Source organism: Arachis hypogaea, chromosome 1, assembly GCF_003086295.3.
Source record: "Arachis hypogaea cultivar Tifrunner chromosome 1, arahy.Tifrunner.gnm2.J5K5, whole genome shotgun sequence".
Lineage (NCBI taxonomy): Eukaryota > Viridiplantae > Streptophyta > Magnoliopsida > Fabales > Fabaceae > Arachis > Arachis hypogaea.
This window is the reverse complement of record NC_092036.1, coordinates 105,795,559-105,866,688: the sequence shown is the minus strand read 5'-3', so window position 1 is coordinate 105,866,688 and position 71,130 is coordinate 105,795,559. Positions and strand designations below refer to the sequence as shown.

The following is a 71,130-nucleotide window of genomic DNA, read 5'->3' as shown; positions in this document are numbered from 1 at the left end:
ACAGTGGCTGACGGAAGAACAGATGATGAAGTAGCAGTTGCCGATATAGGAGCCATCGAGGTGGCCACTACAAAGGAGGTAGTAGCCATGGTTGCCGAGAAAGAAGAATCAGTAATCATAGATGGTGCAGTACTCGAATGAAGAATGGGTTGAGAAGTCGTGGGTGAATTGTCATTTGGAGAAGAAAGATAGGGTTTTGGCTTTGAAATTAGGAAAGGAAGCGTTATATATCCTCGAAAAAAGTGCGCCGTTTTAGCATGGTATAACCAAAATATCTTTTTAAAAAAGACATGTTCCAAGCATATGATCCCAAACATATAAAATTTGTATTTTTAAACAAAATAGCAAATTTTAAAGGAGCAATTTTTTTGTAGTAAAAATGAGTTCCTCAACTAGAATGAACCTCGACTGTGAACTAAGTCGATTAGGAGGAGAGTCGAAGTTAGAGATTGTGCGAAAAAAGTTGACTAACGGTTATTTTGAGTTGAGCATCAAGATTTTTTACTTGACTCTCAGGCTTAGAGTGGGGAACATGGTACAAATTTTGGGGAATAAGTTGAAGGACGAACGTAAAAAAGAAAGGGAGTAACTGCCAAGAGCTGTCTTTATAAATAAGAAGATTGAAATCAACATAGGCATGCATTGCAACCTACTCTAAGCACTAAAATTCTGCAAAATTTTCTGCCACACTGATGCACGAAAGAATAAAATGTTTGTACATGTGAGTGTTGAATGTCATCACTTAGTTTTCTTTTATTTTCTTCATTTCTTTTTCGTATCTTCTTTTTGCTTGTTCTATGATTTCTTTTATTGCAACTTATTTTATCGTTTCATTTCTTCATTATCATTACATTTTTTCATTATCGTTAATTTTATTGGTTATTTCATATTATTATAAAGTTCTTTACTTGTACTAAGTTCATCGATTGAAGCTTTACAATCTATTGATCCAATAAAGATACTGATTAAGTAAATTTCAGGGCGAGCTCACTCTTTTGAAAGAGAAATCGTATCTGTTCTCTGAATAAGATTTTGACATAAGTTCATTTTGACACTATCTGTCGGAATCAACAAAAAAAATGAGTGAAACAACATCAAATTCATTATCTATATAAAATATATATTAATGTATACATTAATATATAATAATTAATTTAATAATTATTTTTTTTATATGAATACGATCACTTTTTATATTTTATACAACTATTAAAATGAGTAAATTAAATTAAATTATAGTATACAAGTTTTTTGTCGCTTTGTATTTTTAATATGGGGTAGAAGATGGTGTTTTTAAATAAGGTGGAAACTTTGTGTGTTTTTTATTTATATGGATACCACAAATAAGAGGGTTTTAAATTTTTTTTTTTTGTTGATAACCACAAATTTGAGGGTCAGATTTATGGTTTTAAATTTTTTTTAAAAAAAATATAAATCTAATGGTCAGATTTGAGTTTTTTTATTTTAAATTTTTTCAATATACAAATCTGAGAGTCAGATTTATTTTTCTATTCCTCCAAATTTGAGGATCCGATTTATTACTCAAAATTAAAAAAAAAAATCTATATTCAAAAAAAACACACCAATAATCCATGATGAATTACACACAATTTTTTTTCATATAAAAAAAAATTAGCCGTTTTTTTACCATTAATTATCAAAATTAAACTAATGTGAAAAATAAGCATATGATTATATGAAGAACAATGAAAATATAAAGGAAAAAATCTACAAAAATAAAATGGATAAAGGGGGAATAGGTGTGTTTGATTGTGAGAGATGAACTATGCAGTAGCAGCTCTGGTTGCTCCACCATCTCCGGTTTCCATTCTTTCGGTATGATATATTCTCTCATCTCGTTCTCTATGTTTCTCTCTCTCCGTCTCTCTGTTCATAGTAAGAAATTGTTTTCTTCTCTCTTTGTTTGGATCTCAGTTGAATTCGTTTGCTCCTGTGGAGCTGGAAAATGGGGTGAAGCCCATTCAACAAGACTATAAATGGCGCCTTATTTTGGCTTACGATGGGACTCACTATGCAGGTTTGCTTCATTCTTTTTCATTTTTTAATTCGGGTATTCCATTTCATCCATAAAGCTCTCAACTTGAAAACATTTTTTACTTGGGTATCTTTTTTTTCTGTTTCTCTGTCATGTTGAACCTGGTTGTTCTTTTTTTTTTTTTACCCTTTGCTTGTGTGTGTTTGTTTTTCTCATTTTCTCTTTTTCTTCTGTGACTATGGCATTATTCATTGCCAATAAGATTGCTTTGTTTACTAGTTGTAAGATATAAGGACACTGTGTCTCAAGCATTGTGAATAATTGTTCAATTTCAGTTGATGTCAATAATTTCAAACATTATGCCCATAATAATACAAGTTGAAAGTCCCAAACTTTTTAATCAAGTTTTGATCTTTGATGTAATCATAGCAGTAATCAAATCCTCCTCATTTCCTGGGTTTTGACCTGTATAGAAAGGTGCAATTTTCGAGTACTAGTGTATAAAATATGTAATTTAAACATGAATTCTTTGTTGTCCCCAATAGAGTGATGGTTATGTTTTCAGGCTGGCAATATCAGCAATCTCCCCCAACTGTGCAATGCACTGTGGAAAAAGCTTTGATTAAAGCAACAAAGCTTGAAAGGAAGGATCTGCGGTTGGTCGGTGCAAGCAGGACCGATACAGGAGTCCACGCCTGGGGTCAGGTCTGACTTTGTTCCTTTCATGTGGTTTCTAGTTGAAACCATTGAAAATTTTATAACTTACCATGCTGCAGGTTGCGCATTTCTTTACGCCATTTAACTACAAAAACTTGGAAGAAATTCATGCGGCTTTGAATGGTCTTCTTCCTACTGATATCCGGGTTAGAGAGATCAGCCCTGCATCAGCTGAATTCCATGCTCGATTTTCTGCCAAAAGTAAGATTTACCATTACAAGATATACAATGATAGCATCATGGATCCTTTCCAGCGGCATTTTGCTTACCATAGTGTGTATAAACTCAATAGCGCTGTCATGCAAGAAGCTGCAAAATATTTTGTTGGGAAGCATGACTTCTCTGCTTTTGCCAATGCATCCCACAATGATCGGGTGCCGGATCCTGTAAAGCACATTTTCCGATTTGAGGTGAAAGAAATGGTACTCATCTTGTTCTTAATCAGTTTCCTCTGGCTTTTGATACTTTCATGTGAAGATTTTAAGGCTTATAAAGCTGATCACTTCAATATCTATTTCTAGGGAGCTCTTTTGCAGGTAGAAGTTGAAGGTTCAGGTTTCTTATATAGACAAGTTCGAAACATGGTAAACATTCTTTCTTGTGACTAATTCTTGCAACTTGGCAAGAGAGATTGTATTCAGATAAGTTTCATGACAGCAATGACTTCTCCAGGTGGCTTTGTTGCTTCAAATTGGCAAGGAAGCTATCCCTCCTGGGATTGTTCCGCATATTTTGGCAAGTAGAGATCGAAAGGAGCTTGCGAAATACTCTCTGTCAGCTCCGCCTCACGGGCTTTGTCTTGTTTCTATCAACTATGATGAAAGTCACCTGTTGCCACCACCAGACTCTCCTGCTTACAGCTATGGTAGGCATCATACCATAAGAAAATGCAAGGTTCCATTCTATTAATAATAAATACTTTGAAAGCAAAACAAACATTCTAAGTATATCATAGGCCTGATTTTGTAACATTTATTTGATATTTTTTGAGCTGGAGCCTAGATTAGAGATGTAGCTTTTAGGGTGGTAATACCATTTTTGAAGATGCAATTCTGATGAGAATTGTGGATTTGCTTTATACAAAAATGCAATGTATGGATCAGTAGCATTCTCACGTCTATTTTATTCACATTCTAGTCTTTTAAGTTGAAAATCAAGTATTGATATATATTTGCAAAGTATTTTTTAAATTTTAAATTAAAATATTTTTTATGTTCTCAAAATATATTTTTACTAAACATTACATTCATTTCAAAATAACTATCACTTTTAACAAAAAAAAACTATACTAAATTGTTCCAACTCACTCAAAGCGCAAAAAGAAAAAGAACTAGGAAAAGGAAATAGCCAAACGAACAACATAAAACAAGCAATAATTTACTTATTTATGCTCCCAAAGAGAAAAGGACAATGTCACTAACAAAGGAAATCCTCAACACCTATCATCCATCATGGTAGTAATATAATTTACTTAAAACCATAGGGAGACAAATTTGGATAACAATTCCTCACAAGTCACAAAGCTGTGGATATTACACCATATATATAGATTAAAGCCTGAATAAGAATTCAGTTGGAAGCATAAGTACATAACCCCCTAGCAAATTTATTTTACCCTTTGCATGGGGCGGCTCTCCTACAATCATAGGGGCCAACTTAAACACCACTTGGCCAAGGGAAAACTGCTGCTGAAGTCCTTCATGGGCTTGCTATCGTTATGAATAGTACACATGCTCATGATGTCAACAGCAGAAGATTCTTATTTCTCTTATTTATCCACCATTTTTACCTCCATTTCTCCCTAGGAAGAAATCTTAATATTGAGTTTGTGAACATAAGTGTGAGTATGAATCATGCGCAAGGTTCTGCAGCACAGAAACACATTTGAGTCAGCTGAAACGCAAAACAGAAACATAATGCTTTAGGGAGAAGATGATCTGGATACCTGTTCCTGGGAGCGGAAATACATGAAGGGTGTATAATATAAGAAATTAGACACCCTAGAGGTATAAATATCAGCATACCTGAAATTGAAATAAATTAATGCTCATTTTTAGGAAATCAGTATGATATAGATGAAGAGGGCATCAAGAAGAAAGTACATACTTCTCAATTTGTCTCATCAAGTGACTTTTATCCCAGAGACCAGCACGGGATATAAAACCCCACCTGTTGCAGACAAATACAATGGTGTTAATAGCATCCGCGTTGAAAGGTAGAAGAAAGACTCTCCTTTACTTGCCTTGCACAATTAGACAAGAAAATGCCCAATAAAAAAGATGCCAATTTCTTTACAGCATTTTGAAAGCATAGAGCCAGGATTCCGATAGACTAGTTTGCATACCATTTATGTTTTCCATGATAACATAACATCATGACAGAGGATCTTTGATATTTTATAGATGCAGACTATTTTAAGCTGAGGACTGTACACAGTTACCAGTCAAATTCTTTCCCATGGCAAGTCAGTTACAAAAGTAAGCAACGTTTGCATATTTAGCCATGAAACAAGCAGATACGAAGGTACAGCCAAGAGTTTCTGAATCAAATATCAATAATTTTTGCTCACCTTGAATTGAAGAGCTCTCCATCCGCCTCAAGCATTGGAGCAATTTTCTCATCTAGCCTTTGCATAACGATTAATAGCTTTTGCATGCTTTCAGTAAGGTCCTCATCATTCATATTAGTTGCTGCAAGGGTCTTCAAGTACATAGCAAAACTAACTACCATTATTAAAATAGCTAAAATGGCTCACTTTAAAAATAATATGGGATAAGGTAAAAAGCTTTGTAGACATGTAAAGGACAAAACATCCCAAAATCACATATAATTATTAATTTGGCCTTTTAATGTCACAAGTTTTTATGATATACCAGGATTAATTATAGGGATATTTTGAGGAGATTAGTCATTGTATTGGATATCATATTTAGCTTAGGAAGGTCAAGGGGATTGATTGAGGCAACAAACTAGTAGTAGGAGCAGAGGTTTGCAACATAGGTACTAGGAACAATGCCTATATAATGCAAACGAAGATTTTAAAGGCCTAGTGCTTTCATTTTTCAACAATGTCAAGAGGTACTCAGCATTAATAAAAATGAAGCTTAAATAGTTTAATTCATAATACGAGAATAGAGCCAAAACTTACTTGTGCAGGCCTGTCATGACTCCGCCTTTGTAGAGCCAGCCGAAGTTGGTTGAAGAGATCCCCTAGAACCTCCTTTTGATTTATAAGTTCCACCAATGATTCTCTATGTATCCGGCTCCCGATGAGGGCATTGTACTGCAGTTTTAACATTTGAAAACCAAATCATGACATTTCATAATAGGATCCAGTCAAGCCACACAATATGCTCATCTTATTGCTCTTTTCCATAGAGAAATAAGATCAGGAAAGCTTTCATAGTTTAACTTTCTTTGCTCAGAAAAATGATCGGAACATAAACTGATTGAGCCAACCTCGTCTTCCAGTTCTCGACAAATCAATGCTGTTCGCCATCGCAAATGGACCTTGGATTGACTGACATCAGTGTAAATATGGTCACCAACATACAATATCTCATCTCCATGAATATTGAGAGAATTTTCAACCATCTGTGCACTTCCCCCCGAGTACAAACCACCTGCAGAAGATATTAGATCATGTACAGGTAGTTAAATCATGTGGAACGTAAGTGTAGCACATCAATAATTCAACGAATGACTGTGATCTAGATAGTAAACATATCCACAATCTATGGCTAATGCTCCATGGCTATTTATTGTAACGAATAGGGAAACAACAGTTGACCGAAAGATCATCTGTGACCAATGTATACAGGTAGTGAAATTTATAATGATTTTGGCTGTTACAAGAATCAGTACAAATATATAACTAAATATATAAGACTAGGTGTCTATTTAACCCTGACTCTTTTCTTTTCTTTTTTTTTTCCTTTTCTGAAGAATGTAACAGACTTCATAAAACAATGGGAATATTCATCAGACCCCAGCCACTTCATAAAAAGAATGTAACAGTCTACCAATTATACTAATTACCTGTTTGAGCCTTGAAGCAAGGTTTCATCAGACCCTCGCCAGTCACCACTTCATACATGGGATGTGACGTTTGGAAAAACTCTGGTTTTCTTGCTGACACAATTACCTAACCATCAAAAAGGAAAACATCCATTAATGCAAAATTCATTTCATAATAAGACAAGACATGAAGAAAACAGTATTTTTCTTTCCTCCAATGTCAAGACAATAATTTCTTTTGTAAATTATTCAAGAACAAAATCCCACGATAAAAGCAATAGGAATGGTCTAGTGGTGAGGGGTATGGGGAGTAGTAGTATGAGATCCTAGGTTTAGACCTCACTGCTGCCAATGTACCAAAAAGAATTAAGGAAGAAGTAACCAACATGAACTTACAATGTCAAATAAATCTCGCCAACCCATATCATTGGGAAGAAACCTATTAAAGGAATGCCGCATCATTTTGTCCGTATAAAGATAATCTGAATTCGTAATAAGCAGAAGTTTTTTGCCAGCCTGTTTCATGACAAGAACAGACTAAGTAGTAAAAGAGCATCACGTCTATGCAAACAATAACACATTACAGGCAATACCTCCTTCTGATCCAGAAGTGCCAATGGTAACTCTGGGTCGGGCTCCACAAACTGTTCTGGCTTAGACATGATCTCACTCTGCATAAATTCCACAAGTCATTTGGAGTTAACAAAGTACACCATTAAAGCACCATACAGGGGAAAGAAAAACTGGCACGAGGTGTTCACCTTAAGGCGACCTTCAACATGCGCCCAGAAGAGAGCTTTTCCAACAGCCTGAGATTTATGCTAATTGTAAGGAATAAATATCTCTAATCAAAGATAAATAAAATTTAAAATATTTGCACCAAATTACCTTATAAAGCCCTTTATAATCAAGGGGGCAAAGATCAGCTGGTATAGTCCCCTCGTCCAATCTGTCAACCATCTGAAAGCAAATATATATCATTAATGTAGTCTCATCACAGTAAGACATAATTACATTAAATACAGGGGGAACATCCTTATATATTGTGAGGGAAACACTGATATTCATGTTTTAAGTAAGAATAAGGTTGAGTAAGGCAGTTTATCTGAGCTTCCATATGCTCAAACCTCACATCTTAACATTTCTCAACTCCCATTTGTGTTCTACTACCTACTTAAATTTTGGAATGCCTAAATGGCCCCAAGAGAATCAACAGTGGAAACTGGAACATAAACATTCACTATCCTATAACCCGGTTAAGGTTCATAACACAGTTAATAATGCTTGAACAATCAAATAAATACACCAACAGAATAGAACCCATTACCTGTTTTCAAGATAAGACAAAGCCACAAAAACTAAAATCAGAATACTAGTGAAAAATAAATATTGTGGGATGATATATCTCTTCTAATGAAACTGAAAGTTGAGTGATTTTCAACAGCGAGTGCAACATACCTGCATGTAGGCCACAGCTTCAGACACAGAGAACAGTGTGTTGAGAAATTCCCACCGACTCTCCTTTCGCAGGTCCACCAGTTCCCTCCCATACATCTCACTTCCATTGCATATAAAGTTAAGAAGCACTACAGAAACTATTACTCCAGTTTTTGATAAATGAAATCTACTGAGCTATAAATAAGTACATGTGTGTGCATGTGTGTGTGTTACATATGCAAGAGTTGCGCTGAAAGGAAATCAATCATGACATGCTACAAATCTCCAGTTATTTCAGCAGTCAGACTTTCACAATTAACAGAAAATTAATGAAATACCATTACTGTATTGTTCTGGATATTTAATAAGTTGTCAACTTGCATTGTTCATTAATAACTTATGTACATATTCACTTATCTTGAATGCAAAACTGATGTATGTTTCAATAAGTTACAGCATTGTTTGATGACAGAAGCTAACAAGCAAGCAGCTAACAAGAAAGCAAGAAGCTTCTGATTGGATTATCAGTATCATAAAACAAATTACAAGGCCTGACATTTACCTCACAGCCCGAGTAGATAACATTCTAGTGCCATGCATAGCTCTTTTTATATAACCAAATCGATCAGCTTTAACCAAATTGCCTTTCTCTTTGTCTATGACCAGACCTCTAATTACCTGAACAATTTATGGTGAAATTTAAGATCATTTTGTACAAACAAGAGAGAACATCAATTGCCAAATGCCTTCAGGATGCTGGAGATAACATCTTACCAGATCAGGATCAAATGCTAGCCCATCGACAGGGTAACCCATGTTCCTAAGGTTTTCCATACAATAGTCATAAGCCCGCCCTTCCCAAGCCTGCAACAGCACAGGTCAATATCAGTCATCAGAGAGGTCCATAAACCTTAATGCAGATAAACCTACAGTTGCACAACACACCAAATAGTACAGAACCGTTTTTCTTACTTCTATGCTTTCAACTACATTGGTAAAGCAATGGTATACAATTGATAATTGAACAAAGGAAGCAGCTAAACTTGTAAGTTCATACAGACTATATGGTACACTAATATGGAACAGATGAATACCATCACATTATAATGGACCAAGGTATAGTCCATGTCATATCCAATGGCACTAATTGACCGCAGGTTCAATGTACGGCTGCAGAATATTCCACGAGGTGAATTTCTAGCTGAAGAAGGACTCTGCACGAAGATTAAAAAAAGAGTGTTACTTACATAATGAAATCAGGATAACTCCAGTCAACATCCCATGCAAAGAGAAAAAAATATATAGAGAGAAGAAATCAGTTTGCCGATCAGAAACAATGATTACATAAGACAATATCAAGTAATAAAGAAGTTAGTTGGCCTTCGTAATAAGGTTGATACTCCCATGAGTAGGAACCATAAAAAAGTTAATCACATCGTAGGGACCCGGACTTCTTTGATATACAACTGGAGCTAATTATCAGAAAAGCATGTACACTCTAAATGTAGTCAGGTGGTTCACTTAGGTTTTGCAAACCTAGGGGCAGGGATATTGTAACTTACCTTATAACAACACCCCTTTACGCTATCCTACTTGAAAATATTAAAGGTGGATCTTCACAAAACCATACTTATGAACTTATGGTATGTGTAACCAACATTATCAATTTATTCCTGTGTTGAGATGGATTTGATAACGGGTAACGACATAGATAGACACAAAAGTCCAGATAGTAGCAGACTGCTATCATATTGATCACACGTTCATTCATCAACTAATAGAACCCATAAAGTGAAGGAGACCACAGTTTCTTTCTTGGCAAACATATCACAAACTATAAAACGCAGCAAGTAAGCAAAATCGGTAGGCTTTACATACCGGAATACCCAAGTCTTTCAACAAATCTTCTGCTTCAATAGTCTCTGCCCTAGCCACTTCCTCAATTGGACCTTCTAGTGCACCATTACCATCAATTCCTACGAGGGAGAAACCATTATCCACTTTGTTTGCAACATAAATAACACCGCAAACGTTACCAATAACTCATTACAACCAAACAAAGGAGTAAACAAGAATTGTAGTAAACTAGTAAAAACCGAGAAACACTACAACCTTTGGTGGGAATGTTCAATATATATATATATATATAATTATTACAACATATGATGAAAAGAGAATGTTGGGTCCATCATGATATAGCAGAATCTAACATATAAACTGATAAAGCTATTCACTTCAACTAACACAACAATGCACACCTTAAAAAGGACAAATAATAGAACAAAATAGGAGAAAATTTTTTATTTTTCCTTTCTTTTTACCAAAAGCTTCGAGGTGTTCCAACTTAACGTTCAAATCGCCCTTGGTGCTCTCACCAAGGTAGTCCACGTCAGACTTGCCGGACGGCGTCACCGAGAAAACTTCACCGCCGACGGCGGACTTTGAGTCAACGCTGCAGCGACAGAGAGTGGCGGAAGAAGCCTTTGGGAACCTCACAGTGTTCACCACGCTATGAGAAGAAGGCGGGGGTTTTTTGAAGCAGCTGGTGTAGTTAGTGTTCGTGGCAGTGGCGGGAGCCGGAGATACATCGGCGCCATGGACGGCGAAGACGCCGAAAACCTCCGCGGAGAACATGTAATGGGGTTTGGAGAGAGTGGGAAACGGAAATTGGAGAATCTGTGTTGCGAAAGAGTGAGCGTGACAGGCAAAAACTGTGGATAGAGATTATTGTTTGTGTATTGAGACTTGAGAGAGAGAGAGAGAGAGAGAGTGAAGAGAGAGAAAGATAGAATCTTGGTTTTGGTTTTGGATTGGGTCGTTAGTTATAATTGCACGTGTGTCTTTATGGCCCAAAATCTTGGGCTTCCCAACACTTAGGTTCCTTTTTTTTTTCATTTTTGTTGATCGCTGGATTTGGGGCTGTTTTGTGGTTTCTCTCTTTCTTTGGATTTATGTAATTTGTTATTCTTCTGGGATGTGATTGTAATATCTGGATTTTCAAGGGGGGTTGTACAAATCTTGCAGGCGTGTGAAGCAAAAGAAATAACTTTTAGGTGTTGTAAAATAAATAAATAAATAAGATATAAAATAAAAAAGTATAATTATATAATTTGGTAATAATATTTATTATAATTATTATCTCAATATAATAAAGATGATACTAAAATTATATATATTGCAACGTATACTCAGAGAGATAAAGAAAAGAGAGTGGACTTGTTTGGGTGAGCTTTTAAGAAAATGTCTTTTCTCGAGTTGTCTATTTTTAAAAGATCTTATAGAGAAGTAAAAGTAATTTTATGTTTGAATATCTCATGTAAAAAGGTCTTTTTATCTATCAATTATGTTTGGGCATAACAATATAAAAATATTTTTTGTCTATTTATTACACAAAAAACATCTTTTTTTAAGGAAAAAAGATCTTTTAAAAAAAGATGTAAATTACACATTCTCAAAAAAAAAATTTTTCGATTTTACTAGTGCTTTTATTTTTACTACTAGAAATTTGCCAAACACGTTAAAAAGTAAAAAATATATTTTTTCATTAAAAAAAATCTTTTTTAAACAAAATAATAGCACCTGAAAAAAGATCTTTTTTAAATAAAATAATGGCGCCCAAACATGTACAGTGTATATATATATATATATATATATATATATATATATATATATATATATATATATATATATATATATATGTCTGAAACTTTCTCATTATTCATAGAGGTGAAATGTTTATTTTTTTAAACTTCATTTAAGTTTAGCTTAACTTGGGAGCTTCATTTTTTCATAGAAAAAATCAGCCGTTCATATAATGAATGTGCATCCACATCATCATGTTTATCACAACACTTTTTCTTGGATGATTATTTAGGATTATGCCTCGTTAACATTTTACTAAAGAAAAACTCAATGGGAAAAAAACTTTAGTGAACGAAAAAGAGTACAATATCCTTTGTGATGAGGACTTCTTCATTAACAACGTTGTCAAAAAAACCCAATGGAAAAAAATCTGACCAAAGGAAAAAGAATACAGTCTCCTCCTGGTATCAACATTATTTAATATCTCAAAATCGACGCATCCCAATCTGATGTACTAATCTTTCAAAAGAGAATTTTGGGAGTGACATTGTAATTAAATCTGTCAGATTATCACTTGACCAGATCTGTTAGACATCAATTGTCCGTTGATTTTGAAGATCATGAGTGAAGAAGAATTTGAGTGAAATATGCTTTGTTCTATCACCTTTGATGTATCTACCCTTAAGTTGAGCAATGCATGTCGTATTATCTTCAAACAGGATAGTTGGAGCTATCTTATGGTCAATCAGTCCACATGATAATAGAATATATTGAATCAAACTCCTAAGCCAAAAACACTTGCGAATTGCTTCATGTATCATTAGTATTTCAGCATGATTAGAGGATATTGCTGCAATCATCTATTTCGTGGAGCTCCATGATATAGCTGTACCACCATATGTGAACAAGTATCATGTTTGAGATATTCCTTTGCGTGGATCAGACAAGTATCCTACATCTGCATAGCCAACTAGTTGTGACTTGAATCTATATGGATAAAACAATCCATGTCAACTGTTTCATGAAGATATCGAAATATTTGTTTGATTCCATTCCAATGTCTTCTGTTTGAAGAGGAACTATACCTTGCTAGTAAATTTACCGCAAATGATATGTCAGGTCGTGTGTTATTAGCAAGATACATTAGTGCCCCAATGTTACTAAGATATGGTACTTCAGAATTAAGGATATCTTCATTTTCTTCTTTAGGACGAAATTAATCATTTTTCACATCCAAAAATCTTACAATCATTGGGGTACTCAAGGGATGTGGCTTATCCATATAAAATTTTTTCAAAATCTTTTCTGTGTATATTGTTTGATGAATAAAGATCCCTTTTTTGTATGCTCGATCTGCAGGTCGAGACAAAATTTAGTCTTTCCAAGATCTTTCATCTCAAACTCTTCTTTTAAAGTTTTTATAATGGTTGGATCTCTTCATGAGTTCCAATGATATTTAAATCATCAACGTACACAGCAATTATAATGAATCCAGATGCATATTTCTTTATGAAAACACATGGGTAGATATCATCATTCTTGAATCCGTTTTTGGCCAGATACTCAGTAAGACGATTATACCACATTCGTCTAGATTGTTTTAGACCATATAAATATCTTTACAATTTGACTGAGTATAACCCCTGCGAATATTCATTGGATGGTTTAGATATCTTTAGTCCTTCAAGGATTTTCATATAGATATCACTATCTAATGATCCGTATAAATAGATTGTTACCACATCCATTAAATGTATATGTAGTTTATGATATGCAGATAAACTAACCAAATAACGCAATTTTACTACATCCATTACAGGGGAATATGTTTCTTTATAATCTATACCGGACCTTTGTGAAAAACTTTGTGCCACAAGTCGAGCTTTGTAGCGTACAACTTCATTGTTCTCATTTTGTTTTTTTTTTCACAAATACTCATCTGTATCCAACAGGTTTTACATCTTCTAGTGTACGGACTACAGGTCCAAAGACTTCACGTTTTGCAAATGAGTCTAACTCAGCCTTCATAGCTTCTTCCCATTTTGGCCAATCATTTCTTTGTCGACAATTTTCGACTGTTGTTGGCTCAAGATCCTTACTTTCATGCATGATATTTAATATCACATTATATGCAAATATTTCATTGATAATTGTCTTATTTTGGTCCTATTTTTATTCTGTAAAGACATAATTTATCGAGATCTCATCATTTTCAGAATTTTTAGGTACCTGAACGTCTTCTGGCGTTAAAACTATATCAGAATTTTGGACAACTACAAGTGTCTTTATTATGTCTTTTCAACGGGAATAGTATTTACCTCTTTTCTTTTTCGAGGATTTTTGTTTTTGGAACCGATATGTCTACCACGCTTCTAGCGTGAATTTATTTTTCAGTGGCCACTTATCCAACTGGGACATCTATTCGAATTGGAGCATTTTCTGCTGGTATATAGGATTTGGTTATCCTTTTTGTATCAGAAAATGCATCGAGCAATTCATTTGCTATTCTTTGGAAATGTATAATATTTTAAACTTCTAGTTCACATTACCCTGATCGAGAATCTAAATGCATCAATGATGATGCATTCTAATTAAGTTCTTTTTCAGGAAGCTTATTATCTCTTCCTAATATTAGAAATTTTGATTCATCAAAATGACAATCTACAAATCTGACTTTAAATACATCTCCAGTTTGTATCTCAATATACCTCATTATAAAGGGAGAATCACATCCAACATATATTCCCAGTTTTCTTTGGGGTCCTATTTTGGTGCGAGAAGGTGGTGCAATGGAAACATATATCACACGCTCGAATATTCTTAAATAGAAAATATTTGGCTGCTGGCCAAAAGCTAAATACATAGGAGAGAACTAATGGTAACTTGTTAGTTTCAAACAAATAAGTGCTGCGGCATGTAAAATAGCATGCCTCCAAGCCGAGGTTGGAAGATTTGTTCTCATAAGTAAAGGTCTAGCAATTAATTGGAGGCATTTAATAAGTGATTCTACTAACCCATTTTGTGTATGGACACGAGTTATTGGATGTTTAATGCTTATTGTATTAGCCATACAATAAGCATCAAAAGTTTGGGAAGTAAATTCATCAGCATTATCAAGACAAATTGCTTTAATTAAATTTTTTGAAAATTGTGCTTTTAATCGAATAATTTGAGCAAATAATCTCACAAGCGCCAGGTTGCGAGAAGACAATAAGCACACATGTGACCATCTCGAAGATGCGTCTATTAGAACCATAAAATATCTAAAAGATTCACATGGTGGATGAATAGGTCCACATATATCACCTTGAATCCTTTCTAGGAATTCAGGGGACTCAAATCCAATCTTTACTGGTCATGGCCTTAAAATTAGCTTTCCTTGAGAACATGCAGCACAACAAAATTCACTAGATTTAAGAATCTTCTAGTTCTTTAGTGAATGTCCATGGGAGTTTTCAATAATTATCTACATTATGGTTGTTCTCGGATGACCCAATTGATCATGCCAAGTTATGAATTCATCTGGGCTGGTAAACTTCGGGTTTACAATGGCATGTGATTCGATTGCACTAATTTTGGTATAATATAACCCAGATGAAAGTGAGGATAACTTTTCTAATATAACCTTTTTATTTGAATCATGAGTTGCGATACATAAGTACTCATGATTATCCTCATTCATTGTTTCAACATGATATCCATTTCGGCGAATACCTTTGAAACTCAATAAGTTCCTTAGAGACTTAGTAGACAATACTGCATTATTTATTATGAATTTTATTCCTCCAAGAAACAAAATTATAGCTCTTTCGGAGCCTTCGATCATATTGCCTGAGCCAATAATAGTATTAACATATTCTTCTTTTGGCATAAGATGAGTAAAATATATATTACTTTTGAGAATATTATGCGAACTTATCCGCAAAGCAAACATCTTCACTATATGTCATTGCCATTTTCTTTAATGACAAATAATAATAATAATAATAAAATGAGTAAAATTTTATGTGCAGTAAAATTATTTTCTTGATTGAAATTATTTTTTTAAGAAGTCCTGTACATAGTATTATATATTAAAAATTTTATTATTATTTTAGAACTTGCCACATTTAGTAATTTTGAAATTTTTAAATATTTCATTAGATATTACTTATACACATTGTACTTGAAATTCAAATGCATAGAAAATAAAACTTAACAAGAAGTTTCATACATTATTTATTTACATGAGTACTTAACAAACCAACATATTAAACTATTCCATCATTGATCAAATAGCCAATATTTCCTTCAGAATTTTCAAAGAAAGCAGATTCTTCATAATGAGTGGTGTAATTTTCAGCATCATTTGAAACAAAATTTGTTTCCTTTTCTTTATCATCTTTTTTCAAAAATGCTTGATAAAGATCAACTAGGTGCCTCGGGGTACGGCAGGTACGCGACCAATGGTCATTTTCACCACAACGAAAATATTTATCCTTTATTAATTTATTTTGCTCATTGTTTCTTTCTTTATCCAACTTCTGGTGAGATCCTTTCTTGTGGATACAATTTTTCTTTCTTCTATAATTTTTTTTGTTACTAAAACCTTGTCATTTATCTCTTATGTGGTAATGATTTGTCGCATTTGCTTTTAGGAAATGGGGCGGCGCCAGCTGGACGCGCTTCATGATTTTTTAAGAGCAACTCATTATTACATTCAACAACAAGAAGACAAGAAATTAACTCAGAATATTTTTTAAATCCTTTTTCTCGATACTACTGTTGTCAGAGCACATTCGAGACATGGAAAATCGAAAAAATTTTCTCTAATATGTTATAATCAGTTATCTTTTTCCCACATAATTTCATTCGTGAGGTGATTCGAAACATTGCTGAATTATATTCATTTATGGATTTAAAATCCTATAGACACAAGTGCGTCCATTCATATCGGGTTTGAGGAAGTATCACTTCCTTTTGATGATTATACCTTTTTTCAAGATCTTTCCACAGATCTGCAGGATCGTTTAATGTAAGATATTCATTTTTCAATCATTCGTCAAGATGACGATGAAGAAAGATCATGACTTTGACTTTATCCTTCTGAATTGCATTATTTTCAGCCTTAATGGTATCTCCAAGATTCATTGAATCAAGATAGATTTCAACATTTAGTATCCATGATAAATTGTTGTTTTCAAATATATCAAGAGTATTAAATTCAAGACGAGAGAGTTTTGACATAATGAAAATTTATTACCTGAATCTTCCTAAATTTTGATTAGAGTTTCGTGCTGATAACGTGTTGTAAAATAAATAAATAAGGAAGATATAAAATAAAGAAGTATAATTAGATAACTCTAATAGTAATATTCACCACAATTACTATCTCAATATAATAGAAATGATTAATATATTTACTAATATTATATATATTGCAACGTCGTATATTAAAAAAAAGAGAGTTTATATTTTATATATATATATGTGAAAGAGAATAGTACTTTTTGGTAGTACATCAATTGGTGAGACCTCTTCACTATTTATAGAGATAAAATGTTTACTTTTTCAAACTTCATTTAAATTCAGTTTAACTTGGGAGCTTCATTCTTTCACAGGAAAAAACAGCTACCTATATAATGAATGGGCATCCACATCATCATGTTTATTACAACATTAGAAAAATTCTCTAGTAAGGATACCAAAAATAAATATGTGATATGACATTACATATTAAGTTTGGATTGTAACACGTATAAGATGTATTGATTGTGGTGTTGATGTATAAGGCATATTTAGGCCAATTAGAGGAGCTTAGATAGTAGGCCTATCAAGTGGGCTAAAGAGTGAGGAATGATTTTTTTAAATTGTATTATTTTTTGCAAGTATATAAACTTTAATAGCCGTCTTTATTTGGAATACAAAAGAGAAAAGATAGTCAAAAAATAAAATTTATTTTGGTTGGACAATATAATTTTTTATTATACAAAATATGGTAGGAACAAATATATAGAGAGATGAACAAAAAACAAAAAAAGTGAATATCAGAATTTTAAGTTTGAAAAATAATTAAAAAGAGTAAATAGAAAAGTTTATCTTTTTCATCCTATAAAATTGATATTTGTCATTTTTCTATGTCACTAATATGTATTTATTTATTTTTATAATCAATTCTTTATTCTTATTTTACTCACATCTGATTTGATATCAGTGTTTTTTATTTGATCTTACTCTAATTTCTTGATATTTTACCTCTAATTTTATACAGTTAACTTAAATCAGATCAACAACTTAAATAATAATATTACCTTTGAAATTATTATTAATAATTCTCTTTTAATATTTTTTCTTTCTATAGCATGTATTAATTAATTTAAATTATACAACAGTAATTTTAACATAATTATAATTAGGTATAATAAATAGTAAAAATATTTTTAATTTGTGACAATTAAAACAATAAGAGTGAGTTTTTTAATAACACTATACTTATCCAGATAACATATTAGTAAGAAAAAAATAAAGACCACATATTTAACTATATCAATAATTTATAAAAAATATTAAAAAATTTAACATGTTATTTTTTACCAATATCACGGGCATATTTCGCTCGTATATTTTTTAAAGTTCTCTTACTCTTCTATTTTGGATTAAATATGGAAACTCATATTATTCCAACAAGAGAAACTAATGTATGGGCTAAGTCCTAAACTCCACCATTTTTTCTCACTTACTAGCTTACACTAGTTCGACTCTTAACAACGTGTTTAATATTAATTAATCGCGCTTCTTCCAAACAGAAATGCGAATATTAATGAAGCTCCACAGCCAACCTGAAAACAGCGTCCTGTAAGCCACTAGTCTCCGTACACACGTCACACTAACACCTAAACACGTAGCATGAACATCACATGCTTACTTTCATTATCAGCATCAAAGAATTTCCCTAACTTTTATTCATAAAAATCGCCAAAACACTTACACAAAAAGATAAAATGAGTTTTTTTTATTTCTAGATCTACACAAATAAATTATAAATTTATAACACAATGAGATACCTTTCCTTTTTTTAGAAGTAAATATGAATATCTTTTTTATTTATAAAAATTTCCCTGAATAAAAAACTTCTCTCTTAAAATCTTTTCATAATTTCGAGAACATGTATAACCAAGTTTAAAATACTTATAAAACTGAAATATTGCACTATAAAAGAGGAAAAAATTAATCATTAAAGAGTTATTGAAATCTAAATCTCTAAATAGAAACTAAACACATATATAAAAAGAGAATGGAAAGCAAAGAAAACAAAAGAAAGGATAAAGAGTAGGTGAAGAAAAGGGAATAAGAAAAGAGAAAGGAAAATGACAGATAAAGGCAGAATTATTACCATAGAGAAAAGAAAAAGAGAAAGAAAGAAGGAGAAAAGAGAAAGATGGTAAAAAAAAAATAAGCGAAAAGTGAAGAGATAAAGACAGAATTATTACCATAGAGAAAATGAAAAGAAAAAGAAAGAAGGAGAAAAGAGAAAGATGGTAAAAAAAATAAGCGAAAAGTGAAGAACTACTGCTACTAAGGCAGGTAGGGGAGGATTATGATTTTTAGAAATTAGATTATGATATTTATTTATGATTTTAAAGGAAAATTTATTTGATTATCTCTAATTTTAAAACTAGAGTATTTATTTGAAAATAATTTATAAATTGATGAATAAATAGTATTTTCTTTGAAGATAATTTTGTTGGATTAAAATTAGTTTTCAATTACTAAATTATCTCTATTTTTATTAGAAATTACCAACCTACCCTCACTCTTTTTCCACAAATCAAAACAATAACCCTATCTATACACAAACACACACTCCCTCACACACCCGCCGCCACCCCTATTTTTCACTCACCCTCACCATACACAGAAAGAAAAAAAGGAAGAGAGAAGAGGGCGAGCTCAAGGGGGAAGAAGAGAAGGAAGGAGGAGCTTGCTGTCTCGCCATCTTCACATTGCTGCCCAACCTCAGTCTAGCTCGCCGTCGCCCAACCGCAGTCTAGCTCGCCGTCACCGTCGCGCGCACGCACGCACACAGAGAGAGAGAGAGAGCTGTGGTTGCAGCAGCCACTGTTGCAAGTTGGGAGAAAACAGTTTTGACGTATTTTATGGCTTACGGGTTTCAACTATTTGAGGTATGGGTTTTTCTTAAAATTTATTTTATATTACGGAATTGTTATGAATTGATATTGATGCGAAAGTATATATTTGGTGATTATGTAAGTCTTATAGATTGACTTGTTTGTTTTTTTTTATGAATATGACTATTTACTTGATTGATTGATTGCTTGAGTTGTTGTATGGTTGTTGATGAAAATTGATTTGGAAAGCTGATTTGAATATACTGAAATGTGGTTTGGATGGAACCCTTGAAGGGTGGTAAGGTCCGGGTTTTAGGAGATGTGCTATCAAAATTTTTATAACTTTGGATTTAAGTAAATGATTGATTTAAAAATGAAAGAGGTTTAAACTTGAAATGGTTTTGAAGTTAATTCAAGGATTTTGGTTGAGTGAAAATGAGTTTTATAAAAAAAAATGGTTTCAAGTGAACTTGCTTTGGAGATTCCAAAAACTGTTATAAAAGGTGGTATTGATTTTAAAGGAAAACGATTTGAGGAAAAGTGTTAAATGGTGTGATATAAGAAAAGTGGAGTTTTGAAAAAAAAAAAGATGAATTTGGAAAGGAGTCTATTTTAAAAGTGTTAAGTTTTTGGGTAAAAAGTGATTTCTGACAAAACTTGACAGGTCGTAACCTGGCTCTCGGATTTCGAAAATTTGTCAAACTTGATTTAAATGAAAACTTGACAAGTTTATGATGTTTGAAGAACAGTTTGAAACAAAGTTATGAAGGTTTGAAAACTAAGTTTTAAAACTGAAACTCAGAAATTTTGCAGCACACATCTATTTTTTTGAAAGAACTCTGTGTTTGACTGTTTAGCCTTTCCGGTAAATTTGTGATCCCCTGTAAACCTGTATGACGTTTAAAGAACTTATTTTTAGCTTTGAAATGAGATATGAAAATTATTCTTGGCGTGATGTAATATATATTATTATTGAAAGTAAATGGGTCAAGAATGATTTTGAATCAGGATAAAGATGGGGCATAAAGACTTATGTTTTGATTATGATTATGAATTTGAGTTTGATTATGATTATTGATTATCTAACTAGGTAGATGCAAGGGTTGTGGCTTAGTCCTACTTGCTCCGGGTTGAGGTTTGAGACACCTGGGTAGACGCAAGGGTTGTGGTTCACCACACTTGTTCGAAGTTGAGATTTCAAACACCTGCCTGGGTAGATGCAAGGGTTAAGGCATTGTCCCACTTGCTCCGGGATGTGGTGAGAGGCACCTACTTAGGTAGATGCAAGGATTGAAGCGTTATCCCACTTACTCTAGGATGTGGTGAAAGGCACTTGCCTAGATAAATATAAGGATTGTGGTTCGTCCCACTTGCATTCAGGATGTGGTAAAAGGCACCTGCTTGGGTAGATGTAAGGATTGTGGTTCATCCCACTTGCATCCAGATTGTGGTGTGAAGCACTTGCATGGGTAGATGCAAGGATTGTAGTTGGTCTCACTTGCTCCGTGATGTAGTGTTCTATGTCCGGGTTAGTTATCGTATGTGTCGGGTTTGGCATTATAACTGACAAGTGAGTTCATATCCAGTAAGATATACATGCATCATATGCATCTATGTGACATTAATTGGGTGTGCATATTATGTATTTGGTTTGTCTATGTGAATATTTCTATTTAACTGCTAATTGATATACTTGTTGTAGTTGCTCTTAATTGTGTTTGAACTTTATTATTTGTGATTGTAATTGGTTGGTTTGGATTATGGTGGTTTGAGTAGTGATTTGCTTTTGTGTTGGGTTGGAGACTGTGATTTGATTTGTGATGGGTTGGAGGCTGTGATTTGGTTATGTTTGGGCCAGAGGCCATAATTGGATGAATCAGTGATAAGTTTAATTAGAATGGTTCTCTGATAAGTATTATGGAATGTTATGGTATATTACGTTTGGTTTGGAGTTTTTACAAAGAAAATTTGAATTTAAATTTTCAGATAATTAACCGTTGGTTTTCAAAAAGATGCATAAGACGAGCGATGATCACTGTGGTTGAAAACAGTTTTTTCATATATTTTCTTATGACAATTCTGAAACTCCTATGGTGAGACTGTTTCTCACCCCTACAGATTTCTCTTTTCAGGACGGATGAGAAGTTTAAAGAGTTTCTTTTATATATATATATATATATATATATATATATATATATATATGTGAAGATTATGATTGAATTTGTTTATATATGCATCTTTGTAAAAGAAAAAGAACTTTTGGTTTTTTAAAGAAAACCGTGATACAGTTTTGAGTTAAAGGCTCCTATTTTATTATTAAATATATAGAAGTCATCGTAATATCATCATTATTAGAGTGGCGCAGCCGGAAACGTGACATTCTGATAGTAAATGTGTTACAATAATCACATACATAACATAAATTAAAGTAAAAACTTAAATATAATATAACATTATTAATCATTTTACTAACTATTTCATATTATATATATATACCGGAGCGGGTAGAAACGGGTTTTACCTAAACCCAATTTCATCTCTGTCCCATCAAGCCCTACCAAAAATTCGTCCAGCATTGGAGCTGGTTATTATCCACTCTCGAACAGATAGGGACGAAGTGAATATCTACAAATTCAAATATTGTTGTCATTCCTAATTGCTGCCAAGGCTGGAAATACGAGACAGCTGCGACAACCCTTCACTACCGCTGGACTTGGTTCAACTTGCATAGAAAAGTTGTTGAGGAGAGAAAATTAAAGAAAGAGAGGTAGTGATATTAGTTGTTAATGTTAACCTTTCAACTAGAGACTTTGCTTGTATTTTCAGTTCATTCAATACCGAAGTGACAAATACACTATGTTTGGATTAAAGAAATTTAAAAGAAAAGAAAATGCAGATTTTAAAAATGAATGAAAAAATTAGTTTTTCCTTGATTTGATAAGAAGGAAAATTGGGTGGAAAGAAAAAAAATAACGAAAAAACTATGTCTAGATTCTCACCTTAAACATGCGAAGAAAACCGAGGAGAATTAGTGAATAAGGATAAAATTACATATTTATCGTTTATTTTACATAGAAAGTAAATCTCTAATGTGGTTTTCTCTGGAGCTTGAAAACACGTTTTGTCTTCACCGTAGTTTCACTTGTCGTTCTCAACAGCACTACTGCAGCCTCATTATCGTTGTCCACTACGCCAATGTAGTTTTATCATCGTCGTGACAGCTCCTTCGCATCTTCATCCTTGCATGCTCAAAGAGTCAACATAAAAGTGAACCTTTTGATTTCTGTCAATTTCGTAGTTTTTTCCAAAACGAAATAGAAAAATTATCACTGCACATAGTTTGTAAGTTTCTTTTATTTTTAGTTGACATATTGTTATGATTTTACATTCTATGAATGATTCTTATTTTGTAGTAAAAAATAATCGATTTTTTTTTAAATAGGTCCTTCTTTCTAATTAAAAAAATCCAACTATATTCGGCTTTATATTTTCCTGCACAGTTCATGATTAGTCCAAAAAGGAGGAATTTTTAACTCATTAGGCCTTTAATTTTTTTTTTGAAACAAAATAAGCTCAACACACTAATGTGGAGCAACAAAAGAAACAACAAGAATTTCATAAAAACATAAAATCCCTATAGCTTCCCGCAACGCCATCAACCACCAAAAGATACACTCCCAGTCCATTCGTTGTAGCTCTGTAATGTCTTACTTAGTACAAAGTCCTCCACTGTTTCCTGATGCTGAAAATTCCTAGCATTGCGTTCCACCCATATGTTCCAAATAACTGCAAAGAATCCCGGCAACCATTTCTTCTGCTCTTGTTTTCGCTTATGGCGACCAGTCCACCTCTCAAACATTTCCCTTACAGTTCCAGGCATAGACCAAACCTCCCCAAAACACCCTACCCACCTGCACCACACCTGCCATGTGAACTCACAGAGAAGAAACAAATGCTCCATCGACTCTATCTCCTTCTTACATAGTACACAGAGAGTATCACTGAGTCTTATAACGCCTAGTCTACTCAATCTCTCTTTAGTATTCACTCTACCAATGAGCACAAACCACCCAAACAACTCAATTCTTGGCGGTACCATCCCTCGCCAAACTGAACTTGTGAAACTGTAGCTCGTTATCTCATCTGGCAGAGTCTCCGATTGTAGGACCTGCAACACCGACTTAGTAGAGAAAACCCCTTTACTATCAAACTTCCAAACCAAAGTGTCTTCTTTACCATCTGACAGCTTCACTGGCCTTAGCCGCTCATGAAGTTGATGGATCAGTTCCAGCTCCCATTGGAACAACTCTCTCCGCCACTGGAAGTTCCAGATCCACTCAAGTCCATCCCAAAATCCACAATCCCCTAACATCGATCCTTGCTGATTCGAAACAGAGAATAATCTTGGAAAAGCCACCTTCAAGGGGCCCCCTTGCAGCCAGTTATCTTCCCAAAACAGGACATTCCTCCCGTTCCCTACCTCCATCGCCAGGCCAGTAAGCATTTTGTCTTTTATCCTCTACTCTTTTAAATTAAGATTACATATGTCTTTCCAGGGCCCTCCTTTATCTGGTAACTTCTGGCTTACTAGCATGACATCAGGCTTCAGGTTGCATTTCTTGATAAAATTCATATTGTAGCCATCACTACCTGGGGCCTTCGATGATTCACAATCCCATACTGCCTCCTTAATTTCCTCTGCAGACGGTAAAACCTCCAAGGCTTCTGACTCAACTGCATCAATTTCCGGCAACAACCCATCTCGAACACCAATCCTTGGTACATACTCCTGCCGGTACAGGTCCTTATAAAATCCCCTTATTGCATGCTTTATCCTTGCCTGATTCCTCAAAAGCCGTCCTTGGATCATCAGAGCATCAATCCTGTTATTCCGCCTTCTAGCCGATGCAATATGATGAAAGTACCGAGTATTTCTGTCCATGTCCCTTGCATGTTTTGATCTAGACATCTGCTTCCAATGGATTTCCTTCCTAATGTACCATTTTTCACAACATCTCACCAGCGCCTTCCTTCTAGCCTCCGTTGTACCATCATAGATTCCTTCACTAACCTTCTCGTCCAACTTCCTAATCTCTTCCTCAAACTGTGTTAGTCTGTTTTCCATATCACTAAAGTTAGCCTTGTGCCATTGTTTCAGCGGTAGTGTCAAAGCCCTCAGTTTTCCAAGAAACGGACCTTCGCCCAAAGTCCACCATTCATTTTTTACCATCCTCAGAAAATCTTCATGAGTAAACCAAGAATCCAGACTCCTGAATGGTTAAGTGCTTTCACCGTAGTTAAATCTACTGAATTTTAGTGATAAATCAATGCATCAATTAACATATTTTATTAAGTTACTGGAACGCTTTATATATGATGCAGGCGGGCATGATGAAGAGATTGTGGCATTGAAAATGAGTGGTAGACCATAGTGTTAGGAAAAATCATTTTACTTTATTTAAAAAACAAAAACTTAATTTCATCTTGAAATTAATTTAAGTGACAAGAGTCTATATTTTTAAAATACATGATATTGCCACTAATAAATAGTTTTTTTTTTAATGTCAAGATTGAGATATTTGAGGTTTCCATATTTACCTTATCCTTGTTGAAACATCGACAAAATCATATGGATGCATTATTTGTGAGTTTAAATTCTTCAAGATTTAAATTTGTGTTGCAAAATCCTTTAATTGTATTTGCTTGTGTGAAAGAAGGAAGTTTGAGATTAGTGTGTATATCATTTTAGATGTATAAGGTTATATTTTTTAGTTTGAATTTTTAAAGGTTAAAATTTGAATTTTAAAATCTTTTAACAGCACTAATTTATGTGAACAAAGGGAGTTTGAGACTATTTATCATATAATTTTACTTGTATAAGGTTATGTTTTTGAATTTAAATTTTTAAAAGTTTAAATTTGAGTTTGAAAATCCTTTAATTTTATTAGCTTAGTATGAAAAAAGGGAGTTTGTTGAGACTAATTTTTATATAATTTTAGTTGTATAAAGTTATGTTTTTTAATAAATTTTTTATGGTTTAAATTTGAGTTCCAAAATCCTCTAACTATACTAGCTTATGTAAAAGAAGAGAGTGTGAAAATAGTTTTCATATATATGATTAAAATCAATTTATTCATTTACAAATTCGTTATGATAGATGGATCTATTGGTAGATACATATATTTCTTTGTGGAGAACTCATCTTCTATACTAAAATATGATTTTGTTAAATTCATCATCCTTTCGCATGCATTATGCCGTTCATCAGTTGTGTGAATAACTCGAGTCCGCTTCCTTTTATCCAAGGATGGTAATATTTTTATAAACCATGGACAAGTTGTAATCTTACATTTTATAAATTTGGTTCAAATTGGTGTAAATAAAACACTTGGTTTGGTGGTGTTGTCATAATTTATCATATGATTTACAATTTATTGTTTATGACAGTAAATTTTGGACTCAAATTTAACATTTAGGACTCTTTGTGTTAATTTATATTTATTGTATATATTTGTGCAAAAATTATAATGCTTAAAAGTATTTGAGAACAACGAATATATTATTTAATACAAGCAGAAATAACTCATATATTAATATCTTTAATTAGGAAACTTTTTTTTTTTTTTGAAATAGATGTATACAGATGGTTCTAGCTATATAGAATTAATTTTTTAAAAATAGGCCACTCTAACTACGAAAAATGATCCTTTTTGAAATTGACCCAGAATGATAAAATATTACTCTCCTAAAATCTTGGTCATTATTAAGCTCTTTTGGTATGTTGTTATATTTATAAGAATTGTATTATTTGTATATGATTTTTCGTTGTATGTAGTAAAAAAAATGTTAGTCATTTTTTATGTTAATATTTTATTTTATTAAAGACGATTTAATGACACGTTTTCTTAAATATAATTAAATAATTAGTGATAAAATCTATGAGTAAGTTTTATTATTTTTTTATAAAATTATTTATTTGTATTTGTTTGAAAAACACAGTATCTTCCTTTTCATTTATAACATTTAAAAGACAATAGAAAATGATAACTTCAAAAAAATAACTTTAAATATATTAATAAATTATCATTTATATAAAATATAGATAAAGATATTAATGTAATTTTATTTTGTTATAATTTTTTTTATTCAAACAAAAAAAATTATTATTTATCTATTTTCTCTTCATCCAAACAATACAAAAAAATATTTTTTTTTTCTTATTTTCTTTTCTTTTATTTTTTTTCTTTTCATTTTTATTTTGTATCCAAACATAATGGTAAAAAAAATTGAACAAAGAACATTATGGTTCATTATGTGATAAGATAAGGTATTTTTAGAGTTTAATATTATTTTATTTTATTTTATTTTATTTTATTTTATTTAGTGTTTACATGGTTATGTGTATAAATTTTGGATCTAACTTTTTTAAAATGAGGAGATTGTAAAATAACAAAGTAAATATCTAATTATTTTTAAACTAAAAATAATAAAGACTCACATCTAATAAAAATTATAAATTCAATAATTATCATTTTTTTACCTTTTTATATTTTCTACGTAACTAAAGAAGTTTAATTTATTTCTAATTAATAATTAAATTATAATTTATTATAAATTTTTTATAATTAACATAAATTGAAAAATATAAGTTTAATTTCTATATACTATTAACATAAAACTCTGCTAGTATTTTACATTAACATTAATTAGAATATGCTAGATAGGCAAAAATAATTAACTCTGGTGATTGACATTGGTACATAGATTCTGAAAGCAAAAAGATTAAATAAAAAATTTAAAAAAATATCAAAAGGCTAAGTTAGTTACCGAAGGCCTTGTTTGGCTACTACAAATATAATCATGCTATGTGAAGTATGAACCCAAAATAAGTGTTAATCAACCTTTCGAATAGATTAAACAAGAAAGTCTTTAAGAAAATAATTAAAAAATAAAAATTGACTTGAAATATGAGACCCTCGTTTTAGATGATTTGCACTAATTTAAAATTAAAATATCTAGTTTACCAAATCAATAATTCAATAGCCTAATAGATATTAGATATGGAAAATTTATACAAAAACATTAACACTATATTTGGTTTGATAGGAAATGAGTGGAAAGAAAATAAATGGAAAGAAAATGAGTGAAAAATGATATTTTTCTTTGTTTGGTTACGAAAGAAAATAGGAAGAAAAGAAAATTTTAGTGTGGGTCCCACTAAAAAAATTTTCTTTCCATCACAAGCAAGAAAACTAGAAAAAAAGTGTTATATTTTTGTATTTCCAATACTACCCTTAGTTATATTACTATTAACAAATATTAATATAAATTTAGTTTTACTATATTATTATAATAGAAATTTATATTTAAATATTATATATATTAGATAAATAATTTAAATTAAATATATAAAATTATAATATTTTATAATATTTATAAAATATAATAAAATATAAATAAATAAAAATATTTATACTTTATTTTATAATAAGGGTATTAACGTAATTTTATACTATTATGATTTTCTTTTTTTTCACTTTTCTTTCCATCCAAACAAAAGAAAATTTTCCCTCTATTTTCTTTCCATCTATTTTCTATTCATCCAAACAACACACAAATAACTCAACTTTTCTTTCCATTTTCTTTCCTCTTATTTTTTTTCCTCTTATTTTCTTTCCTTCCATTTTCTTTCCAACATCCAAACAAACCATAAGGCTATGTTTGGTTTGAAGGAAATAAATAGAGAGGAAGGAAATAAAAAAGAAAGAAAGAGAAAGAAAGAAATTGAGTGGATTTTTATTTTCTTTAGATGTGTTTGGATGAAAAGAAAATAAGAAAAAAAATAAATATTATAAAAAGATAATTTTACTCCTATATTATAATATATATTAAAAAATGAAGGATAATATTGGAAGTAGAAAGAAAAACATTAGTTTTCTCTCCATTTTTTTTCAATGTTAGAGAAAAAAATTTGATAAATCTCACAAATTTTTTTCTATCTATTTTCTTTTCTCTCTAATTTTCTCATTCAATCGAACAATAAAAAATAATTATTTTTCTTTCTATTTTTTTTCTCTTTTTTTTCTTTTATTTTTCTCTCAAACAAACATAGTATAAGAGTTACAAAGAGTGCCCATATCATGGAGCAACATGTAACTTAAATGTTAAATAAATTTCAGGATGAATAATAATTATCAACCTTTCTAATTTCTATGGTCAGCTAATATTATCACCCATTTACTTTTGTAAAAAAAAAATTAATTGGTTTTAAAATTCAAATTATATAACATGTGCTTATGATTAGCAAACTTTTTGACATTTAACATTTTGTATAAACAAAATACTGCCTTTGAATCTAAAATTATTATTGCAATCCGATACAAATAAAATAGTATGATAATCATAATGTGACTATGTGAGCATTGAGTGATCTCATATGGAAGATAAGATTCAAAAACATATGCTTCTTAGTTGTTATCTTAAAGTTCCAATTGTGATGTCTGTGGAAGAAAATTCATGAGAGAATTATAAATGTTGCACGTGATGTGCACATGTGGTTCTGTATGGGCAATTGCTAGGAAAATAACTGTGTGGTCAATGTTGGAGGCCACAATCTTATCTATGTTTGATGTTTCTATCAACATATGTAACCAAAATAACAGGAAAAGTCAAAAGCATAATATATTATATGGTCTTGGAGAAGAAGCAAAGTGTTTTATTTGGGCATCACGAAATGAATCTGGAATGAATCTGATTTGACAGATTTTTGTCCCACTTCTTATCAGATATTAACTTTTGCCACTTTATACTGTATAGCATAGACTATGCGACTATAGAAAACATTTATTTTTTCATTTTTCCATTCTTTATTATTTTCTCTAAAGTACGACTTGACTGTCACAGTGACATGTTATGTAGAACTTGTTTTTGTATCAATTAAATAGTCACACATGAAGCTAAGTACGAACCTGTTTAGATTGATTTTTTCCTTTTAAATTAGTTGGGTACTTGGGTTGATTTAATTCATATTCGGAATTAAAAAGTTATTGAAAATGAAAATTTTCATTTTCTAAATTTGATTTAATCTAAAATAACCGAATCCAGAGCACAAAAGCTACTCAATATAACCTCATAATTATCAGAAAAAAAGAAACTTACCAAAAATTAAATCAGTTATTATTATTATTATTATTATTATTATTGTTGTTGTTGTTGTTGTTGTTGTTGTTGTTGTTGTTGTTGTTGTTGTTGTTGTTGTTGCCACTTTTTAAAAAGAACATTAGAGGACCAGTAAAAAAATTCTGTTAGGTAAATAGATCATGAGAACGTGAACAACGTGAATAATAGATTACTAAAACAAAAAATATTTTATTTTATTTTTCTACTACAGCCTTAGCCTCTCACCTTCAACCTTTTTCTTTGTTCACCGTATCCACTTTACTCTCTCTTTTTTGTCGCACCGTCACCAACTTCGCCGTCACGGCCGTCTAAAAAAGCGAAGCGCTGCATTGTCGCTGCTTTTCCTACAAGCAACGTTGCCGTGGCGCGCCTTCTTCTCCCCTCCGTAACGTCACACTGTTGTCGAGCTAGAGGCTTTGTTTTGTCGCTGTCCAACGGTGCACCTCTACCGTTGCTTCTACGTCGCTGTGTCATGTCTTCGTCAATTCAATCGCGTGTCGCTTTATTTCGTTCACCCAAATAGTATGACCCAAATAAACATTTACATCTTATTGAAAAGAATTATTCGCATACATAGTAAAATTAACATCCTGCGAAATATATACATACAGAATCAAGTAAATCAAGTAAAATAAATACCAATGATATATCTAAATAAACATTCACTTTAAAATAAAAAGAACTATCTACATACATAATAACTTATTATTGGCATTATTCAAAAAAACTTTTTTTAATATCTTTTTTCAATAAAAATTATTTTTTTGACCAATTATTAACTAACAATATTTAAAAGTATGAATTAAACATATATTATTAAATTATTAGACTAAAAAAATTAAATTAATCATAAAAAATACTAATAAAAGATAATAAATTTTACTAGCCAAGAACTTTTTTCAATAAATAATATTCAAGTTATAATGATTTGGTAGGGTTTCAGTTTCCATCATTTTCTACATATAATTAGAAACATAATGAGATTAACATTTTCACTATTTTTTACACATAATTAAATTCCTGGGCACAAATTCTAAAATATCAGTTTTATAATATGAAATTGTTTTCCTTTTCTTCATAATAAAAAACTTGCGGCAACTCCCATATTTTATTTGAATTCTAAAAGATATAATTTAAATCCTAAAAAATACAAAAATGTATGTTAATCGTCAAGCAGGGCAATTAATTAACATCTTATTGTTCACCTAAAAAAACATAAAAAATTAACATCTTATTAGCTTATAAACACCGAATGTGACAATAATAGGAAGTGTAAAGCTTTCTATACTAAAAAAATTATTGAAACAAGAATGTATTTTCTTTTTCTTTTATTGTAGGTTTAATTATTCCGCTGGCCTTATAAATTTATCAAATTTTTATTAGGTTTATATATATATATATATATATATATATATTTTAATTAACTTATTATATTACTTTTAATTAGGTATTTTTTATGTTAAAAACGTTAAAATTAATAAAATATTTTTTAAAAAATATATACGATCAAAGATTTAGTTAAATTTTTAATTATAAATATCTTTAATTTATGAAAAAATATTCAATTAATTTTTATATTTTTATACTAAAAATGACTTAATTATAAAATTAAAATTATGTAAGAATCTAATTTAAAAAAAATATAAATATCTAATTAAAAATTTGATAAAAATATAAAAAACAACAAAATTATTAAGCCTTTATTATATAAGAAATATTCGGGTTAATGTTCAAATTCGTCCCTGAAAGATTACGCGATCTTCATTTTCGTCTTCGAATGATTTTTTTAATCAAATTAGTCCCTGAAAAATAAACTGTTAGTCAAATTAGTCCTTTCGTCAATTGGATGATGACGTGTCACGTTAAGTGCCACGTGACAGGTCAGTAACACGTGGCACGTCACGTGACAAGTCAGTGACACGTGGCATGCCACGTGTCACTTGACATATAAAAAAGTTTTCTATTAGTCAAAATAGCCTTTAAAAATCCAGACGTAAGTCATTTTCATCCCTCAAATTTTAAAAATTAGTCCAACTAGTCTTTATATAATTTTTTATAATATTAAATTTATAATATTTTTTTATATTACTAATTTTAATATTATTTTTTAAACCTTAATAAACAAAATTCTCTTTACATAAAATAATAAAAATAATTAAATTTTTATAAAGTTATTTTGTCATTTGTATTTTAAAATTTTACATTTTCAAATTGTAATTTTTTATGTGAAATTTTTTTTATTTAAATGAGTTTATCAAATTATTGTTAATTATATATTTAAAATTTAATATTTTAAATTTTACTAAATAATATAGTAATTATTTTAAATTTTAAATCTTTTAAATTTTTTAAAATTATAATTTTTATTATTATTTAATTTATATAGTAAAACTCAATAATTGAAAAACTGGTTTATGGAATCACTTTTTGAATCTTAATATTCTAATATGATTTTTTGAATATTTCATTTAAAACAAAAAGAATTTTATTTTAATACGGAGTATATCTATTTATATAATGTACTAGTGCGGAGTAGTCTGTCTTATGCATAGGTATAATATTTTCTATTTCATTTTATCTCGTTGATTTATGAAATTAAAAGAAAAATTATATAATCTATCTCAAACATATGAAACACACAAAAATTTATTATGATGTTTGCACGTATTACGCTTAAGAAGCAATTCATTTATAATAATAATAATTAACCAACAAATTTTTAATATTCTGTAAAGTTTGGAATTGAAGCAAAATTTGTAGATCTTCTTGAATTTTGACTCTAAATATCACTACCATTACCTCCTATATATAAGTAATACCGTAATGGAAAAAAAATTTAGTAGAAAAAAAATAGTGGTATCAACTTTGTTTAGGTTAACATACATAATTTTTGATTTTGAGCATATAACTTTGTTTAGGTTAATAAATACATACATTTCAATTTTGAGTGTATATATATATATATATATATATATTCCAGCAAAATATAGTAATATAACAAAAAATGTTTTAGAATAGAAAAGAATAAGAGAGATTTTGAGAAGAATTAAAAGAGAGAGATAATTTTATGAAGAAAAAATAAAAAAAATTATATAAGGACTAGTTTGACTAATTTTTAAAATTTGAGGGATGAAAATGACTTACGTCTAAACTTTCAAGAACTATTTTGACTAATAAAAAAATTTTATATGTCAAGTGACACGTGGCACTGACCTGTCACGTGACGTGCCACGTGTCACTGACCTGCCATGTGGCGTGTCACGTCATCATGTCACGTGGCACTTAACATGAAGATTACGTGATCTTTCGTGAATGAATTTGAACATTAACCCAAGGAATACTCACATGATGACATCTTTATGTGAAAATGACATTATAAATTTTTAGATGGTTAATTAAACATATTTAATCAAATATATTAATTTATTTAATAGTCTGTAACAATATCTTTATGTGAAGATGTCTTCCTAGGAGTATCAACTTATTATATTTAGTAGTGAGGTAAAGCGATAATATATTTTATTATTTTAAAAACAAATAAAACAGCCTTGCAGCTATGGGACTGAATGCGACAAGGGAAGAGACTATGCAGCTTCGCACCAAATATCTGATCTTTCCTGAGACCCAAACAAGAACAACTAACAAAAAGTTTAAGAAACGTGCGGATTACGAAATATGCGACTTTTAGATTCTTTTCCCATTTAAAATAATTTGACCAAATCTTTCATCTATATATATAGACAGTTGCCAATATAACGAACTATCACTCTTCTGTTGCTTGCTACGGCTACTTTTTCATCTTCATTGAAGCCAGAAAAAAAAAGGTTCATTTCTTTCTTTTTTTTTTCCTTTTTCTCTGTTTTCTCAGAGCATTTATTTTCCATATAGGACTAATTGTTTTGTTAGAACCCAACATTTTCTTCACCAACCACAATAATCACGTAGTTAACTAGGAAAAAGTAAGAACATGGAAATTTCATGCATGGCAAAAGACTTTTTTTTTGTGTGTGTAAGACTACTAATCAACTTGAACCCGTGATGCTTTTTTCCAGAACCTGTTACCCATTTAAACATCATTGGTAGAGAGGCTTGTGAGCAAAAGGAGCCTTCTTCTTCCTCCATGAAAATGGAAGGTAATGATACTGCGAGTTCTTCGAAAGTAGCAGGCCCTGAGATGAATCAAGATCCAAAGAAGGGAAAGGAGAAAGATGAAGGAAAAGACACAGTGCCATTGTACAAGCTTTTCTCATTTGCTGATCGGTTAGATCGTTTGTTGATGCTTGTTGGAACAGTTGGTGCTATTGGTAATGGAATCTCCATGCCATTAATGACTCTAATATTTGGGAATATGATCAATGCATTTGGAGGAAACTCAAACACCAAAGAAGTTGTTGATGAAGTTTCCAAGGTAACTAACTATTCTAATTCTTCTCCTCTGTATGAAGTTCACTTTTTGGAACTGAAAATTCTTCAGTTTGTTCACATCACAATTAATCATTTTTTTTTCAGGTGTCACTGAAATTTGTGTACTTGGCTGTGGGAACCTTTTTCGCATCACTCATGCGTGAGTAGACATAATAAACTTCTCTGTATTTTTTTTTTTGTTCAATTAAAAAAATTAATGTACCTCGACATGAAAATTGTTTTTTGTGTAACAGAGGTGGCTTGTTGGATGGTTACTGGGGAGAGACAGGCAGCACGAATCAGAGGCTTATACCTTCAAACAATCTTGAGGCAGGATGTTAGCTTCTTCGACAAGGAAACGAATACCGGCGAGGTTGTTGGAAGGATGTCCGGCGATACTGTTCTTATTCAAGACGCCATGGGAGAGAAGGTATCTATAAACCACCATACAAAAATATGGAAACACTGAAAGGAAAAAAGTATGAGTTTACTGCAAACTGCAAATTACTAAATTTAGTTTACTTATTGCTTTTGTTATCTGATTCATTCAGGTAGGGCAGTTTATACAGTTGATGGCAACATTCGTTGGAGGTTTTATCATAGCATTTGTCAGAGGATGGCTTCTATCAGTTGTCATGCTCTCTTCTATTCCACTTCTTGTGATGTCTGGTGCTGTAATGACCCTGGTTATTCAAAAAACATCTTCTCGCGGACAAACAGCTTATTCTGCTGCAGCAAGCGTAGTAGAGCAGACTATAGGCTCCATTCGAACGGTATCAACACTCGTTGCAAAGTTTCCACTTTTATGATTGTATAAAACATGTGAAATGAATGACATCCATTTCTCCAATCATGAATTGCAGGTTGCATCATTCACTGGGGAGAAACAAGCTGTAATTAAGTATAATCAGTCACTAATCAAAGCTTACAAGACCGGTTTGCAAGAGGCCCTGGCTTCTGGTTTCGGTTTTGGCGTACTGTATTTTGTTATAATTTCTACTTATGGTTTGGCTATATGGTATGGCGCCAAAATGGTAATCGAGAAAGGATATAATGGAGGCGAGGTTATCACTGTAATCTTTGCTCTATTGACCGGATCCATGTAAGTTGTTAGTTGCAAGCATCTTTTTCTTTCTTAAAGTGAAAGATATTATTAAAAAGCATAATTTAGGATCCTAATAAATTAGAATACACGAGAGTACAGCAGGTTGAAACAACTTATTTTCTACTTCAGGTCTCTTGGTCAGGCATCGCCGAGCCTAAGCGCGTTTGCTGCAGGGCAAGCGGCGGCGTTTAAGATGTTTGAAACAATTAAAAGGAAGCCGGAAATCGATGCTTCTGATCCCAACGGTCTAAAGCTCGACGACATTCGTGGAGACATAGAGCTTAGGGAGGTCTGCTTTAGTTATCCTACAAGGCCGGATGAACTGATATTCAATGGATTTTCGCTTTCGATACCGAGTGGAACTACTGCAGCTCTGGTGGGACAAAGTGGGAGTGGGAAATCAACAGTTGTTAGTTTGATTGAGAGATTCTACGATCCACAGGCTGGTGAAGTTCTCATTGATGGTATCAACCTCAAAGAATTTCAGCTTAAGTGGATCAGGCAGAAAATTGGCCTAGTTAGCCAGGAACCAGTTCTCTTTGCTAGTAGCATTAAAGAGAACATTGCTTATGGAAAAGACGGTGCAACCGATGAAGAAATCCGAGCCGCAGCAGAACTCGCCAATGCTGCAAAATTCATAGATAAGCTTCCTCAGGTAAACACCGAAACAGCGAAATCTTATAGTGTTCTTGTTATGAATGAACGGTGCTTTAGCTCAATGGTTTTTTAAATTATGAAATTAGGGATTGGATACAATGGTTGGTGAGCATGGAACTCAGCTCTCAGGAGGACAAAAGCAGAGAGTTGCAATAGCAAGAGCGATTTTGAAAGATCCAAGAATCTTACTTCTTGATGAAGCTACAAGTGCGCTTGATGCCGAATCTGAGAGGATAGTACAGGAGGCATTGGACAGAATAATGGTAAACCGAACAACTGTCATTGTCGCGCATCGTCTAAGTACTATAAGAAACGCTGATGCCATTGCTGTTATTCATCAAGGAAAAATAGTAGAAAGAGGTAGAAATCTCATTATCTTGTTGAAAGAAACCTTCATAGTTAGCTTAGAAAGAATTCTGTTTTTCTTACAATTGCCTATTATTCAGGTTCGCATGCTGAGCTCACGCGTGATCCTGAGGGGGCCTATAGCCAGTTAATTAGGCTGCAAGAAGTTAAAGGCGCAAATCACAAAGACAAACCAGAAAGTATTTTGCATTCTGGAAGAATCTCGAGTCATCGATCTTCTTCTATAAGATCTCTAAGCCATCAAGAATCATTCGGAATTGGAAACAGCGGCCGCCACTCATTGACAGCACCGTTTCCGGTTCCTACAGCAGTTGGCATCACGGAATTGCCACCTGAAGCTCCTACTTCTTCAACTGTCTCACCTCCGCCACCGGAAGTTCCTCTTCTTCGCCTCGCTTCTCTAAACAAGCCTGAGATTCCAGTCTTATTCATGGGATCAGTAGCTGCAGTGATAAGTGGCTTGATATTTCCAGCTTTCGGCCTAGTGCTTTCGAAAATGATCACAATTTTCTATGAACCGGCTCATAAGCTTCGCCACGATTCTAGAATTTGGGCACTGGTGTTTGTTGGACTTGGAGCACTATCATTGTTTGTGTACCCTTCTAGATTCTACCTTTTCGCCGTCGCCGGTGGTAAGTTGATCAAGAGGATCCGGGAGATATGTTTCGAGAAAGTGGTCAATATGGAGGTGAGCTGGTTCGACGAAGCTGATCATTCAAGCGGAGCGATTGGTGCTAGGCTTGCTACTGATGCTGCTTCGATCCGAGCTATAGTCGGGGATGCACTTGGATTGATGGTTGAAAACATTGCTACAGCAGTTTCTGCCTTGGTGATTTCTTTTGATGCCTGCTGGCAACTTGCTCTTATAGTTCTCGCTTTGGCGCCTTTGTTGGGGCTAAATGGATATGTGCAGTTCAAGTTCTTGACAGGATTCAGCTCTGATGCAAAGGTTTGATCAGAATCAGATCCATTTCTTTGTGCATTTCTCACATCATGCTAAGTATAAGATACAAATTTCTTTTTTTTTTTTTCTACACAGAAATTATATGAGGAAGCAAGTCAAGTGGCAAATGATGCTGTAGGGAGTATTAGAACAGTTGCTTCCTTCTGTGCTGAAGAGAAGGTGATGGACTTATACCGCGAAAAATGCGAAGGACCGATCAAGACAGGGATAAGAAAGGGAATAATCAGTGGTATAGGTTTTGGAGTATCATTCTTCATGATGTATTGTGTTTATGCAACTAGCTTCTATGCCGGAGCTCGTCTCGTGGATGATGGAAAATCAACATTCTCAGATGTCTTCAGAGTATGTTTAAGTTTAATTTCTCTCCTAACTTGTTCACTATCATTTCTTTTAATAGTATTTGATGATCTTGTTTTCTTGGTTTGCAGGTCTTCTTTGCTCTCAGCATGGCAGCTATTGGAATCTCTCAATCCAGCTCCTTAGTCCCTGACTCAACCAAAGCGAAAAGCGCTGCAGCATCTATATTCGCCATTCTTGATCGAAAGTCGCGAATAGACCCCAGTGAGGAATCTGGATTAACACATGAAGTTAAGGGAGAAATTGAGCTTCACCATGTCAGTTTCAAGTATCCAACTAGGCCTGATGTTCAAATATTCCGCAATCTTAGCTTGACAATTCGTAGTGGCAAGGTGGTTTCTTAATTGCTTCTTAAAAGAAATATTTTTTCTTCCAAAATTGAGTATTAGAAAGTAACAAATGGATTGTTGTGTTCATAAAATTTCAGACAGTTGCACTGGTTGGAGAAAGTGGAAGTGGAAAGTCAACAGTGATAGCATTGCTACAAAGATTTTATGACCCTGATTCAGGTCACATTACACTTGATGGAAATGATATCCAAACACTTCAAGTTAAGTGGCTAAGACAACAGATGGGTTTGGTTAGCCAAGAGCCTGTTTTGTTCAACGACACGATCCGAGCCAACATCGCATATGGAAAAGGAGGAGATGCAACAGAAGCAGAAATCATAGCTGCAGCAGAACTTGCTAATGCTCACAAGTTCATTAGTAGTTTGCAGCAGGTAATTAAATTGCAAAGTTTAAGTCCTGATTGATTCTTATTTTCATTTTCAGTCTTTTCTGATTTCAGTTTCTTTCGCACAATCCTAAAACAAATGCTATGTTTACACTAAAAATGAACCATCAATTCATTATTACCTTATTCTCTCTTAGGACTAGTGCAAGTTTTCAACTTATGTTAATTGGACACTCCTAGGATTATAGTTCTGAATTCATAAGAATGTTATGTTATACATGCAGGGTTATGACACGATAGTAGGCGAGCGTGGCGTCCAATTATCCGGTGGCCAGAAGCAGCGAGTGGCGATTGCAAGAGCCATAGTTAAGAATCCCAAGATATTGCTTCTAGATGAAGCAACAAGTGCACTTGATGCTGAGTCTGAGAAAGTGGTTCAGGATGCACTTGACAGGGTTATGGTGGACAGAACCACCATTGTGGTGGCACATAGGCTATCTACAATCAAAGGTGCTGATTTGATTGCAGTAGTTAAGAATGGTGCTATTGCAGAGAAGGGTAAGCATGAAGCTTTGCTCAATAAGGGAGGTGACTATGCTTCATTGGTAGCATTGCACACAAGTGCTTCATCTTAGATTGATTTTCAGATGAATACAATTTATTCATCTTTGAGAAATTTTGTATCTACTTTATTTTATGTAGTACATTGTGTTAACAATTATATATGCATATTCATTCTGCACAATGTGCACAGGTTTAAGTCTAGTGAAAAGAAATAAGTAATAACACATCTTCTCAATTCAAGTATCAATCTTTTTTTTTTCTTTTTTTTTTTATTATTCCTATCAATTGCCAATATAAGAAAAATGATTCCTCAAGAGATGAAGACAACAATTACAATGTTTGTGGTTGGAACTTGAAAGCATGCATGTACTCATAGAGATATTAAGAACAATTAAATCTTATTGAGCTCAGAGCTTAACAGACAGCATGAAATCAAATTATGAGGAGAACAAACAAAACAAGAACAAATAATACCAGTTTGCAATAGTTTTTGGCCTAAACATTCTTGCTGGTGGTACATCAAAGAGAAACTAAAGCTGGAGAATATATTTTCATTCTGGAATCATAATTCTGAAAAAGCCAAATTGAATAACTGCAAATATACACACACATTTATATATATATAAAAAATAAATGAAAGAAAAAAAATACAAAGAGGGGTTGGCACAATTTATCAAGTCATGTTAATAATGACAAAGACAAAATAAAAATTATATAGGAGATTGATGCATTTTACTTTTTAATTGTTAAATGTCAAAAGAGTTGTACTATAGAGAACCAAATTTAAATTGATGAGTTGTTAGCTTCAGTTAGGACCACATCACCACATTCAGCTTTTGAAAACTTAATTAATTTTTTCAATCAAATCATTTAACTAATTAACAGAATCATATGCTCAAACCAATACACTAGATGCTAAAACAATTTCTACCACAACCAATCATGTATTCCATATGTACCTCATAAAACAGTTATTATATAGTAGTCACTGACCTAGTTAATGTAATGCATTTATTAGACATTACCAATCTTTGTTGTAAATCACCTTTTACTGAAACATGTCTGTACCATGTTACTGGGACAGGAGAACCTACTTGAGGAGTCTATGACTCTACATATTCCCACCCTATATTATTTTTACTATAAAATTCATAGGCTGTCATAATGTGTATATATTTTATTTTATCTTTTGGTACGTATATATATAATTTGTATATTTAATTTTCTCCCCTTTTAAGATGCTAGTAGCTATTTGCTACCTATTCTTTAAAATAACACTAGTATGATTAACTAAACAATTTATTATATCATTTTCATACCAAAGATTTGTACTGTATACAATCATATTTATAATTTTATATGCATGTATGATCAAGAAAAAATGGTCTTGAAAATGAAATTGTCATGATAATGCGATTTGAAAAAGAGGGAATTATAAAAATACTTCTATTTATTATTAAGAAACCATCATGTGGTCACCAAATATTTTGAGTTGAGTCAAAGTATTAGCATAACGATGTGTAAGCAAAGGACAAAAATGTATGAGGAGATTTGAAACTATTGATTATTAGTTTTTTTTTTTTTTTAATTTAGTTGTACTATCATATATAGTAAATTAATAATATAGGTTTAATTTCGTAGTATAAGGTTAATGTTTTAGAGAGAGAGAAAAAAAAAAATCACATGGGACTAAAAAAAGGTTTGTATAATTTCGAGTTAAAATAATTAGGGTTCAATTCAATATTTGTGCAAGCTCCTATATCTTAGAATGCAGGTCAACAAAGACTTTTGAATTTTCGCTGCAAGACTATATTTCAAGTTTTTATCATAGCCAAAAATTAACTATATTTAAAAATTGAACTATCCTATCTGTAAATAAAAAATCAGTCATTCTTATAGAATAATATTAAGTGTTTGTTGTTTGAGTGCCATTATTTTGATAAAAAAAATCTTTTTCCATTGAAAAAGATTTTTTTTAACGTATTTGACAAATTTTTTATAGTAAAAATAAAATTACTAAAAAAATAAATAAAAAATATCTTTTTTGAGAAGTTATAATTTTTATCTGTTTTTAAAAGATCTTTTTTCCTTAAAAAAAATGTTTAAAAATAAGTTAAATAATACTTTATTTATAAACGAATACATAAAGATTGATTTAGTAGTTGATTTTTTATATACCGATAGTATTTTTGTTAAAAATTAAAAGAGGGATAAAAATATGTTTCTTACATTAGTAGGTTACCATTAGCATGCATAACAAGGCAACAAAGTTCTTATATATATGATCACTGATAATCTTTGTCTAAATAATCTTATTTTTTTTCAAGATTTATGTTATAACTTATTAAGAAATTGTGCTATTGCTACACCTGATTCACTAAACCATAAAGTCAATGTAGGGCCAAATATAAGAGGAAAAATGTTAAAGATGGCTGCAGTTGAGCCGTTAGTATCAGACTAGAATTCTACAAGTATTCAAGTTTGGTTTCTATTTTTGAAGTATTTTTATATAACCATACTATGTATAAAAAAAAAAACCAGCCACATATACAGTTATATTTGTTAAAATATAAAATACATAATGAAAATAAGTTAAATAATGACTAATTTTTTGTGTGCATATAGTAGTTTTTATTTTCACAAGCATTTGAAGAAATAAAAAACATATATTGACTTTATTAAAATGATCAGGTTTGAACTTAAGTTTAATAATTAATACACAAAATATAATTATACTAGAGTAAAACTGTTTTGACAGAAAGAATAAGATTCCGGTTATATGGTACATCAGTTTTTATTACATAGTTTTCTTTGGTAGATTGAGTGTATTATTATTATGATTGTAAGTGTATTTTCTGACTTCATTAGAATCTCTCATATGTTGTTTTGCATCTAAACCATACAAATAAATTGTTATTTTGGCCAAAGGTATCTAATTCTGTTCTACTCTTTTTGCTTTATCTCATCATAATTTAAAAGATAAAACAATGTTAACTTGCATTAGTAGGCTAACGCCAACTAGGCTCAACCAGTCTTATATAGTTTTTGCTTAATTCCCTTGTTGCTTTCAAATTGCTGTTCTCTCATCATTCTTAGAAGACTTGAACTACTTCAAGTTTGTAAAGGAAAAAGGTTTGTGTGTGCCCTTGCCTTACATGTGTAGATGTAAGTAACTTGATATCCAAATTTTTAGAAATTTGATAAGCTTGATTATTATGATTATATACATGACTTGATAAAACTCATTCTATAAAAAGTTACTTGAAGGTGTAAGTATAACAATACTTAGTCTTATTACAATAGTGGATCTATTTATATTGTTCTTGAATATGTTTTGATTACTGGTTCTGGTTTTGTAAGTGCAACTTGCATTTTGGTTCTCTCTCTTGGCCTATTCTGGTTTCTTTGGTAACTCATTTTTCTTCCTCTCTTCAATCTTCGTTCTTCTCTAGTCTCTATGGTTTTGGTTAAGTCAACATGATGTCAATTTACATAGCTTTTGAAATGTTTTCTCTTTTTTTTTTTTTTTTCTTTTCCTCAACATAGCCTTTAATTGAGGAAAATGGTAGTTGAGGAAAGTATAGATGGAGATATTACTTCATGTGAGGTGACAGGATCAGTAAGTCATTCACAGATTCCGAATCACGAAAATTCGCAAGAAATTAAGGGAAGGGAGGAGGCTCCAAAGAAGAACAAGGCCAAAACTGAAAGCAATAAAACAGTACCCTTTTACAAGCTTTTCTCATTTGCAGATTCTTGGGATCATTTGCTTATGTTTGTTGGGACAATAAGTGCAGTTGGGAATGGAATATCCAACCCTTTAATGAGTGTACTAATTGGAGATACAATTGATGCTTTTGGAAGAAATGGTAGCAACAAACAAGTTGTTCATGAAGTTTCCAAGGTAAATAACTAGCACTCTTTCACTAAGAATCAGTGTTCTCAAGACATGAGAATAGGTAAATGTCTTTATGAGCATCTAAATGGTGTTAACACCTCTTTCACCCTTCTTATTCTACATTTTTATTGAACCAAACAAATGCAAAGTAATTTTTATTACACACTGAAGTGTAATCATTTAACTAGTCTCAATAATTCTACTATTATGCAATAACCTTGTGAATTAGCATTAAGGTAACAATTTGGTTCTGATTCTCCACATTTCATTGTCTTATAATCTAAAATGGTTCATTTTATTGCTTTAGGTCTCTCTGAAGTTTCTATGCTTGGGTATAGCTGCCTTGTTTGCAGCATTTTTGCGTAAGCATGCCAAATTCTATGCTAATTATGATTACCATATACTTAGGCTTAATCTAACATTCTAATTATGCTTATTATCCTTACATGAAAAATATTCTAGAGGTTTCTTGTTGGGTGATCACTGGGGAGAGACAAGCTGCAAGAATAAGAGGCTTATACCTCAAAGCAATTCTGAGACAAGATGTCGGCTTCTTCGACAAGGAAACTAACACCGGCGAGGTTACTGAAAGGATGTCAGGAGACACATTTCTTGTTCAAGAAGCCATGGGGGAAAAGGTACAAAATTGAAATGCACCACTCCCCAATGTTATAATTCTTTACCATAAGAATAACCTGTTCTCTTTCTTATAACTATATATATCAGGTAGGACAGTTCATACAATATGTGGCAAGCTTTTTAGGAGGGCTTATCATAGCATTCATCAAGGGTTGGCTTCTAACCCTTGTCCTGCTATCTTCCCTGCCTCCTCTTGTCTTAGCTGGTTCTCTAATGACTTGCGCTTTCGTGAAGATGGCATCTCGTGGACAAGCAGCATATTCTGAAGCAGCAACTATATTTGACAGGACTATTGGTTCAATTAGAACTGTATGCCAATATCCACAAAGAACTCATTCATTGCCTTTCCTTTTTTCCTTTTAGAGAGTAGCATATTAAGGATAGAGACATTCTTCCGATGCAGGTTGCATCCTTTACTGGTGAGGATCAAGCTATAGCTTTATACAATGAATCCTTAACCAAAGCATATAGGAGTGGTGTGCAAGAAGGAGTGGCTGCTGGTTTAGGCCTTGGTTTGCTTCGATTGCTCGCTTTCAGCAGTTATGCTTTGGGTGTATGGTATGGAGGGAAGATGGTTCTAGAGAAAGGATATACAGGAGGTGAAGTCATGAGTGTGTTTTTTGCAGTATTGATTGGATCATTGTAAGTTAATTTTCCCTTCATTGGTATGTACTGACATTGTAAAAATTGTCGAATTAAACACTTTTACTGATGTGACAATACATGATTAGATATCAGTATAAAACTAAACTGTTCTTACAAGTGCATTATGTTTATAGGTCTCTGGGGCATGCATCTCCAAGCTTAACTGCAATTGCTGCAGGACAAGCAGCAGCCTATAAAATGTTTGAAACAATAAAGAGACAGCCGGATATTGATTCTTATGACACGGCTGGTCGGAAGCTAGATGATATTTCCGGAGATATAGAACTTAGAGAGGTTTGCTTTAGTTATCCTACAAGACCAGATGAACTCATATTCAATGGATTTTCCATTTCAATATCAAGTGGCACTACTGCAGCTTTGGTAGGACAAAGTGGGAGTGGGAAATCAACAGTTGTTAGTTTGATAGAGAGATTTTATGATCCACAGGCTGGTGAAGTTCTCATTGATGGTATCAACCTCAGAGAATTTCAACTGAAATGGCTCAGACAGAAGATAGGCCTAGTTAGCCAGGAGCCGGTTCTGTTTTTGTGTAGCATTAAAGAGAATATTGCATATGGTAAGGATGGTGCAACAGATGAAGAAATCATAGCTGCAGCAGAACTTGCTAATGCTGCTAGATTCATAGATAAATTTCCTCATGTGAGTTTTCAGAATCTTGACTTACTTTTTCAGTGTTATTTTCTTTTTTTTCAACATCAGTTTCAAATTTTTATAAAATGGTGAAATTTAGGGACTCGACACGATGGTTGGTGAGCATGGAACTCAGCTTTCTGGGGGACAAAAGCAAAGGATTGCTATAGCAAGAGCAATTCTGAAAGATCCTAGAATCTTGTTACTTGATGAAGCTACAAGTGCCCTTGATGCTGAATCTGAGAGAGTGGTTCAAGAGACACTAGATAGAATAATGGTTAACAGAACAACTGTTATTGTAGCGCATCGCTTAATCACAATAAGAAATGCTGACACAATTGCTGTTATTCATCAAGGAAAAGTTGTAGAGAAAGGTAGAGACATACTAAACATTTCATCATTTTTTTTAATGAACATTTGCATTTGATGCATTTCTATATTTTCAAACTGATTAGGTTCACATGATGAGCTCATTAAGGATCCTAATGGAGCTTTTAGCCAGCTTATTAGACTCCAAGAAATAAAAAAGGAGACAGAACAGAATGATGAATGCTCTGCAGATTCTGGAAGGCAATCAAGCCGAGGATCATCCGAAATTGGGAACAGCAATCATCACTCATTCAGAATAACAGATGCTATGACATCAGAAGGAGGACCTCAAGCTCTTCCTTCAGCAGCATTATCACCTACACCTCCAGAAGTTCCATTTTTCAGGCTTGGTTGTCTTAACAAGCCTGAAATCCCAGTTTTACTCTTAGGGACATTGGTAGCAGTTATATGTGGGACTATTACACCTGCTCTGGGGCTTGTAGTCTCTAAAATGATAAACACTTTCTTTGAACCTGCGGATAAACTCCGCAAAGATTCAAAGCATTGGGCATTAATATTTGTTGCTTTTAGTGTGGCTGCATTCATATTTCATCCATTGAGGTCCTACTTCTTTTCTGTGGCTGGTTCTAAGTTGATAAAAAGGATTCGGCTTATGTGTTTTGATAAAATAATTCACATGGAAGTAGGATGGTTTGATAAAGCTGAGAATTCAAGTGGAGCCCTTGGAGCAAGGTTGTCAATTGATGCTGCTTCGCTTCGCGCTTTGTTTGGGGATGCACTTGGTATGTTGGTTCAAGATGCTTCCACTGCAGTTACAGCCTTGGTGATTGCGTTCGAGGCGAATTGGCAGCTAGCTCTTATTATCCTTGCTATGATGCCTCTTCTGTTGTTAAATGGACATTTACAAATCAGATCCATGAGAGGATTTAGTGCAAATGCAAAGGTTAGTGTCCCATAGATATGAAGCTATAAACTATAGTGGGAAAAAGTTACTTAAAGGAAACTTAGGATGCAAGAGAACCATCTTAATTGAAATATTATACTATGTTAAATTAGTTTGTGCTTATGAATCAACTAAGTTATCAATTTGACCAATGTTAATGTTTCTTATATTCAATAGAAACAATATGAGGAAGCAAGTCAAGTAGCAAATGATGCAGTAGGGAATATCAGAACAGTTGCTTCTTTCTGTGCAGAAGAGAAGGTAATGGAGTTATATCAGAAGAAATGTGAAGGACCAATGCAAACAGGCATAAGGCAAGGTTTAGTGAGTGGAAGTGGTTATGGCCTATCAATCTTCTTTCTGTTCTGTGTCTATGGATGCAGTTTCTACGCCGGTGCCAGGCTTGTTAAGGATGGCAAAACAACAATGTCAGAAGTTTTCCGAGTAAGCTACTGTCCAGAATTGATGGAGTAATGGTCAAGTTATCACATTATTCTAGCATTGATGATTTCTTTGATAATTTTCAGGTATTTTTTTGTCTCACAATGACTGCTATAGCATTATCTCAGTCCGGCCTACTCGCCCCGGGCGCAAGCAAAGCAAAAAATTCAGCTGCTTCTGTGTTTGCCATTCTTGATCAGAAATCAAAAGTAGACTCCAGTGATAAGTCTGAAATCACATTGCAAGATGTGAAGGGAGAGATTAAATTCAACCATGTCACTTTCAAGTATCCAACTAGGCCTAATGTTCATATATTCACAGATCTTTCCTTAACCATTCATTCAGGACAGGTATCTTAGAACCAATTGATACACTAGTTCAATGTAATTTACACTTGTTAAGAAAGAATCTAAGGATTTGATTTGATTGTGTTGATGAAAATTCAGACAGTGGCTCTAGTTGGAGAAAGTGGGAGTGGAAAGTCAACAGTAATATCATTGCTGCAAAGATTTTATGAACCAGATTCAGGTGAGATAACTCTAGATGGAACAGAAATCAAGAAGCTACAACTGAAATGGTTTAGGGAGCAAATGGGGCTAGTAAGCCAGGAGCCTGTGTTGTTCAATGACACCATTAGAGCCAACATTGCATATGGAAAGGGAGGGAATGCAACAGAAGCAGAAATTGTTGCTGCTGCACAACTTGCTAATGCTCACAAATTCATTAGCAGTTTGCACAAGGTAAAAGTGAAACATACCATACATTTTTGTAAATTTTTATTAACCATATATAAATGAATTTGTTCAATCTAATTATTGACATACAATTCTAATAATAGTAGTTATGGATACAGTAAGTGTATAATGTTTTGTGAATATATGCATGCAGGGTTATGAGACAATAGTAGGAGAGAGAGGGATTCAAGTATCAGGGGGTCAGAAGCAGAGGGTGGCAATAGCAAGAGCCATAGTGAAGAGTCCAAAGATATTGCTTCTAGATGAAGCAACAAGTGCACTAGATGCTGAGTCAGAAAAGGTGGTTCAGGATGCACTTGACAGGGTTATGGTAAACAGAACCACCATTGTGGTGGCACATAGGTTATCAACCATTAAGGGTGCACATTTAATTGCTGTGGTTAAAAATGGTGTCATTGCTGAGAAAGGCACACATGATGCTTTGCTCAAAAAGGGTGGCACCTATGCTTCCTTAGTAGCATTCTTTTCAAGTTCTAGTTCATCTTAAATTCACCAACCCACACTAAAAATTTAATTTTTTTTAAAAAAATTGTTGTTTTGTTGGAAAATTTCATCCTTTTTCATGATGATAACTCTCAATGGTCCACGTTGTAACTCATCCAACATGAATGAATTAGAATTTAATTTTTAAATAATTATTTAGTTTGTGTAATATACTAAAATAGATGACCAATGTGATATAATATGCAAAAAAGTAAAAAAAGACACACAAAAAAATGTTTTTTAGAAGAAGACAAAAAAATTGTTTTTCATAACATGTGAAAAGCTTATTCTCATATTTATGAAATTAACTTGTATAATCTATTTTGAACAAATTTAATTTTTTGGAAATCATATACAAATTTTTTGGTAAGAATAAATTGTTTTTTATGGTGTCTCTTAACTTGACGGATTAAGAATTAATTCATTACGGATCTAAGTTTTATTTAAATGTTTGTTACTAATGAGTTATATGCATAAAACAAGATCCAAACCTCCCTATGTTTGTTCAAACGTACTAATAAGCTAATTACTATACACGGTTATACCAATTTAAGTTGGTTAAAATAAATTCTATTTAAAAATAAATTATATTTTTTTCTTGGATTTGAAGAAGAAAAAAGTCTATTCTTTTTTTTTATTTGCCAAAAGTAATTCATAAAAGAAATTCAGGTAGAACGTGGGCAACTCTTAAAGCCCATTACAAATGGGCCCTTTTGGCCCATAAAGAAAGGAATGAGTAGTTGAGTACTACATAGAAGTGGCAATAGATAGGATAAGATAGGATATGGAGTCAACTCTAATTATATCTGTGGGTTGAAATTTTTATATAAACTCAACCTTATTTTATTTGTAGGTTGAGATTTTTATATAAATTCAACCTTATTTTATTTGTGGGTTGAGAATATCCCAACTCTAACCCTATCTATTGTCAACTCGCGAGTATCTAACTCTACTCGCGGGTTACAAAAAAAATGCAATATTATTATATAATTTGGTAATAATTTACAATAGAACTGACTTTTATGTAAAAAAAATATTAAATTATCAATTAATGATCTTCTTTTAATGGCTAAAGATCTTTTGTATTTAATTAGAGATTTTTGGTTCAACATCCATTTGAAACATATTTTTATATAAGTATATAACATATACATATATAGGGTGTGGGTTGGTCGGGTAGGGTTGAGACTCAACCCACACTTTACCTTACCTAGGCTGCACATGGATCACATAATATCCACATCACATCTCATATAAATAACATAGTTTAAAAAAGTAAATCCTACGTGATATAAATTTTAGTGAGTTGTTTTATGAATTTTATGATCTTGTTTTTAATTTTTTATGTTATACTTCAACTTAGAATAATTAAACTTAGATCTTGTGGTTTTTTTTGTTATTTAAGAAAACTTTTATTGATAATATTTTATGAGTAAATAAGCTTAAACATGTAAAAAAAATAAATTTTATGGATATTTTTTTGTAAAAATAGTCAAACAAGGTCTTAAAACAATTTTTTGAATGATACAGACATTTTAAATATTCGATCCGATCCGATTCGATTCACAAATATGTGGATTGGATCAGATCGGATCCAACCTAAAAAAAAATGTAAATATTATATCCGATCCAATTCGATCTGCATGCAGTCTTAGATATTAGAAGCATTTTCTTTTTTTTTTTCTCATAAAAAAAGTAGAAGTGTTTTCAAATCCATCCCTTCATCTTTCCTTTTTGCTCAACTCGAGAAGAGTTTAATACCCTGAATTGACATCATAATCAACATTAATTGAACTGTTTAATTAGTTATGGATTGCATTGCCATTGCCATCAATGTTGTTGAGATTTGAAAAGAGCCATATTTGACCAAATAATAGCACCACATTGCTAATAAACACTCGTGTGGATTCCAATTTCCAAAGCCTAGATTATGAGGTATATAAATGGACTTTGACAGAGAAAGGGGAAAAGCATATGAATTGATATAATATATATCTCCTAATATTACCCTATATGATATAATATATATCCTAACCCCACCACTCACAAAAGCTTCATCAAATCTTGACGATCACTCTTTTTGGATGTGTCAAAGGATCCCACCATATGATTTTGTTAGTTAGTTGTTGTTATTAGGATATCAATTTGTGTATTTTATTTTACTCTTTCTATATCATATGATTATTATAGTTTGTTAGTGCTATAAGCACCTTATAGTTTTGGCTTCTCTCATCATTTCACACCTCAAAACTTGCTTATCAATGTTCCTTCCTTCCTTAAAGCTGCAGACAACAATCTTTTACTTAAACTTAAATTGTGGAAATTAAATAAGCACCCATTAGTGAACCATTTTTTTTTAAAAGAATAATTCTTTTTGTTTCTATTTTTACTTTTCTTTATATATGCCTCTTCTTTTATTAGAACTGAAATTTCTTAAAATATTTACACTAAATTAATTTTTAATGTCGTTGATAGATATCAATTCGCTACACTCTTAAAAAAATGTTGGACTTAAATCAAAAGAATTATTTATATATAGGTATTGAAACCATATAAATTACTAATTTAATATACACATTCTTTAGCTTTTTAAAAAAAAAAAACTTTTTTCTTTTATAATTGATGATAAAATCATAAATATGAAAAAATACTCTATTTGGTCCTAAAGTTATATTCAAATTTTAATTTAGTTCTTAAACTTTCAATTGCTTTAATTTATTTTCTGAATTTTTTAAATTTTAATCACGTTAGTTCCTGTAGTGATTTCTTTATGTGACAGAATCAATTGAAAAGTGTAAGAACTAAATTGAAGCAATTAAAATTTTAAGAACTAAATTGAAGTTCGAGTATAATTTTTAAAACCAAATTGAGTATTATTTCCATAAATATTCAAAATGCAGAAAAATTAAATAATAGGAATTGACATGGGTCCCTAATCCCTATGGCGATGAGCACAAAATCAACCCATTAATTATCCATGGGTAAAAATGCTTGTGCTGTTGTGCACTTAGTTATTAGGTCAACTATGCTTGGCTTAAAATATACAATATATGCATGAGAAAATAATGCAGGGCCCAATAATACTATAGTGTGGTAATTTAAAGAGTAAAGTATCGTTTTTGTCCTCAATATTTGGGGTAAGTCCTGTTTATGTCCCTAACGTTTAAATTGTCCTATTTGTATTCCTAACGTTTATAAAAGTGATTCAATGTTATTCTACTATCAATTATACTAACAAATCAGATTATATTTTTTAATTATTCTCACTTGGATGTATTCATTTTCAATTAGGTCTCACTTGAATGTGTTCGATTTTAATATTATACCCACTATTTGTGTTTAGATTCAATTATGTCCCTAGAAAAGTGAATTATGTAAATATTGTAGAAATTAGTTTTAACTTTTGATGAGCTATTTTTCTGAGTGGATCATCGATTCTATCCCAGACATTTGTATTTTAACTTCAAGAAGAGATTTTTAAAACTCAAACTAAAGTGTTCATGATGTGTAATTGACGGCAGGATAACATTGAATCACTTTTACAAACGTTAGGGATACAAATAGGACGATTTAAACGTTAGGGACATAAATAGGATTTACCCCAAACGTTGATGACAAACACAATACTTTACTCTAATTTAAATTATGTCTTATATCTGTGATACTCATCTTTAATTTAATTTGATAACTTAGTGTGCAAATATTGTACAATTTCATCATCTTCAAATCAAATACCAGTTAGAATCACATAAGTTCTATTATATATGGTTATTGGTTAGTGCAAAAGTATGATACCTTCTTTTAGCTATACTCTTTGCAATAAAGCATTGTAATATAGGAGTAAAGTTTACTATTAGGCCAAAAAGTAATAAATATAATGAAGATATAATTTTCCTAACAAAATTTAATATGATATAAGAAGCTATATATATATATATATATATATATATATATATATATATATATATATATATATATATATATATATATATATTCGTTATAGAGAGGTCATGAATTAAGATGGTATTTGTTTATAAAAATAAAATACTAAAATAAGAACACAAATATATAAAATCGTATTTGATAGAGGAAATATAAATAGAGATAATGTATCTAATAATATTAAATTAGTGTATTTTATATTCATCTTAACAGGAAAGACACATATACTAATAAGAGACACAACTTATTTTTTATTTTTTTATTATTTTTATTAATTTTTTATAATTTTATTTTTTATTATTATATTTTTCATCTCAAATTTTTTAAATAAAATAAAATAAATTAAATTTTTATAATTTGTTTTAATTTATCATCAAATAGAATATAAAAACACAAAATTTTTTATCTCTATTTTTATGTTCTATTTTATATTCGTATTATATATTGTCCTATTCTTAAAAATAAATGCCGCCTAAGATATTAAGCTCAGTAAATTCTAAAAGCAGCGTTTGTGAAATGAAATCACCATAAAATCATTTAAACTATGATGAATTAAGTAGTTTTTTGTTGTCATACTTAAAATGGTCAATGAGTTAATAAAAGTGGTATTACATTCAGACAAATAGGTGTTGGTAGCATATAGAGAAAATTTGCAACAAAAGGGATATACTCTCAAGAGTTTGTTACAAAATTCAGAACTATTTTTGATAATGACATCAATTCAGGCGATGTCTCCCATCTTAAGGTACTTATAATTAGTTTGACGTACCAACCACAAAATTGAAAAACAAGGGATATATACAATGAATTGTGTTCACACTTTAATTATATTAGAATTTAATTTTTATATATTAACAATGTACAAAAATTTATTTCCGCATTTAATTATATATGGTTACATTAGTTAAAATAATCGTTTTTGACCGTCAATATATAAATAATTATTTAAAAAACAAGTATAACTAAATAACTATGTGTAAGTTTGGATTGATTTATTTGAATAAAAAAATATTTTTTATAAAAAATAAAATATTTTAATTAATTTTTAAACATATTTAGATATATTTTAAAAAAATATATTTTATTAAAAAAATAAATTATTCATTTTGTTCTAAAATTAACAATATCTTGTTTTAAAAAAACCATAAATAAAATACGTTTTTAATATTTAATTTTTTTTAAAGAATCTATATATCTAAATATGAATAAATTTTAGCGATTAAAAAATCTTTTTTAAAAAAATAAATAAATTTTTAAAAATTAATAATCCAAACTGACCCTAAATAAAATAATTTACCGCAGTTGGTCCATCAAAATTAATTATTTTTTATATTATTGTAACAAATAAAGGGATACAATATACTATTATAGTATAAGCATGGGTATTCAAGTTGCAAAGTTGAGAAGAGACAAGGGATTTCAAAGACATAAGGAATAGTGGGCATTAATTAATTGATTAATTAAAAGAAGATTAAGATTAACTAATGAGAGAATGGACATACCTTATGTGATGTGAAGTGACAACAAACAAAACAAGTGAAAGCTTAGGAACTTGTTTTCTTGCATATATTTTTAAGTGTTCCTTCAAAGGGAATCACTCTATATACTCAACACCCCACTACCACACCCTTTTCCCACATAACCATAGCTTTAATTTCTCTCCATCTTACATCTCCTTTTATTTTCTTTGTCATTACCATTATCAATTGCAAAGAAGAAATAATGTACATATATATAAGACAAGTAGCTAGATAGTACCCTCTATATAAACTCACTATTGCAATATATATTTGGTGAAAGCTTAGCTTCAAGGTGCATTTTTTCCCCCTCCAGGTTTGATCATATTCCATGGAATATTTCTAATTAATTGCTACATGCAATTGATGATGATATATTCTTTTTTTTTTTGTGTAGATGGTGATATCAAGATTTGTTCAGAGCAAGAAAAGGGTATTGCAAGTTGAATTCATTGGCTAAGGTTTAAAGAACATGCAATATTGCAGTGAAATATTCATCAGAAACTTTCTTGGCAGGTACATATATATATTTGGTTAATTAATTAGTTTTTTCACAAGAATTAATTTAATTATATATGGACTCTTAATTAATAAATATACCTCTAATCAAAGAGTGGAAGCTGTATAGTGTCATAAGTCATAACTATGAAATTGGTCAACAAATTGAAAATCACATATTAATAACCTCTGTTACAATTAAGTGACATATATAAAACATAATTTACCATATGAATGCAACGAATAATTAACACACAAAAGTAGATAAGGTTTCTGAAAATAGATAAATAGCTAGAGGGAATTGAAATAAAGTTGAAGAAAGAATTGTTGTTTTATTTGTAAGGTGGTCCTGAATGCAAGAAATTAAAGAGGAACAAACATGTGATTAAGTAAAGGTAGTGTTTATTATTTGCCATAATGTTATGAGAATACGTGGCAACAATAGTTTGCGATTATTTTTTATTTCTCTCTCACTTTCATGCAAAGCCACCACGTACCTTCACATGTATTGGATTTCACGGGTTCCCCTTTTAATTTTACATTTACATTTAGCTATGTTCAGATTCATGTTCATATTTAAACCAAACCAAATGATCTCTATCACACTGATTTCTGCTACACTCTGGTGTTCATTCATCAGATAAGCATTTAATTAACATCTATATGCACTTTTTTTTCTCGTCTATCTTTAAGCTGTTTATAAAAATATGCACCTTAATGTGCGTGTCCAAGTTCTTCTTTTTGAAGCCAACTTGTTATTCTGCTTTTATGATCAGAATTCAATTAATTTGATTCAATCTATAAAGGATTCGAAGGCTATTATTAAATATTACAGGTTAATTTATTCTATTAGTATTTATAATTTTATCAGATTTTTAATTAAATTTTTATATTTTTTAATTGAATTTTTATATATTATTTTTAATTTTATAATTAAGTTATTTATATATTAGAAACGTCAAAATTAACTGAATATTTTTTTTAAAATATATACGATCAAAGATTTAGTTAAGTTTTTAATTATGATTTGAATACTTGATTTTCAATTTGCGAAAAAATATTCAATTAACTCTAATATTTTTTATAAAAAAATATAATTATAAAATAAAAAATACTGTAAAACCTAATTAAAAGAAAAAATATAAAAATCTAATTAAAATTTGATAAAATTATAAAAATTAACAGAATAATTAAACTAATATTATATTCAACAAAAGTTTTTTTTATTATTTTAAGATACCTGAGTTCCAATTGTTCAATGAATAGTTTGAATCTTTTAAATAAGACATGTATATATAAAAATGATAAAAAAAGGAGGAGTTATTAATTCTCACTCCTAAATTGATGTAAGGCCTAGCTCTTCTCTATTTATCATTTTACCCATGCATTAATTAATTACTTTTATTTTAATTTTTAATTAACTTATAAGAGTCTTGCTAAGGATACATATTAAGAAATTGATTATAATACAATTTTTTGAAGTTTCTTTCTCAACAAATATTTATAAAAGCATTAGAAATTTAAAATTTTTAGATTTTTAATAAAAAGCATTTACACTAGCTAACTAAACTTGTAACAAGACCTCTTAACAAAACCTTTTAATCAAAATGTCAAAATACTTGGCATTTTAGGAAGAGACTACTTTCAAACCCAAAATTGCTATATATTGTCACATCTCTCTCATTTAACTTCTGTTTTCTCTTCTTAATATACTCCTTATGTAAATAAATAACTAGCCAAAATAATTATTTAACATTTTTTTTTAGTTTTTATTATAACATTCTTTTTTGTTGTGAAGTCATCAATAAATACGTTCATATTTGATCTAGCTAATTAATATAAAAAGGTTAAATTTAAAAATTTATTGTTATTTTAATTTTTAAAATAAAGATATCTAAATAATATTTTATCAGTTCTTAGCTAAAAGATAAATTATAATAAAAGGTACTTAAAATATTTTAATATCCAATACATATATGTAATATTACACCGTTTAGTGTTTATAAAATCAAAGTATATTATTATAGATATATATTTATTACTGTTTTGTGTATTTTTTACTATCTTTTAATATTTACACATTAAAGTGACACGTATATAAATTAAGGGTTAATAAAAAAATTCCAATGTAATATGTCGTCTATATAATAAATTCTTTAGTCTTTTAAATACACAATGACAAAATGTTGGATATATTTATTGAATATTATTACAACTTTTTTTAGTATTGTTATCTCTTTTCTTTAATTAAGAATTGTAATATATATATAGGATTGAATATCTTTTAGGAACTTATGATATTCATTAGGCCAATGAATTATAATTTAAAATAACATATTTTTTTATATTCACTTAAAGATTATGAGTTTGAGCCTTCCTATCTTTAGTAAAATAAAATAAAAAAAAACATAATATTCATTAGATTAAATGCAAAATATATAATTAAATAGTAATTTTTTATTTTGTTTTGTTTTTATATTTATTAGATTAAATATACTTTTTTTTGTCAAATTATGCAATTTCATTACTGAAAATTAGTTTAATTTAAACTACAAACAAAAATTATAGTAAAAAATAGAAAATTTCAACTTTAATAGAATTATTAAAACATAAAAAACAAAAAAAAAAAAAAAAAATTCAAGAATCTCATCTTTTTTCACGCATACTTATCCTTATTATCTCTACCATATTTGTTGAAGGAATAATTCTACCTTTAGATGCCTAAGCCTTTCTTACCAATCAGATTTACCATAATTGTTAAAGGTTTGCTATATTAGATTAAATATACTTTCATACATATAATATTTAATTAATATAATTTCATATAAAAATACTGACTAATAAAAGTTACAAAAGAAATAATTGAGGAAAAGAGTAGTTAATGTATTTAATTATTAAAAGCATATTTTAAAAAAAATAAAAGAATTAAATAAAAATAGGTTTTCATATTTTCATTATGTATATCAAGAACAAGTTATATAAATAAATTATTTAAAGATCAAATTATACAAATGTAACTTTTGAAAACAGATTATATAATCTATTTCAAATACTGTCAAAATCAGTTACACCGTATCGGACATTATAAATAAAAAATATAAAACATAAATTATTGCTGTATCTGTCACAAATTTATGACCAAATGATAAAATATAATCAGCTATAATAATAATAATAATAATAATAATAATAATAATAATAATAATAATATAGATGTGTAGTATGTACTAACTATTGAAATATATACATAAATCATGTTGAGTTAGCTATAAATCTTATTTAAATCACTTGATGTCAATTTATTTAAGTAAAAAATTCATACATATGTTTTTTCTATTTTAAAAAATGTTAGGACCATTCTTAAAATATAATTTTATAATTTATTTTAGATATAACTATTTAATGTGATAAAATTATTATTACATTATATCATTTTTTATTTTGTATAGTACATTAAATCTTATATTAATTAGAGTACGTTAACATATATTCTATGAGTAATTTTAAGAGATATACTCCAATTTTTCTTACTTATATTATAGTTAGAAGATGACTCTAAATATTTATAAGAATATTCATTTTACACTTAAAAATGTGATAGTTTTATAATGTATTCTAAAAAAATAAAAAATGTTATAATATAACAATATAATTTCGTAACATTAAATAATTACATCTAAAATAAGTTACAAAATTATTTTTTGAGAATTATCCTAACATTTTTTAAAAAATGGATAAGACATGTGTGTATGGATTTTTAGATTAAATAAATTTAAATCAAGCGATCTAAATAGAATTTATAGTTAATTCAACATAATATATATATATATATATATATATATATATATATATATATATATATATATATATATAGTTAGTACATATTATACACCTATCTATTATTAGATACATCAATATCACATGTTATTCTACATAAATTATGTAAAAATTATATTTTTATTTTTATATATCTTAAATTTTATTTAAATAATAAAAATTAAATTTTAAATTTTTATTATAAAAAATTTAAAATTTAATTATTCTGTCAGTTTCTATAATTTTATTGAATTTTTAATTAGGTCTTTATATTTTTTTTTATTGAATTCTTATATCGTATTAGATTTTGTAATTAAGTCATTATCATGATAAAAACGTTACCTAACACTTGATTTAATATTCTGTATAGTTAAACAAAATATTCTGTTAATTATAATCTTTTTGTCACAGTAGAGACTTAATTACAAAACTGATAATATAGGAACTCAACTAAAAAAAAATATAATAACTTAATTAAAAATTTGATAAAATTATAGAAATTAATAGAATAATTAAATCAAAATTTAATATAAGATTATGAAATTATTTAACTTAAAAAAATTATTTTATTAAAAAAATTCAATACGTGAGTAACGGTTTATAAAGATGATAATCACCGTCTCTAGTGAATTATGTTTCACCATTTGGTCCTAAATCGCAATAGACTATGATTGTGTGTGTTTTGAATATAATCCGTATAATGAATTATGTGTAGATAATAAATTAAACTATTATAAAAGGTAACAATTTACATAAAATTAATTTAAGACAAGAATATAATCTGTTTTTAAAGATTATATTTACATAAATTTAATTTTTAAATAATTTATTTACGTAACTTGTCCGTATAACAATGTATAGCAAAAATTAAAGAGAGGATAATATACAAAAAAAGACCCTACCTGGCTAGATTCTTTAACATGTGTGCACCATGCATCGGTTTAACTTTAACAAGCAAGTGGATGATGAATTTGCATTGTATATATGTCTTCTTTAGTCCCCCCAAGAGACAAACACTTGAATTCTATCTCCGACTTCTATGTTTATTAAAGTAATAAAGAAGCTGAAAACTCAGTACAGTTGACTTCATTTGAAGTTGATATCTGAAAGTCGTTAGATAAAAATTTAGTTAAATCAGTCAAATTATCTAACGATTCTCAAATGTCAACTTCACGTGAAGTCGACTTCACCTGAATTTTCACTAATAAAAAAACATCCTTACACAGTGAGATTATTTATTTTTTCTGCTTTAAGAAACGTTAAGCAAGGAATTAGTGTCTGGCTCAAGATACCCACTTCATTTTTGTGTCTTTTGATGCAAATTATAGTAATTAACATTTTATCTATCTTTTCCTTTAAACCGTAAATTAATTGAAGAGTAAAATATATGCTGCTATCAATTATTAATTAATATATTATTAGCACCATAACTATTAATTATTGTTGGAATTTGCTAACACCACTCCTAAAGTAAAGGAAAGCAAATGTATATATACCATTGGATGATATTATTGAGACTTGAGAGTTGAGACGCACATCTTTTTGTGTGTGGAAATTCTTTTTTCACAAAAGTGCTTCTTGATCCTAGGCTTACCATGATTTGCGTGACAACATATTTTTTAGTATAATTTTTCATGTATTTGTTATAAACTTATAATCTAAATTTTTCATGCATTATCTTCTATATTATTTTTAAAAAAAGTACTTTTATTTATAGAAATTAAAATTGCTATTGTTAAGATATTTAATACAATATCTTTTTAAAAATTTCAATGCTTTTAAATGTATATATATATATATATATATATATATATATAAAATTATTTTAGACAACTTTTACAAATATTCTTAAGCATGTGTTTAGAAGAAAGACTAAAATTAAGAGATAAAAATTGTAAAACAAAAAATAAAAGATAAAGATTAAATTAAATTTTTGTATTGTGTAATTGTATACTGAACTAATTCTATTTTAATATTATGTTTGATTAAAGATAAATATAAAAAATAAAATAAAAAATTATAAAAATTGTCTCTATTAATTAAAGAATATAAAAATAGAGGCATAATAAAACACTTAAAGTATTGATGAAAAAACTAAAACCATTGATAAAAAAAATTAAATTTTTGAGGTATAATAAGACACAAGCTCACAAATAACTAATTATATACAATTGTACACACAATAATTATGGTAAATTCAAATTGAGCTTGTAAAGTTAAAATTCTAAAATATTAAATATGATCACACACAAATCAAATTTGAGACAAAACTATAATTTTTTTCTTTATGACATCGAGAAAAAAAAAAAGAAAAGAGATAGAATTTATAGAGACATATGAAAAAAGAAAGAGAGTCGTGTGTGAACTGCTGACATAACCACCGAATTTGAAGGTAATTTGCAACTACGATTGCGACAGCAATAGAAGAAGAAGAAGTTGATGTTAAGAGCGAGGCAACAAGATTACAATAAAAATGTGAATACGAAAAAATATCCATTTAAAGAAAATAAAAGCAGAGAAGAGGAAGAAAAGAAGAAGGAGGAGGAGAGTGATGAAAGAGAAAAAAAGTCCTAATTTAAAAAAAGGAATATAATAAAAAATTTAAAAATTGAATGAGAAAATTTTTTAAAAAAAATATTATTAAAATTTCTATTTCTGTTTTTAAAAATATTAAAAAAACTGAAATTTTGTATCAGGAGACTGAAATTTTAATTGTAGTCTTTAGCTACTAAACACAATACTAATACTAAGTCTTAGTATTAAGTCATTGTCTCTCCATCTCAATTTTAGTTATTCAAAACAAATGTTACATAAAGTTTTAACACATGCAAATCTTATTGCATGACAATAATGTCTGATTAAATATTAACATACAATAATATTACATAATTAATAAATATTATTATTTTTTATCAATATTTAATTAACAATAATTTATACCTATATTTACAACAATTTATATACATAAACACTTAATTTACACTTATATTTATTAAAATTTATATATATATAAATTAATCTAATTTATTATATTTATTAGAATTTATACATATAAATTAATAAAATTTATTTATTAAAAATAATTTAATATTTATACCGATCATAAATGATCAAAATTACTAAAAACTATTCGTCCTAACATTTTCTGAATAATATTAGAAGCACCCCCTAGAAATTAAATGATAAGGTATTTTAATTATTTTTGGAGCCGTATAACAAAATCTTTGTTGTTTGTTGATATACATGTCCTTTCTTTGATCACAATAATGCACTGAAGGCCATGTTCATCACTCATGAGTCATCATATATATAGACTAGTCTGCCAAAAAATATGTCAAATTTCTGCTTTAACTCTTCCAACAAATCCTTGAATATCTTAGCTCATTTGCTTTCTTTGTCTTTGATTCCTTTGTATGTGTTTTGATTGAATTAGTGGTCCATGCTCCATAGAAATGGTAGTTACCCGAGTAAGATAAGGAAAAGAATAGGACACAAACCGACTCCTATAAATTTTGATTATGACATTTAAGGCTTAGGTATCCATATCCCTTATTAAAAAGATAATCATTTCTAGGCTTATAAGTCACATTCTCTTCCCTTCAGCCCTAATCAAACCATTCTCTTCCCAATACATATATGAATTTGGTTTTTGCTTTAAGTATTATTATTATTATTATTATTATTATTATTATTATTATTATTATTATTATTATTATTATCTAAAATTAAGAATAAGACTCAAATTCATAACTTCTACATGAGTATAAAAAAACTATACCATTGAGTTATAGTTCATTAACAAGTAATATTATTATTAAATTATTTAAAAAATACGAAATTGCATTGCTCATACATGACCCACACTTTTAGATTATTATTATAAATACATAATTTAAGATAAAATACTCTTTTATTCTTTAGCATTTAAATTAGATCATAATTTCATTCTTAACATTTAAAATACTCTATTCTTATCAAATGTCTTATATATTTTATTTTATTTTAGTTATCTAGTTTAAATTAAATTTTTATTTTAAATATATTTTTTCTATTATAATTTTCTTTTATATGACAACAAAAAGCATAATTATAGTTATTATAGTGATAGTTGTAGTAATTTAAAAGAAAAAATAGTAAAAAAAAAAAGAGAGAAAGAGTATTTTTAGAAAAATAAATTTTAATTTTAACCAAAAAATAAAATAAAATAAAATAAAATATTTGTGACAAAAGTATAACATTTTAAATTAAGACTTATTAACTAAGATTTTATAACCTAAAATAATACTTTACTTTATAATTTAATTTGTATATGTTTGTCAAAGTAAGTAAGTAACTAACATATTATGTTAATTTTCTAAATAGCTATTCTAAAATGAGTTGATAAAATAATATTACTAATTAATAAATCAAAATTAAACTCGATGAAAACCAATCAAAATGAGTTGGTTATTTATTAAGTAACCAATCAAAATTAAGCTAAAAATGCTAGACAAAACCTTTGATCAAACTTGTCTTGAAATCAAATATACTTGGTTTAACGGTTACCTGCTTTAGAAAATAATTCACCAAATCAAACAACCGTTTGGAATACAATGTGTTCTGTCCACAGTTGAAACAAGACAACACTTGAAACAAATTTCACCTTAGAAGACACACCTTATTAGTATCTGAAATAATTAAAGTTAGTATTTGATTTAAGAATAATATACCAACTAATGATAATGATGAAGCTCCAAACTCATGAACACCACACTGGATTGGATACTATATATGAAGTAATCCAAAGATATTGATTTCACATGGAGAGTAATTGCCAATTTGAGGGCCCAACAACAATTGAAAAATTCTTCTCATTTGCACTAAAAAACAATGGCTTATACTTTTGGGACCCATTTCCACTTCAGTCATTATATTGCAATCATCATTAATAGTTAGGCTGTTACCTGGATTTGCCCTATAGAACTAATTGGACACTCATTTACAACTGCTAATTGCTGTCCAGTGTCCTACATTTCAGGTCACATAGTATAATCAAAATGTTAATTCATTAAAACAATGAAAAATGAAAGGGATAGAAATAATTAATTATGTGCAAGTTGGATTTATTATTGTTATTATTAATATTGGTACTTGTTTAATTTGGTCCCTGGAATTACGTTCGAGCCTTAATTTAGTCTTTAAAGTTTTAATTGTCTCAATTTAGTCTCTAAATTTTTTAAATTTTAGTCACGTTAGTTTCTGTAGTGATTTCCGTCACAGAATCAATTGAAAAATTTAGAGACTAAATTAAAACAATTGAAATTTTAAAAACTAAATTGAGACTCGAGTATAACTTTAGGAACCAAATTAAATATTTTCTCAGTGATTTTTGTGAGTTTTATAAGGAGAAAGAGACAATAATGTATATTTTTCACTATTTTAAGAATTTGTATATTCCTTTTCACACATTGGTAATTTTCTTCATCTTAAATTTGCATTTACATCCGAATGGAAGGTCTTTTTCTTTAGTTTAAAAAATGTAATAAATTAAAATTTAATAATATAAAGTTATAAACAAGAGAAAAATGGCATAGAAGTGCAACAAAGGTGATTAGATTGCAAATATAAATTAAATAAAAATAAATAAATAAATATTGGAGTGGGATCATGTGCTATTGTGCCATGCAGAATAAGACAGAAAGAATAAGTGGAATTTTCTGCCTCTTTTTCTAGCAATATCCAACTATGCACTATGGGTCACCGTGTCTGTTCACATTGCCTTTAGGAGTAACAAATTTAAAAATCAGCAAGGTTTCCTCATGTAGAAGAAGATGAACAGGTGAATTATTTATTTATTTTAGTGTCATTTTAATTAAATAATTCTAAGTCAATGCGAAACTGCAATTATGAAAAAAAAAAGAAAAATAAGAGAAGAAAACAAAGCTCTTCCCCTTTTATTACACAGTGGTACTTTGTATTGTGTGGGTCACTTAAACAAGGTTCAAAGGTTGAAACTTGAAACTTGAAACTTGAAACCATCCATGGAGACCCCATAACATAACATCCTTTGATTGTCTCATCCTTGTTCGGTTCTATTCACACACGGGTGTCGCATAAAGTTTCTGTCTTTTCTGAATTTTCTGAATTTTTCTCTGCTACAACTCAGTAACCACCCCAACACAAGCACAATCACAAAGGTCATTGCTTTTGTGCTTTTTCCTTCTGTCAACCATTCAAGTTTGAAACTTTTTGTGTTCCTCTTTCAGACCCAATTTGACTGAAACAGAAATAATGAAGCAGAAAATGCAACCTTCACTTTCACCTTCACCACCACCCCCACCATCGCCACCTACAACAGCAAGGAGTTTCTTGTCAAAGCAGCACAATGATAGGTCCCTGCATAGTTCATCACCATCACCAACAACACGTTTGAGGGGTTCTTATAAGGCTAGAGAATCTCCAAAGACACCACCTGAATCTGTTGTTAATGGGGTTGTGCCGGTTGTTTCATCGAAAAGAGCTAAGTCAGTGCCACCAGACCTGAAGAACAATTCAAAGGCCAAAAGGGGTGTTGTGTTGAGCAATAAGGCTAAGCCAAATGAAGAGGTCGTGGTTTTAGGGTCTCAGAAAGCAGTTGAGGAAGCTAAGGTTGTTGTTGGTCGTTTTGTGAGGAGCCAGCATGGTAGTGTGGAACAGTTTGCTAGGCCAAGGAGAAAGGTGATTGGGGATTCAGGGTTGAGTAGGAGAATTGAAGATGAAGCTGATGGTGTTGTGAAGAAGAAGGAGAAAGAGTTGCCGGAGAAGCTTGAGGTGAGTGAGAATTTGATCAAGGATTTGAAGTCTGAGGTGGTGGCCTTGAAGGCTGAGTTGGATAGAGTTAAGGGTTTGAATGTGGAGCTTGAATCCAAGAACAAGAAGCTCAGTGAGGATCTTGCTGCTGCTGAAGCTAAGATGGTAGCAGCTGTTGGTACCAGTGGCAAGGTATGAGAAACTTTGATTGGTTTGTTTTGTTTTGATGTGTTTTACCTCAAAAAGCATGGAATGTGTCATAATTCAGGGTTACTTTTCTTGTTTTTCTCTTTATGATATAAAGGGTGGTTAATCCATGTGTTAAGAGTCATCAATCACTATCTGAAATAGTTTCTTTAGTTCAATGGTTTTAACTTTCAATTCATATATGGTGGAACAAAAATGAGATAATACATGTATGTTTTTATGAACTTGATTGGTTTTTGCTGAATGAAGAAGGAGGCAATTGGAGAACACCAGAGCCCCAAATTCAAAGACATACAGAAACTCATTGCTGACAAATTGGAAAGGTCTAAAGTGAAAAAAGAAGCCACTCCTGAAGCGATTTTTCGTAAAGCTTCTTCAATACCGTCTCCAACAGCAACAATTCATGTCAATAATGAATCCAAAAGTATAGAGAGAAAGTCTCCACCAAACCAGTGCTTGCCACCACCTCCTCCACCTCCGCTGCCACCATCAATGCCGTCTCGGCCTTTAGCAAAGTTAGCTAGCGCCCAAAAGGCCCCACCACTTGTTGAATTATTTCACTCCTTAAAGAATCATGATATGAAGAGAGACATAAAAGGGCCTCTGAATCATCCGCAACCGGTAGCTATTAGTGCACACAGTAGCATTGTGGGAGAAATTCAGAACCGTTCAGCTCATCTTTTAGCAGTTAAGTATTGTGTGATTATTACACTTTCTAGTTCCTATTTCTTCTTTCACTTCAAAATTATGTATTGCTAGTTGATGACTAATGAATTACCATACTTTCCAGATAAGGGTAGACATTGAAACAAAAGGGGAGTTCATCAATGACCTTATCAAAAAGGTGGAAGATGCAGCCTACATGGACATTGAAGAAGTCTTAAAGTTTGTTGATTGGCTTGATGGTGAACTATCCTCACTGGTACGTTTCTCAGAAAATTATTGATCTGGTGGGCCAATAGCTTTCTTTATGTTGTCATTTTTAAGTTATTATAATTACTATAAAATCATTTTTTTAATAGAATTTCTGAGAATTTCCGAGAGGGTGAGCCTTGGTGCAACAGTTTAGTGTCTTGTGATTTCTGACTTGGAAATCAAGGATTGTAATATTTGAAAATGGATAGAATTTTTCTACTTTGCTTCTTACTGGCTTTATTTTATGTATTCTACAGGTGGATGAGCGTGCTGTCTTGAAACATTTCAAGTGGCCTGAGAAGAAAGCCGATGCGATGCGAGAGGCTGCAGTTGAGTATCGGGAGCTTAAGCTATTAGAACAGGAGATCTCCTCCTACAAGGACGACCCCGACATTCCATGTGGAGCTGCCTTGAAAAAAATGGCCAGCCTCTTAGACAAGTAAGAGTTATGACAAGATAATAGTATTCTTATTTAAGAATCTTCTTATGCCTTATTTCATCTCATTGTGATAGGTCTGAACTGAGCATACAGAGGCTAATCAAGCTGCGAAATTCTGTCATGCGTTCGTACCAAGCATACAACATTCCAACCGCTTGGATGCTTGATTCGGGGATAATGAGCAAGGTAAATTTATTTTTAACATATTTTTACTCTGAAGTGAGAACAAAGATTGACATGGTAAATGGTTTGCTTTAGAGTTATCATTACTCTGGTAGTAGTGGAATAGTTATAGTTAGTGATTATCTCAAATAACATGTATTTTCCTTTATCTAGAGATATATCATTTCTTATCTTGGAAGATATTGTTCCTTCAATTGTTAACTTTGTAGATTAGTAACAGTAAAGTGTATTCACAAATTTCACACTCATATAGTAAACTTCAAAGCTGCAATTATAAAACTTGATGAAATAAATACACAATTCATGCAGATAAAGCAGGCTTCCATGACTCTAGCCAAGATGTACATGAAAAGAGTGACAATGGAGCTCGAATCCAACCGGAACACAGACAGAGAATCTAGCCAAGATTCTCTTCTGCTTCAGGGTGTTCATTTTGCATACAGAGCTCATCAGGTAACATTTGACATCTGCAAACAAGTTTAGGTCATGAAATCGAGTCTCTGCGCTGTCGAACTAAATTTTTTGACATCTTGATTGTTGTAGTTTGCTGGAGGCCTAGACTCGGAAACACTGTGCGCTTTCGAAGAGATAAGGCAACGCGTGCCGGGACACCTTGCAGCAGGGTCTAGAGAACTTTTGGCTGGCATACCAATGGCAATCACCATGAAAAGTCATTGATTTTCTTCTACTATACCCTTTTGGACTCTTGGTTGTCACCACCAAAAGCTGGAATACTAACATTCATTACTATTATTCTTTTTTGTTTTTCCTCCTTATCTATCTCCCTCCAATGGTCCCAAAACAGAAGAGATAACAAAAATGGAGAAACACCACATATTCACATCACAATCATGCATGAGATGAGGTTGATCTTTATGAAGAGGGAATGGCTAATATGCTATCAAAATGGTTACAAACTAGCAGCTTCCAAGATCAACATGTCACAATCTAGGAATAGGATATTTTAGTTCAGTGTTATTAAATTTCAACAGTGAATTTGTTTGGTGTATGTACTTGTGTTTATTGCTGTAATAACAACAAATAATTACGGGGAAAAATGTTTACCGTGTGCAGGTTCATATAACTAAATGTTTACTTAGTCTATCGCAGTGATGTTCAATATGTAGTGCTTGTAAAGAACATTTTGAAGCCTTTATTAAGAGTTATTTGGGTGAGTTTCTAAAATTTTTTTTTTAAATTTTATAAAAAAGTTAAAGTAATTTTATATTTGGTTATTTTATATAAAAATATTTTTTTATTTATCAATTATGTTTGAATATAATAATATAAAAATATTTTTTTATTTATTTATTATATAAAAAATATTTTTTAAAAAAATAAAAAAATGTAAATTATATTTTTTTAAAAATATTTTTCTGATTTTTTTAGTATTTTATTAAACACGCTAACAAATAAAAAAATAATATTTTTTATTAAAAATAATTTTTTTATCAAAATAATAATGACGTCTAAGCATACTCTCTGTAGACCGCAAAGTGAAAAACAAAAGAAAAAGGATAATAATAATAATAATCCATAATTTCTTTTTATAAAAATACTAAATATAAAATATTAAAATTTTATCACTAAATTAATTTTTTATATATTTACGTATATTAATTTACATATTTTTTAACTTAATAATTAAATATATTATAATAAAATAATTAAACTAATAATTAAAATTATTTGTAATTATAATTTTTTGAATGAAAATTTAAATACTTTTCTTATACATTAGTGATTTTTGGTGTGTGTATATGTAATATTAATTTTTTAAAAAATATTAAAAAATTATTTGAATTTATTATTTTTAGTAATTATTTTAATTATAAATTTAATTTTTTTAGCTTAATAATTTAACAATATACAAAAGTCTACAATTTTAAATATTAATAATAAAAAATAATGAATTTTAATAATGTCTAATAATTTTTTAATTTTTAATTAAAAAATACGGTATTCTATCACATGAACGTTTTCCATTTTAGGAATTTCTTATCCGAAAAATCTCGTAAATTTAAAATAGTACTAATAACAAATTAAAAGTAAAATCTAAAATCTAAAATCTAAAATTAAATTTAAAATTATAATTTGACTCCATTATAATAATTTATTTGACTTCATTTGATAAAGTCAAACATTTCCCTCTTGAAACGTATCGTTTCCAATGGATGTCTAATTGTAAATACACGTGTACTTTCAAACGGTCACAGGTCATCAAATTCAAACACATGGATCAATGTATCGCCACTTGTCATCCGTAATTAGCTCCTATACATTAGCGCCATAACCAATCCATATGGTGGTTAAAGCCAAATCGAAATTAACACATGCCAACACGCGCAATACAAAAATGTCTATAAACGATACATATATTAATTATGTTAAATTTATGGTTGTACAGTATTCATGATAAAAAAAATTAATTAAATTCTTCTAATTTTATGAATTAACTATGCTTCAATATTTAGAATCGAAACACATAAAAAAAATAATATACATATATATAAAAAATACAATATTTTTTTATATATTTTTATATATTTTTTATGTATTTTTTATATATTTTTTATATATTTTTTAAATTTTATTAACATGTGCTGTACAATCTAAAAATAACACATATTTAAATTAAAATTTAAATCCAAATAAGTTAAATTTGTAATTTTTTAATAATTTAATTATAGACAACTCTAATAATCTTTGGATTAAGAAAATTTAAAAAAATTAAAAAAAAATCCATGCCACGTCATCAAGGGTCAATAATGAATTGCCACCACATCATAAATAGAGAAATCCGTTTCTTCCTAGCAGCGACAAAAAGAACACCGTCAAAACCTCAGAAGAGAGAAAAGGAGAATTTGGTTCCTAATTAATTCTCACCATCATCGATGGAGGTTTCAGGCGCCGTTCTAAGGAATGTCACGTGCCCTTCCTTTTCTGTGCACGTGAGTTCCCGTCGTCGTGGTGGTGATGGTTGTTTTACGGTGCCGGTGAGGATGAGAAAAAAGGCGGTGGTGCGTTGTTGCTGCGGGTTCAGTGATTCGGGGCATGTGCAGTATTACGGGGACGAGAAGAAGAGGGAGAAGGGAACCGCTATGTTGAGCACCAAGAAGAAGCTCAAGATGCTGAAGAAACGTGTCCTTTTCGATGATCTTCAAGGAAACCTAACTTCGGTAATTTAATTATTTTTACATCTTGTTGCTTTATGTTTAGACTGAAATTTAGCTGCATAGGGTTGAAATCAAATTTAACAGGTTTGGAATAATGCATTTGAACATGCGATTCCATTGAATATTTGGTGAATTTAGTTACATCATGGTAAGTGCATGTTATTGTGTCTGGCCTTTAAAGTGGTTGATAGAGTCTCAGGTTTTATTCAATGTGAAGAAAACCTCATGTCCTAGACTTTTCAAGTTGGGATGTTAATGGTTTGAAAAAGGAAGGGTGAAAGTTGAGAGAGGTAGAAAAATTGGTTCTTTCCATTTTAAAAATTTCAAATGAATGAAAACAGAAAACTGAAAAAAATATTTTGTAGTTAACCTTGTATACTCCTAATGTATTCCTACTAAAATTAATTATCATTAATATCAAATTAATAAAAAAATTAGGTAACACAGTGGAAAATTTAATTATTGTTTTTTGTTACATAGGATGCTGCTGCTGAGGTTTTGATGAAGCAGCTAGAGCAAGTAAGGGCAGAGGAGAAGGAATTGAAGAAAAAAAGGAAGCAAGAGAAGAAGGAGGCAAAACTAAAAGCCTCTAAGATGAACACCAATCCTGATTGCGAATCGTCATCGTCATCATCTGAATCTGAATCAAGTGAGAGTGAATGTGACAATGAGGTGGTTGACATGAAGAAGAACATTAAGGTTGGTGTTGCCATTGCCGATTCCCCACGAAAGGCGGAAACGATGATCTATACACCTCCCTTGTTGCCCGAGGATGTTAGTGCTAATCACCATCATCATAATGCCGTGGAATTATTCTCTAGAAACAATGACATATCAGTTGGAAGCATTAATGGTGGCCTTAAGAATGAGAATGCTGCCGTTATTACCACTGAAGCTATTCCTCAGAAGAGGATTGAGGTATGCATGGGAAACAAGTGCAAGAAATCAGGATCTATTGCATTGTTGCAAGAATTTGAGAGAGTGGTTGGTGCTGAAGGAGGTGCTGCTGCTGCAGTTGTTGGATGCAAGTGCATGGGGAAGTGCAAGAGTGCACCTAATGTGAGGATTCAGAACTCTACTGCAGATAAAATAGCTGAGGGGTTCAATGATTCAGTTAAGGTTCCAGCTAACCCTCTTTGCATTGGGGTTGCATTGGAGGATGTTGAAACCATTGTGGCTAGATTCTTGGGCGAGAATCAGGAAAGTACTAATGAATAATTTGCTGGTATGCTGTTTGGAAAATTGTATATACGTAGTGCCAGTACCTATCAGATTGTTGTTTTATTTTATATAAGCATAGACTGCATATTGTTGTGAGATTCGATTTCCTCATTTATTGGAACTTCCAGAGCCTGATTTGTGTCCATTCAAGCTCGACTCAAAGATTTACATGGCCTGCTCAATCTATGAATTCAAATTTGAGGGCCCTATTTGGCATTAATATTAATATATTAATATTTCTTGTTATTCCTTGTTGGTTGTATCATTTAGCATTCTGTATTTATTTATTTATTTCGTGATTTGATTTACCATATAGTGTTAAATACAGGAGACGAGTTCCTTATCAGATTTTACATTCATACCATATTTTACCAAAGTTTAAATGATGGTATAACCGGTGGAAGTAATTTTTCTTTCTCATATGCCACTGCCGAAAAGTGAAATTTCATGCGATTTTAACATATTTGGAAAATTTCTTTCGAATGCTTTCCTTATGACCTATCATTTGCTTGGTTATGTTCCGAATATTGTATCC

The 71,130-nt window shown here is 30.7% G+C and overlaps 7 protein-coding genes across 15 annotated transcripts; 5 read left to right on the top strand and 2 right to left on the bottom strand.

The window, feature by feature from the left end:
- Positions 1-1,700: 1,700 nt before the first annotated feature.
- Positions 1,701-3,866, top strand: LOC112707268 (uncharacterized). The gene is made up of 6 exons (XM_025758943.3): positions 1,701-1,836; positions 1,936-2,038; positions 2,562-2,701; positions 2,773-3,135; positions 3,235-3,297; positions 3,386-3,866. The coding sequence occupies exons 1-6, from the start codon at positions 1,780-1,782 to the stop codon at positions 3,620-3,622; spliced, it is 963 nt and encodes a 320-aa protein (XP_025614728.1). The 5' UTR covers positions 1,701-1,779; the 3' UTR covers positions 3,623-3,866.
- Positions 3,867-4,074: 208 nt separating this feature from the next.
- Positions 4,075-10,984, bottom strand: LOC112707259 (uncharacterized). The gene is made up of 17 exons (XM_025758933.3): positions 10,489-10,984; positions 10,046-10,143; positions 9,262-9,381; positions 8,942-9,031; positions 8,730-8,845; positions 8,189-8,288; positions 7,619-7,690; positions 7,492-7,539; positions 7,324-7,401; positions 7,127-7,246; positions 6,752-6,857; positions 6,173-6,336; positions 5,862-5,996; positions 5,283-5,413; positions 4,820-4,882; positions 4,659-4,737; positions 4,075-4,578 (listed from the first exon to the last, which is right to left on the bottom strand). Exons 1-17 carry the CDS (start codon positions 10,799-10,801, stop codon positions 4,528-4,530), a joined length of 1,884 nt encoding a protein of 627 aa, XP_025614718.1. The 5' UTR covers positions 10,802-10,984; the 3' UTR covers positions 4,075-4,527.
- A 13,392-nt stretch (positions 10,985-24,376) lies between these two features.
- On the bottom strand, positions 24,377-25,087 carry LOC112766974 (uncharacterized). Its single transcript, XM_025812891.1, has one exon. The coding sequence runs from the start codon at positions 25,085-25,087 to the stop codon at positions 24,377-24,379; it is 711 nt and encodes a 236-aa protein (XP_025668676.1).
- An 8,588-nt stretch (positions 25,088-33,675) lies between these two features.
- LOC112707250 (ABC transporter B family member 11) lies at positions 33,676-39,375 on the top strand. Its single transcript, XM_025758922.3, has 13 exons — positions 33,676-33,860; positions 34,089-34,444; positions 34,546-34,600; positions 34,695-34,870; positions 34,992-35,213; positions 35,304-35,542; positions 35,675-36,200; positions 36,289-36,562; positions 36,649-37,517; positions 37,608-37,874; positions 37,961-38,221; positions 38,317-38,610; positions 38,849-39,375. The coding sequence occupies exons 2-13, from the start codon at positions 34,157-34,159 to the stop codon at positions 39,197-39,199; spliced, it is 3,822 nt and encodes a 1,273-aa protein (XP_025614707.1). The 5' UTR covers positions 33,676-33,860; positions 34,089-34,156; the 3' UTR covers positions 39,200-39,375.
- Positions 39,376-42,048: 2,673 nt separating this feature from the next.
- On the top strand, positions 42,049-48,065 carry LOC112707230 (ABC transporter B family member 11). 3 transcript variants are annotated; one of them, XM_025758913.3, is made up of 13 exons: positions 42,049-42,260; positions 42,675-43,032; positions 43,334-43,388; positions 43,489-43,664; positions 43,753-43,974; positions 44,069-44,307; positions 44,445-44,970; positions 45,062-45,335; positions 45,417-46,234; positions 46,412-46,678; positions 46,762-47,025; positions 47,122-47,415; positions 47,564-48,065. In XM_025758913.3, exons 2-13 carry the CDS (start codon positions 42,691-42,693, stop codon positions 47,915-47,917), a joined length of 3,831 nt encoding a protein of 1,276 aa, XP_025614698.1. In that variant the 5' UTR covers positions 42,049-42,260; positions 42,675-42,690; the 3' UTR covers positions 47,918-48,065. The 3 variants fall into 3 exon arrangements, with proteins under 3 accessions (XP_025614698.1, XP_072058131.1, XP_072058135.1); XM_072202030.1 differs by having other exon boundaries at positions 42,159-42,293; XM_072202034.1 differs by lacking the exons at positions 42,049-42,260; positions 42,675-43,032; positions 43,334-43,388 and having other exon boundaries at positions 43,589-43,664; positions 43,753-43,816; positions 43,900-43,974.
- Positions 48,066-53,488: 5,423 nt separating this feature from the next.
- LOC112707211 (INCREASED PETAL GROWTH ANISOTROPY 1-like protein 2) lies at positions 53,489-67,383 on the top strand. Of its 7 annotated transcripts, none has more exons than XM_072202022.1 (10): positions 53,496-53,688; positions 53,770-53,888; positions 63,354-63,504; positions 63,932-64,646; positions 64,911-65,348; positions 65,452-65,583; positions 65,834-66,015; positions 66,090-66,201; positions 66,508-66,651; positions 66,742-67,383. In XM_072202022.1, the coding sequence occupies exons 3-10, from the start codon at positions 63,497-63,499 to the stop codon at positions 66,874-66,876; spliced, it is 1,866 nt and encodes a 621-aa protein (XP_072058123.1). In that variant the 5' UTR covers positions 53,496-53,688; positions 53,770-53,888; positions 63,354-63,496; the 3' UTR covers positions 66,877-67,383. The 7 variants fall into 7 exon arrangements, with proteins under 7 accessions (XP_072058122.1, XP_029144054.1, XP_072058123.1 ...); XM_072202024.1 differs by having other exon boundaries at positions 53,566-53,688; positions 63,399-63,504; XM_072202025.1 differs by having other exon boundaries at positions 53,648-53,667; positions 63,399-63,504.
- A 1,610-nt stretch (positions 67,384-68,993) lies between these two features.
- LOC112707206 (diacylglycerol O-acyltransferase 3-1) lies at positions 68,994-70,841 on the top strand. The gene is made up of 2 exons (XM_025758856.3): positions 68,994-69,377; positions 69,855-70,841. The coding sequence occupies exons 1-2, from the start codon at positions 69,093-69,095 to the stop codon at positions 70,590-70,592; spliced, it is 1,023 nt and encodes a 340-aa protein (XP_025614641.1). The 5' UTR covers positions 68,994-69,092; the 3' UTR covers positions 70,593-70,841.
- Positions 70,842-71,130: the final 289 nt, after the last annotated feature.

What these genes read in the sequence shown, in the direction of transcription:
- LOC112707259 (XM_025758933.3), bottom strand. Translation starts at nt 10,801, where the DNA reads ATGTTCTCCGCGGAGGTTTTCGGCGTCTTCGCCGTCCATGGCGCCGAT. An exon ending in AAGCTGTGGCCTACATGCAG is followed by an intron (nt 7,691 to 8,188) that starts GTATGTTGCACT and finishes ATTTGCTTTCAG; the next exon opens with ATGGTTGACAGATTGGACGA. An exon ending in GTCATGACAGGCCTGCACAA is followed by an intron (nt 5,414 to 5,861) that starts GTAAGTTTTGGC and finishes ATGTACTTGAAG; the next exon opens with ACCCTTGCAGCAACTAATAT.
- LOC112707211 (XM_072202021.1), top strand. Translation starts at nt 53,845, where the DNA reads ATGCAATATTGCAGTGAAATATTCATCAGAAACTTTCTTGGCAG. An exon ending in GTTCAGCTCATCTTTTAGCA is followed by an intron (nt 65,349 to 65,451) that starts GTTAAGTATTGT and finishes CATACTTTCCAG; the next exon opens with ATAAGGGTAGACATTGAAAC. An exon ending in ATGGCCAGCCTCTTAGACAA is followed by an intron (nt 66,016 to 66,089) that starts GTAAGAGTTATG and finishes TCATTGTGATAG; the next exon opens with GTCTGAACTGAGCATACAGA.
- LOC112707268 (XM_025758943.3), top strand. Translation starts at nt 1,780, where the DNA reads ATGAACTATGCAGTAGCAGCTCTGGTTGCTCCACCATCTCCGGTTTCC. An exon ending in CTCCGGTTTCCATTCTTTCG is followed by an intron (nt 1,837 to 1,935) that starts GTATGATATATT and finishes TTTGGATCTCAG; the next exon opens with TTGAATTCGTTTGCTCCTGT. An exon ending in CGATGGGACTCACTATGCAG is followed by an intron (nt 2,039 to 2,561) that starts GTTTGCTTCATT and finishes TTATGTTTTCAG; the next exon opens with GCTGGCAATATCAGCAATCT.
- LOC112707230 (XM_025758913.3), top strand. Translation starts at nt 42,691, where the DNA reads ATGGTAGTTGAGGAAAGTATAGATGGAGATATTACTTCATGTGAGGTG. An exon ending in TTGTTCATGAAGTTTCCAAG is followed by an intron (nt 43,033 to 43,333) that starts GTAAATAACTAG and finishes TTATTGCTTTAG; the next exon opens with GTCTCTCTGAAGTTTCTATG. An exon ending in AGGAAAAGTTGTAGAGAAAG is followed by an intron (nt 45,336 to 45,416) that starts GTAGAGACATAC and finishes CAAACTGATTAG; the next exon opens with GTTCACATGATGAGCTCATT.
- LOC112766974 (XM_025812891.1), bottom strand. Translation starts at nt 25,087, where the DNA reads ATGGTAAAAAATGAATGGTGGACTTTGGGCGAAGGTCCGTTTCTTGGA.
- LOC112707206 (XM_025758856.3), top strand. Translation starts at nt 69,093, where the DNA reads ATGGAGGTTTCAGGCGCCGTTCTAAGGAATGTCACGTGCCCTTCCTTT. An exon ending in TTCAAGGAAACCTAACTTCG is followed by an intron (nt 69,378 to 69,854) that starts GTAATTTAATTA and finishes TTTGTTACATAG; the next exon opens with GATGCTGCTGCTGAGGTTTT.
- LOC112707250 (XM_025758922.3), top strand. Translation starts at nt 34,157, where the DNA reads ATGAAAATGGAAGGTAATGATACTGCGAGTTCTTCGAAAGTAGCAGGC. An exon ending in GCTCTATTGACCGGATCCAT is followed by an intron (nt 35,543 to 35,674) that starts GTAAGTTGTTAG and finishes TTTCTACTTCAG; the next exon opens with GTCTCTTGGTCAGGCATCGC. An exon ending in AGGAAAAATAGTAGAAAGAG is followed by an intron (nt 36,563 to 36,648) that starts GTAGAAATCTCA and finishes CCTATTATTCAG; the next exon opens with GTTCGCATGCTGAGCTCACG.